Raw genomic sequence first — 71,567 nt, 5'->3', positions numbered from 1 at the left:
AGTTATTCCCCAAATCACATGAAATCTTAATACTAATGCCATAGTGGTTATCTCTAGTTTTACTTAATATGCAGGATAATGAATTATACTGCATGCACAGACCATTTAGATAGTATTGCCGTTTCATTCTCCTGCTGATGCTACTGCAAATGTACACTGATCAGGCCTAATATTATGAGCACTGACAGGTGAAGTGAAAAACACTGAATACCATCTCATCATATTAGGCAGCAGGTGAACATGTTGTCCTCAGAGACTCTGAGGACAACATGTTCACCTGCTGCCTAATATGATGAGTCAGAGTTGATGTAGAAGCAGGAAAAATGTTCAGTGTAAGGGTCTGATCCAGTTCTACAAGGACGACTGGGTCTCTCATGTGCTGCAGCTGCAGCTCTTGTGGGCTGCTGCTCAGACTGCTGAACAAGTTCATGCTGCTTCTGATAGAAAGCTGTCAGGACACACAGTGCAGCAGTTTGTTGGACCAACACAATATTAGACAGGTGGTCATCATGTTAGGCCTGATCTGAATTTTCACCTGCATGTTTAAAGGGATAGTTCACCCAAAATTGAAATTTCACTCATTATCTACTCACCCTCATGTCGACTAAGGGCTGGGAGAAGTTTCAGAGTCCTCCGTGGCTTCTCTGAGTTACAGGGGGTCTCGGCGTAGCAGTGCATGTCCATATAACGGTTGCAAATGGATACCAACTGTCTTCGTAACAAAAAGACACACCAAAAAACATCATAATACCTCCATGCTGCTCGTATGTAATGTCCGTCTTGTATTGAAGCCCCGAAATGCGAAATTGTTCAGAAAAAAATTAAATAAGTCTATTTTTCAAGCTTGTTTGTAGCGGAAGCTCCTCTTCCCAGTTCATCCAAATTTGACAAACCGGGAAGAGGAGCTTCGAGAAGCTTCCGCTACAAACAAGCTTGAAATATAGACTTATTTAATATTTTTCGGGACAATTTTGCATTTCAGGGCTTCAATACAAGACGGACATTACATACGAGCAGCATGGAGGTATTTGGATGTTTTTTGGTGTGTCTTTTTGTTACGAAGACAGTTGGTATCCATTTGCAACCGTTATATGGACATGCACTGCTATGCCGAGACCCCCTGTAACTCAGAGAAGCCACGGATGACTCTGAAACTTCTCCCAGCCCTTAGTCCACATGAGGGTGAGTAGATAATGAGTGAAATTTCAATTTTGGGTGAACTATCCCTTTAACATGTAAAATCTCAGTGGGCATCTTTACTCATTGTATCTGGTCTTGTCCAAAGATTGAAGCATATTAGATATTTTGCAAGATCTGGAAAATATATCTGGTGTTGCTTTGGACGTGGACCCGCTCTCTTTGATTCTAGATGAGTGACGAGGACGCTACTAAAACTAAAATGCACAAGATAATTATGGGATGTCTTCCCTGTCCCATCTGCTTCACTCTTCAGATCTTGACTCATATCTCTGCTTTTCTGATTATACCGTGACTTCCATGTTGTCAAGTGTTGTCCTTGGCTAACCTTCAACTCTTTCCTGGTATCTTGCTCATAACAACAACCATGTAATTTATTTGAGAATTGTGATTCATTCATTCATTTATTTCCTTTATCTATTTTTTCTACAAGGATGGGGATACAAGCTGTTTCCTATGCATTGTACTGGTGAGGTAATTAAGTTTATGACACATATGAGCATCGTGTTGTTTTGTTTAGTGTGTCTATATGAAAAAGACAAAAACTTGAGAAACATACCTGAAAAACACGTACGTCTATGAGCTCGTTCTTCATTAGCTGTGCTGCTTACTGTAACACTGTTGAAGGCTGAGTGTGTGTGGTTGTTGCATCATGTTGAACCTGCAGTTCTACATTGTACAATGAAACCTGGACAGAGAAGTCGACAGCCAGAAACAGAGACCGCTCACCTTCAAAGTAAAAGCTGTTTAGTTGTGTAATTGCAGAAGAATCATCCTTCATGCACAGATCTTCCAGCACGGAAGTTTGCTGCTCTGAGATCAGGGTGACATGAAATATAGTAGTGCCAATGGTGATCATTCTTGTAGACTTCAGTTGTAGAGACAAACAGATACATGATGACATAAATGGAGTTTTCATGACAAGATGTAGGTCTTAACGACAAATCTGTAACTCACGTCCTGAAAGGTTTGGAGAGACACAGATGCTGGAGGACGTCGTCTGGTTTAGAAATACTTTTGTTAAATGTATTAAAGTTATTCAACACCCTGATAGCAATGAATAAATTAAAAGCTCAGACAAACTAGTGAAAGTGGCAGGTCAATGAATAAACCTGTCCAATAATACATTAAAGGGATACTTCACCCAAAATCAATAATTCACCAATTTTCTACTCACCGTCATGCCAAGGAAGGGTTTGGAGAACTTTCAGAGTCATCAAAACGTTGTGAGATGTTCTTCCGTGTTTACATCAGACATCCAGTGGTTTACAATGACGAAAAAACAACTTTTTCATGTGGCTTCAGGACACTTGGGTCAGTATGGACGAGTAGTATGGAGGTAATTGGATGTTTCATTGTGTGTGTTTTGGACGATTCAAAACTGAGCTATATCCACCGCCATTATATGAAAATCCGTTGCCAGCCGGACCCCCCTGGAACTCCAAAAGCTTTTTGATAACTCCAAAAGTTCTCCAAATGCATGACGGTGAGTAGATTGGTGAATTATCGATTTTGGGTGGGGTATCCCCTTAAGTCCACTGGGGACAGGTCCTGGTGGCCTGAACAGTCAACTTCACCAGCAACAATATGGCGTGTAAAAGAAAAAGTTGATGGACCAATCAAATCCCTTAATCTCACAACCAATCACTAATCACGCACCCTAAAGTTGATACAGCTCCACTGACTTCAATCTGCAGCCGTGTGTTTAAATGCGAGTCACAGGAAACTGACGGTCAGAACAAGAATGAAGATGGAGCAGAGAGGGAGGAAACAAAAAGCCTTCACCATGGATGCAACTGTGGAGGTCACATGTTGACAGCAAAACAATAGTAACATCTAACACAGTCTGTGTATCATGATAATGAACATCAGCTCAATTACAGTATGTCAATGTTATCAGTGTTTTACCTTTACAGCAACAACCAATACCAAAGAGACCAGACAGCTCATGTTAATAAATAAATAAATGGGTGGGTTTGTGGATGGGTGGGACTGGGTTTAGGAGTTTTGTTGACATATTGTTGTGAATGTCTTTTTCCCATATTGTACGATATCACTTAATGTCATCTTGTTGGAAAACCTCAATAAAAAGATTTGGAAAATTCTGATGAAATGAATTCTGATTTATGTTTATTGGGTATAGTACATACATATGCTACCTTTCTTCTTACAGTAAATTAACCTATCAATGAATAGGGTTAGTACAGATGTAGAGGTTTGGTGGTCTGTGTGAAAAGAATGACCCGGAATAAAGTCAAATTCCCAGCTGCAGTCTGTCACTGCAGACTGCAGTTGAAAACAACCTGTATGAGTGTTTCAAAGATGGTTGTTTAGGCTGGAGGACTTGTTGTTGTGTAAAACCCACTGCAGTGGATCTTGGAGATGTTTGTGTATCGTATCTCAGTAGGAACATTACAGGCTGCCCCCTTCCAACGCTGGTGGACCTGTACAGAAGGCGCTGCATCCACAGGGCAGCTGAAATTACCCGAGACACTCACCATCCTTCTCACAGCCTGTTCTCCCTGATGCCTTCCGGTAAAAGATACCGGAGCATCCGGTGCAGGACCACAAGGTTCCTCAACAGTTTTTTCCCCCAGGCTGTGAGAGCACTGAACTCTGAGAGCGCACTGTCGAATGGCTGTTAAGAACTGTTGCTGCACCTTTAACCACTTTACCTTAACTGCTGCTGCTTTTTAAAAATTATTACTACTATTAAGAGTATTTATTTAGTATATTTTTAATTAACATAGGATTTTATTTTGTATGCTTTTATTCTATTTGAATGTTCAGATTTTTTGCACTGCTTTTAATCTAGGAGCACACAATTTCATCTCGTGTACACCGTACAAGAAATGACAAATAAAAAACCTTTGACCTTTGACCTTTGAAGAATGTGAAAAGTCTGTACAGTAAAACACTCCTCCCATGGCTCTTCCACCTGATCTCAGTGTGCACCTGCAAAGCTCCACAAGTGGCACTCTTCATCAAAAAAGCTACAAACACTAATGATGAGACTGACCCTCTCTCTTATAATACATCATCAAAAAGCAGAAACATCATCGCGCTCTTGACGTATAATACAGTGCAGAACTGGTGAATCCAGTGCAGATTCCCCATCATCACCGTCATTATTTCTACCAGCACTGAAAACATTCACACCCTTTGTTGTGTTATGCAAATACACCAACTGTAATAACTTAGTGGTGTGTAGGTTAGAAGCTGATTAGCTGCTGATTAGCTGCTCATGCAACCCCGTGGCAGGCTATACGTATCGTCCATGTGCATCCAAGTTGAAATCTTTCATCAATAATCGTTTTTCCTTGGGAACACAAAGCTTTGTATCTGAGTTGTTCTCTCAGTCCCGTTTTCTTTTTGGGCGGCCATTTTTGCTTGTTTGTTGCAGCCAAGGAGGCAGTGAGGCACAGTGAGAAAAGATGAGACATGCAAGTAGCACAGGTTTGGGGGAGCAGCATCCTCTATCACTTGTGTTGTGAAAGGAAGCTAGGCCTACATTCCTCTATAGGAGCAGGCCACGAGGTCTCCAGAGATCGGCCAACTTCATTTCCCACAATACCAAGGGAAGCAGATTGGGGATTGGGAATCAAGGCAGAGAGGAGACAGAACAGAGGCTGGAAAACACACGGAAAAAAACAACGGAAGCTTTTTGAAACAGTTGGCACAGGACTGTAGCCTTTGAAAAAGAGACTTGAAAGAAAAGAATCTGAAACAGAGCTACAATTATTTGGTTCAAACAAAGACTGATCATTATGAGTTACTAAAGAAGAAGAATTCAAGTTCTACTTTCTGTTGAACCCTTTATTTTTGTCTGATTCCTTCACACTGGACAGTATAACTACAGCTGGGATCAGGTTGAATTTGTCACCTACCTTAATGATGCTTTTGTTGAAATGAGTTGACATTACATCACAGCATCAAACATTCATGTTTAATTAATTTAATGTTAGATATGTAAATACTGTAAATGTCTAAACCAGGGGTGTCCAACCTGTGGCTCGTGGGTCAAAACCGGCCCAGCAGAAGCTCCAATCCGGCCCTCAGGATGGATTTACCAAGTATGAAATTACATAGAAGACAGAAGAGGCATAATATTGTTGAAATTGCACATATTTTTCTCAAGAAATTGACTGTAAACTTAATAAATCTTAATGTACCAAAACAAAGGGAAATTTATTTTTATTTATGGGTTATCATGCTATTATTTTACTGGTCCGGCCCACTTCAGATCAAATTGTTTGAAAATTTGTGGCCCCCGAACTAAAATGAGTTTGACACCCCTCGTCTAAACCCATGTTAGGCTATATAGGTATTTATATGAGGTATATCCCTTTAAGGCTGCTGGTCTGTCCATCCTGTTCTTGTGGACATGATATCTCAGTATTACTAACATTTCAAATTGATATTTGAATTGATGTGTGAAAATCTAGTTTTGTGGTAAGAGGTCAAGGTTAAAGTGACTTTACAAAACACTCATAACTCAAGACAAGTCGTTCATATTTTCTGTGACTCTGGATAAACAGGGATGTAACCTGACAGCGGTCAGAGTGCAGGACGAAGACACCCTGCTCCCTCCTGCAGTTTTCTTTGCTTGTGTTGTTTGTGCAGCACATGTGTTGTGGAATTGCTGAAGCTGTTTTCTAAACTTGTTTGTGTTTTGTCTGTTTGCACTGGTTTTCTTAGGGCCGCTGTCGGTGGTTAGTACCAGTCCATGCTGAGCTGCTGGTGGCACCTGGTTTGCTCGGAGGAGATTATTACAATGTGTGTGTGTGTGTGTGTGTGTGTGTGTGTGTGTGTGTGTGTGTGTGTGTGTGTGTGTGTGTGTGTGTGTGTGTGTGTGTGTGTGTGTGTGTGTGTGTGTGTGTGTGTGTGTGTGTGTGTGTGTGTGTGTGTGCTGAGTGATTGGGGCTGACAGCAGCCTCTGTACTGCTGGCTGGCCTGCAGATTTAGCCGACCTGTTTTAGACACTGTAATCTGGATTAACTGCAGCAGTGTGTCAGTGGGGACGAGGAGCGGGGCCTCCCCCCCCACCCCGGGCCCCCACCTTCCCCTGTCCCTCTCACGTCTCCTGCTATACCTGCTCCCCCCCTACTGCCCCCCCCCCTGTCCACCTGACCTACGTCCACTTGTTCTCTTTCGTTTCCTCAGTTTCTTCCTGAGTTTTCAGGCTTCAAGTGCGTTGAGCGATGACTCTGTTCAGAAATAAAACGGTTTGCATCACTCTGGACGTGTTCCTGTGAGTCCAGCTTTAGGGGGAAGGGCAGTCGGACAGGGATTATATCAGATCAGTCCTCTTCCCTACTTCCCTATTTACTGTCGCAGCTGTAGGACGCATGCACTCTTCCACTGGTAGATGAAGACTGAATCATCAGTATCAAAACCAAATGCACAGTCTCTGAATAACATAAAGATTTGTTTTATTGGGGGGGAAAAAGTTTTTTTTTAAAGAAAAAGAAAAAAAAGAGTATCATAGATCCATCTCCTAATCTGTATTTCGGCTAATGATCATCTGAATATTGAAAAAATGAAAAATCAATTTGCAAATGAAACAAAAAACCAAAAAGAAAGAAGAAAACACAAATTAGATCATTCAAAGTCAAAAATTTCAGTTTTGTCAGATTAGATTAGTTACTAAATGTTTGTCAGAGCCTGAAATCAGCCCAGACTCTAGATTTCCATCTTTGTCACATGCACACGTGGATGTCTGTCCTCACTGCAGTCCAACAAAATAATACACATGTCCACACAAGTAAAACTGACTCCTGTGTCCAGTGTCCATCAGCTGCCTCCTGGCTCTGAGTCCTCTGTCCAGGTCACTCTCTCCTCTCTCCTCAGACCTCTGCTTCATCCTCTCATCACAGTCTCTATCTTCTTATATTTTCTCTTGTCTTTCTTTTCTTCCCCATCCACACACATCTTCTTCCATGGCCGTCTCCCGTGGCCGGCTCTCTGCAGCCTCCTTTCCTGCTGCACCACTGAACGGATTGCTCTGTCTTTCCTCCCTTTATCTGGAGATAAGATACTTACTTTTCAGATAAAGCATATTATGATAAATCAAATGAGCTTTGTCGGTTTTGTGCATCTGGGTGTTTGTGTGCATGTGTGTGTGTGTGTGTGTGTGTGTGTGTGTGCGTGTGATTGCAGCGTGCAGCTGTTTTGCAGATAAATGTAATCTGTCAATTATGTGTGAATGTATGAAGAGCAGCAGATGTACAGTACTGTAGGTGAATTGATCACTGGAGGGAAAAAGGGAAGGAAAGACTTCACTTCTGAACAACTTACCTGTCCTCACTCAGAGAGCAGCTTGACATTAGAATGACATGAAATGCATCCAAAAATAAATTTTGTGTAAGTTTTATAATAGAATTTATGGCAAAACTAAAGGCAGATTCAAATTATTTTGTTATATAATGCAGATTATATTTTATTTATATTTGACCAACTTTTATTATAAGTTGTATCTGAGTAGCCTCATGAATAAACTTCATTCTTATAATAACACATCATAACTTTGTATAATTCGCTTTGCTTCAACATGTAGCCAGGATATTTTACCTTGTGTGCGTGTGTTTGCGTATGTGCGCGTGTGTGTGTGTCTGTGGGAGGGGCTTCGCTGGAGCCACTTGCTCCCTCTAATTAGCAGCGTGTGCCGGTAAAGAAACTCAGTGGAGCGACTTGACCAAGGCGCGCAGGCATCCGGGGGCCACTTCACTTGTGGGATGACTTTAACTGTGTGAAATCCGACTTGGAGAAGCAGTTCGGATGCTCAGCGCGCTACAGTGAGCCGAGCTGCTCAGCTGACACGCACACATAGGCTACACACACACCGTGAAAGCTGAAACTTCAATTTAAACCAAAAGAAAGAAAAGAGGTTTCTGTGGTGGTGCTGGACTCTGGTGCGTGGTGGTGGAGCTGGTGGAGCTGGTTCCGACGCACCGACCTGCCGTCCCAGCTGAGCTGTGAGGGGCCCGGGCTGCTGCGTTGCGTGTCCGACCAACAAGTCATCGACAGGACTTAAAAGCCGGCTGCAAGGATGATGTCCTACATAAAGCAGCCCCATTACACCATGAACGGGTTAAATTTGCCTGGTCCAGGGATGGATGTGCTCCACACAACCGTCGCTTATCCATGTAAGTACAAACTGCTACATATATATTTATGACGTACTTATGTGTATATATATTTATTCTGTTGTTTGTAGTTTTAGTTTGGATGTTTACTTCTACGCGTTACGCACTTTACATTTCATCCATATGATGCGTTAAAACGCGCAGACTGGTGCGTAACGCTGTGGAGCGGAACACTTTGTTTCCTAAGAGTCAGTGTACTGATTTATAAAAAGGATAACAATAATGACGAGATGTTTGTTTTTTTAAAGGAAGAGAAAAACATAGCTTAGTGATCTATATTTATGACTTTTACATTTGGAAATCAGTCTGGATCAGTCTGGATAAATTGATGAAAAGTTTGTTTTGTCTTTTATCACTCCGCTGTCGTAGATGTATTAGAGAGGACTCGTTTGTTACTGTAAAAAGCAAATACAGTCTGACTATTTTTCCGTTGAAACGCTGATTGTGTGAACTCACTCCTCACCTCAGTGTCAGGAACCAGATTTCTATTTTATATTTTTCATTTTTCCCCTCGAGGGACAAATACAGACTAAATGTACATGCATGAACTCACTTACTGACAAATTGTCCTGACGAAGTCAAATGATTTCTTATGGGACTTGTTCTGAGACGAGTAGACAAAGGCGTTTGGCTGTGCGTCATGGAGACATATGACCTCATACAAACCATAGGTTCATTATTCTGTAAATTAAATGTAAAAAGATGACTTTTCAATTCATTTTATGAGGCTCAGTTTTTTGTCTCCATGTTGGTGATACAGCTTCATAAAGTAATGTGAGGTTTCATCAGTGTGAAAACGTTGCAAAGCAACAATCCACCACCTTTTAATATTTTTTTAAATTAATTTTATTTATTTAACCAGGTGAGTGACTTTAGAACCAGTTCTCATTTACAGTTTGGACCTGGGCAGGAGATGGGATGTCTGTCAGTCAGCTGTGCTCATAATTCACCTCTCTGACATAATCCTCTCTGTGTCCTCCTCTGGTTTACAGCCACACCCCGGAAGCAGCGTCGGGAGCGCACCACCTTCACCCGAACGCAGCTGGACATCCTGGAGGCGCTGTTCTCCAAGACCCGTTACCCAGACATCTTCATGAGGGAGGAGGTGGCCCTCAAGATCAACCTGCCCGAGTCACGTGTACAGGTACAGGAAGAGCCGCCATGATGGAGGCCAATTAAGTCCAATACATACAAATAGACTATACACTTGTTCTCCTGTGTCCAGGGCCGTTGCTAGGAATTCTGGGCCCCTTGAAAGAATACTAAAGTGGGCCCCTGTCCCCTGACTTTTCCACTTTTTTTTTCTTAGACTACATGTATTATCATTTATTATTTTATTATTATCATTTTTATTTACTTTGTTTTTATTATCATTTTTATTTACTTTGTTTTGTTGCTAATGCAGAATTACTACGAGTATTATTAGTCAGGGTCTTATGCAGAATAAGTCAGTCATACAACTACTGTTTTTTTTTTTTTGTGGGCCCTACTGGGCACTGGGCCCCTAGAATTATTATCACCAACGCTCCTGCCTGTGTCATGAATATTTTTCTTCCTATCTCCAGGTTTGGTTTAAAAACCGCCGGGCCAAGTGTCGCCAGCAGCAGCAGCAGAGCAGCGGCCAGTCCAAGCCCCGCCCCCCCAAGAAGAAGGCCTCTCCGGTGCAGGAGCCCAGCGCCCCTGACCCCCTCCCCAACCCGTCCAGCTCCTACAGCCCCTCCTCCGCCCAGTCGGGCCCCAGCCTGGCCCCGAGCTCCGGCGCCGGGAACACGGCCGTGTCCATCTGGAGCCCGGCCATCTCGCCCCTGCCCGACCCCCTGGCCTCCTCCTCGGCCCCCTGCATGCAGCGGCCCTCCCCCTACCCCATGAGCTACGGCCAGCCGTCGGCCTACACCCAGGGCTACGCCAGCACCACCTCCTACTTCACCGGCTTGGACTGCAGTGCCTACCTGTCCCCCATGCACTCGCAGCTGTCGGGCACCGGGGGCGCCCTCAGCCCCATCACCGTGCCCTCCATGGGGGGCTCCTTAAGTCAGTCCCCGGCCTCGCTGTCCTCGCAGGGCTACAGCACGGCCTCCTCCCTGGGCTTCACCTCTGTTGACTGCCTGGACTACAAGGACCAGCAGGCCTGGAAACTGGGCTTCACCACAATGGACTGTCTGGACCACAAAGACCAGAACTCCTGGAAGTTCCAGGTGCTCTAGAGAGAGACAGGGGGGCAGGTGTGACGGAGAGGGGGGGGCTCGTCCTCTTTGATTCTCAGTTTCTTCTTTGTAAGATTTTGTCTGTTCTTTTTCTAAAGGTGACCTCTGTAGCTGTGTGTTTTCTCTGAGAGACTTTGGGGCTGAGAGAGGACTGGGAGCGACAGTGGCCGTCTTTACGGGGCGTCATGTCCGCTGTCCTCTCCCTGCTGCGTTCAAAGACAGAACAAAAAGCCTTTAAAGAGTTTGTAGGAGGAGACAGGAGTCCTGCGTCTGGAGACACGCTGAGCCGTCGGGACACCACACTTGTTCATTTTGTTTTAAATCTGCATTTACCATGTAGTGAGAGGAGGACTGCTTTATTCTGAAGGGGCTCTCGAGTCCTGTAGGTCACTTCCTCTTTCAGGGTTGATTATTATTATATTTATTTATTATCATTATTATTATTATTATTATTATTATTGTATTATTATTATGTTATTCTTCACTTATATGTACTTTAGTTGCATTCAGATCTTGTTAAGCGTTGGTGTTGCATATCAGTGTTAGCCCGTAGTGTTTCATTCTGACCTGTTCATGGAAAAATAACTTCTTCTGTTTTAGTTGTGTGACACATTAAAGTGATTTATTCTTTACATCGTTGTGTAGTGGAGTGACTTGTATGTACAGTGTGAAGACCGTTGGGTGTGAAGTGGGGGTCCGGACCCCGGGGGCCGTCATGTTTGTCATACGGCCTCGTGGCTCTCACTCACACCCATCTTGGGTTATTTTAGCTTATCTGATTCTGGGAGTGTCCCAATCCTCTTAGCCTCCCTTCAGCAATGCCCTAAGTGAATTAGTTAGGATTACTGCCCCCCCCTCTGTCTCTCACCCACCTGGGCATGTTCCTCCCTCACCTTTCCTGGCTCCTCTCCTTCATCTTTTCTATCTTTGTCCATCGTTGCTCACCCCGTCTCTCTGTCTCACTGCTCTGCGGTGTCTGTCTCTCTCAGGTCTGACTCCTCCGACAACCTGCTGATCCTCACATGACCCACTTAACTGCCATGTAAACCTTAACAATGGTGGAATGTGGAAGTATTTTATTTGTGTGTTGAAGAGGAGAGACTTGTTTCTCAGTTACACAAGAAATGCTTCCAAAACAGCAAAGATGTTTCACCACACTCTCAGGACTCTTATCCAGGGCCGTAGTATAGGGGAGAAAGGTGATGGTAATTCTAGGGGCCCAGTGCCCAGTAGGGCCCACAAAAAACCCCAGTAGTCTAATCTTTGCATGACTGAATTATTCTGCATAAGACCCTGACTAGTACTCGTGGTAATGCTGCATTAGCATCAAAACAAAATAGGCTAAATTAAAAAAAAAAAAAAAAAAAAAGTGGAGGTAGGGGGTAGGGGCCCACTTTAGTATTCTTTCAGGGGGGCCAGAATTCCTAGCAACGGCCCTGCTCTTATCAGATATTTTATTTTGAAAGTTAAACTGAAGTATAAACGCTTCATTTTAGCTCATAGGATTATCAATACATCTTAAATCTTGATTATTATTATTGATCAGGATGGAATAAAAACATCTTAACATCTTAAATAAATAGAAAAGACTGAATGAAGAACCAACACGAGGAGAAATCATCATTTTGCTGCTATTTAAATCATATTCTCAATGTGTCAAAGCATTTTCATTCTAACTTAAGGCCTGCTGCACTGTGATGAGTAAACAGGAAGCCATGGACATTTCAAAGCATTTCCCTGCACTCAACATTGACCTAATCCCACTCTGTTCCCAGTTTAATCCCTCCGCCCTCCCCCTCCGTGGTGTGATTGGTTAATCCCTGTGTCCGTGTGCCCTGGTTGGTTAACCTCTCTTGGAGGGTGCAGTGCATTTGTAATCTTCCCCCTCAGCACTGAGAGTTTCAGACAGACATTTGTACTGTAATCCCAGGGAGGAGCAGATGTGATGGGGGAGGGACGGTGCTGAGCAGACCTTGAGGAAGGTGAATGCAGAAAAACAGAAACACAGTCTGAGGAGGAGAAAAGGTTTCCTACAGCTAAGAATCACTGTTTAAAAATTTAAAAATGAAATTGAATATATAAAAAACAAGAGAAAACACTTTAAAGTAATAGTAATAGCAGCTCAGATCACACAGGAGCTGAACAGACGAGAGCAACAGATGTTTCACATGGGCTTTATGTAGCCCCCCCCCCCCCCCCCCCCCCCCACTCACTCACTCCACCTGTGCAGGGGAAGGTGGATAAGCTGAGTGAGACGCTGACATTTAAAAACACAGTAGAAAGTTCACCTTACCTCACTATGGGCTGTCAGCAACAACAACTACATGTGTTGTGATGCTGATTTCCACACAGACTGCACAGAAAAAAGCATAATATAGTATAGCCTAGTCCTGTTGTCTTCCAGCATCTGATTTTGTTCCACTCAGTGGTGGAAGAAATATTTAATCCATTCTTTAAACATTATGACGAACACCAGAACAATCTAACATAATAATAAAGACATGTTTATTGCGATAATAGTTCAGAGATACAATTGTCCAGAGTATAGAGGTAAAAAAACTGCCAGTGTATATGTTGTAATAACAATTTCACACATTTTATACACTATTGAGTGTTTGAATTTACTAATATGCATGAACAGTGCAGTGGGAAAAAAAACTACATTATATATATGTTATTTAACTAAAGCTGATAATCACAGAGAAATAAAAAGTTCAATCATTCCACTGAGATGTGATGGAGCAGAAGCATACAGTTGTATATGGTTGAATTCTCATAGAAAGAACAATAAATAAATATTGTTAGGAAACTTTTTTCATATTCAGAAAAAAAGAAGTGGTATTCTATTTTAATATAAGATCAACTCTGTTCAAATGTGTACTCACACCAATTTTTTCATCAGTAAAAAAGAAAAGGAAAAAAAAGTGCAGAGAGTTTGTGATAATTTCAATGTGTCCACCAGAGGGCGATGACGACCTTCTCCTTGTCTGAGTTGGTAATCTCAGCATCAGTGTAGAAACTGACTGTAACTTTCACCCCTCAACCACCAATAGAGAAACACAATGTAATCTATATAGAGACTGAAGATTCCTTATGTATCCATGAGTTAAGGTGTGTGTAGATACAGTGTCTCCCACCAAGTGACATCCAGCTGGACACTCTCCATCATCACACCTTCAAATCATGTTCATAATAAAAATTCCACCCCCAAAAATAAAATATAATATATTTTATATTTATTAATATGTGTATATTTTTAACCTTTGTCGTGAGTGTAGACTGCTGGGGTAAATGTGATCTTTCTTATTTCAGCAGGAGGCTGAACACAGAAAAAAAGATGAAAGTGAAAGGGTCTGGGTCATTTGGGCTTAGCTGTATAAAGGACATTCAGGTTTATATTTCATGTCCCACATGACTCTGACTCAACTTGATGATCAGTGGTTGTACAGTTTCTTTGTTAGTGCAAACTGAATTGTTCTCATAGGAAACTCTCAGTGTTCACAACTATGACTGGACAGCTACATTTAGAGTTCTGATTAAAAGAAACATGTGGGTCAACATGTGGTCCACCATCAGAGTAGGTTTAGATTGTTTCAGTCCACACCAACACAGTATAACACCTCCTATTGTCAGTGCTGGTCCCCAGTGTTTCATTCAGCAGAAGACAGAGGGAGTCTGTACAGTGTGGTTCAGACCTGGTTCAAGGGCGCCCCCATGTGGCCGTTCAGTTCCAACACACTGTGGTCACTCAAGACGGCTGAAGAGGAAACAAACGACACAGGCTCACAGCGCTTGTTTTAACACCTATTTATTACCACCATAATATGAGAAATTTGGAAAATACAAAGATCAGCTTATTTATACGTCTGAAAATCTTGAGGAATAAGAAAAATATAAAAAAAAACAAATATGAGGTTATATTGTGTATCACAAATTTTGAAAGGGAACAGATTATATGCTCAGATCTACAGAGTGCAGGAGACGCAGAACCTCAACATGCAGAGTGAAACTTCACTATGTCAATAATGCTTCGACAAGTCTAACGCTTATCAGTGAGAGAGACAGAGAGAGAGAGAACAATATGTGACGACTGATTTACAGTGAACTATTAAACTGAACAGAGGAGGTGACGGTCCACCACCACCTCACTGTGGCTGCCATTAGAATAGAAGTTGCCTTGGAAAATAAAGAAGCCCTTCCTGATTTTCTATAACGAATCAGATCACTGTAAAAAAAAAAAAAAAAAAACAATTAAAAAAAACAACAACCTGACAACGGTGTTGACAGTTCAATTGCTTTTTCTCTTGTTTCGATGATTTTGGAAGTGGTAAAGGAAGAGATGCTCATCCATGACTTATTATATGTAAAAAAAAAAAAAAAAAAAAAAAATAGACACCATATCCACAACAATAATCAATATTCTTAACCAACCAACAGATTCTTGTTTGTTGAGCACAAGTGGTTTGGAAGATCAGTGCACACACATCCACACAGACAGGCTGACAGACCAGCAGCCCCTCCCCCTGCAGATCACAGGGGGGGGTGAGGGACTTGGTCTGAGGTGGAGCTGCGAGCCGCTGGGCTGCAGCTGCAGGGTGAGGTGGGGGGGTGGGGGGTGGAGGGACGGACTGGGTGGGAGGGGAGGAGGGGGCTCAGATGGTTGCGGGCCGTGGGGCTAGTTTTAATAGCACCCTGCTGTGGAAGTTGCAGCTCCCCTTAAGCAGACTAGCCCCTTGGCCAGAGCCCCCCCCCTGGCTGTGTGCAACACAGACCTCCCACCCTAAAAACATCCAGGTGAGCCTGAGGTCGGGTGTGAGTGAGTGCACGTGTGTGTCTGATCTGCTAAACCTTTCACATGCACGAAAACAGGTACCCTAAAACATTTGGTGAAGACAAAGAAAACTATGAGAGACCAGACTTCCACATATTTCTATCGCTTCATAAACAGGATTACTCTAAAGTCTACTGAGAAGCTGGGGGGGTGAGGGGGGTGGGTGGGAGGGGTAGAATGAAGGAAGGAGGGAGAGAAAAAACAGGACAGAGGTGAAGATGCGGGGGAAGCTGCTTTAAGCGCGCTCTCCACGGATGCGGCGTGCCAGCTGGATGTCTTTGGGCATGATGGTGACACGCTTGGCGTGGATGGCACACAGGTTGGTGTCCTCGAACAGGCCCACCAGGTACGCCTCGCTGGCCTCCTGCAGGGAGGGGGGGGGGGCACCGGGAGAACTGGGTCACTTTCACTGTTTCAATGTTGCACTATTGTGCTTTTATTAAGGGGATAGTCCAATATTTTGGCAAATTGTAGTGCCATAATCCCAATAGTCTTAAGAGTAGGTTCAATACCTTTAATTGTCGGTGCAAGCTGTTTTTAGAACAGTGGAGCAGAGCTGCAAGCTGCTCAGAGCTACGCTATGGAGGCTAATGGGATTTCTTGGTTTCTCTCATCAAATACACAATTCAACAACTCCAAAACGCTCTGGTGGACAAGTTGTGACCTGCACATTCACCACGCTATGAGATAATAACAAAACATTACCAGACAGAGTTGTTTTCAAGGTAAATTCATGCAAAAATGTTGATGCTCGTTCCCGTTGAGGGCAGTTTTTCAGCAAGCAGTCTCTGCATTTGCCTCGAAAACAACTCTGTGTGGTAACGTTCCTTTATTATCTCATAGTGTGGTGAATGTGCAGGTCACAACTTGTTGGATTGTGTATTTGATGAGTTTGATGAGGGAAACCAAGAAATCCCATGAGCCTCCGTAGCGTAGCTCGCTCCACCATTCTAAAAACAGCTTGCATGGACAATTAAAGACTATAGGGATCATGGCAATATACCAATTTGCCAAAATGTTGAACTATCCCTTTAATGTATTTCACACATACCTGCAGGGCCCCGATGGCGGCGCTCTGGAAACGCAGGTCTGTCTTGAAGTCCTGGGCGATCTCCCTGACCAGGCGCTGGAAGGGCAGCTTGCGGATCAGCAGCTCAGTGGACTTCTGGTACCGACGGATCTCCCTCAGAGCCACGGTACCGGGTCTGGAACACAGAACAACCAGGCTCCACTATTACACACCACTTCAACCACTGTCTGTATGCACGTACATCACATGGATAGGTTAACAGCTCTACCTTTACAAAATGATGAGTAATTGTTAACATGTGCCTTATTATTTTAAAACAAGTTATGTTGTTAATGTTGTGACTGATCTCTGTGTGTTTCTGCCTGAGGCCATGGAGCTGAATTATTGACTTAAAAAATGTGTTGGATTGGTGTTTGATAATGTGTGTAAAGTGATAAGGTGTGTACCTGTAACGATGGGGCTTCTTCACACCACCGGTGGAGGGGGCGCTCTTCCTGGCAGCCTTGGTGGCCAGCTGCTTACGAGGAGCCTTTCCTCCAGTGGACTTACGGGCAGTCTGCTTGGTACGAGCCATGACAACAAGTGATCACCTGAAGGGAACATCAAAATAAAACACATTATTGTAGTTTGGATTTAGAGCCGAAGTTTTGCACACTCTCTAATGTTATTGAGAGAGTTGTTATTCTTATATTTCACTCTATTATCATGGTCACACTGTTTTATTGACACTATGGCTCTGGTCAAAGTCTTCTTCTAGGCTATAATAATCATGTGTAAAACATCATAAAAGTGAACACTTGTGTTTGGAACTCATAAATGATTATTACTTTTAGTTACGTTAGTGGGTTTTACTCTAAAATGTTTCATTCTCCATTTCCCCTGAACAGTGTTCCTCATAAAGTATTCCCCATTGGCCTGAGACAAAGCCTCCGGGCTGTATTGTTTATCGTTGCATCCAGATGTGCGATAACCACCTTTAGATTTAACTGATGTTATTAAACGCTGAGCAGACAACTTTGCCTGCGGTTTATCATCATTTTCTGTTGCTACAATGACACAAACGTCGACATGAGGGTCATCTAAATCTCCTGTTAATCCTCGCCTCTCGTTTCCTCAGCAGGGTGACTGTTTTGTTCCCTCCTCCAGCTCACGGTCTTTCATATTAGTCAGACAGAGCCGCCTGGGAAAACTTTTGCTCCGCTCTGGCAGCTGCACAAACACACCGCGCCGAGCCAATCCACACACCGTGCCCTCCGCAAAGCGCGTCGCCGCTCTGAAACGAGCCAATCCGCCGCGTCCCTGTTGAACCGACGGACCAATGGGAGTTCAGTCTGCTGGGTAAAGGGGCGGGACTAGCCGCCGTAGCTCCGCCCCCCACCGCAAGATTATGGCCGCAGACCCAAACGAAGCTACAAACACACAGCTAGTGAGTAGGGCATAAACTTTTGACATTTTCCCAAAAAACACAAAACGTGCGCACACAAGACTACTCACAATGTGTAGCAGACAGGTGCAGTTAACGGCCACCGTCACAGGCGTTTGAAGCGACGTGGTCTAAAAGCGGAGCGGCGACATATTAACGGTGGCTGAAAGTGGAGCAGATATCGGAGCGGTGGAAGTACAGAGCCCTTCTCCTCCTGCCCGGACACCGAGGCAGCTGCTCACTCTCGATCAACACAACGTCGAAATAACACGCGATTTCAGCACAAATATAACTTAATTCGTGTGATTTTCTTCACTAAACGACTAATTGTTGTTTTTAAAGATAAAAAAAATTAAACTCACCGGGGTGAATCTACTGTTTTTTCCTTCGCAAGGATTCAAGTGGTGTTGTGCTTGTCTCGCAGCAGCAGATATTTACTATCTCTCTCACACAATGGAAGCAGAGGAGGAGCAAAATGGCGGTCGTGTCAATCAACTGTCTCCCATAATGCATCTGCCAACAGTTGTAAACATAAACTCCGTTGCGTCATCTGGGACTCTTCAGTTGTAAACGTTTACAGTGGTACAGCGTGACAACGTCGAGATAAAAACAAAATAAACATAATTTTACCATGACATTATTCTAGTGTAACCGTGACTTTTGTCTCTCATGATTTTTCATCATTTTAAAAGCGACACAAAAACAAAATGCATGAAAGAAAGAACGTTCTGATAGGCACCTGTAGGAAAAAAGAGGAGGAAGTGAATGGGAGTTGTCAAAAATTACATTATGGAGCCAAATGACGCAGAAATATGAAAGTACAGAGACAGACAATGAAATGTGTTTGGATCAGTGGTAAAAAAAATAAAATAAAATAAAATAAAACAAAAAAATAAAGAAAAGAAAAAGGTTTTCAGATATTGCCAAAAAGGAAACCGAGGAAATAATTACTGTGGAAAACTATTCACAAAATAGAAGGTAGCCCACTTTTAACCTAAAGTGTGGAGATGAAAACAAACATTTTAATTTCTGTATCTAGCCTACATGAATTATGGAGTCATCGCTGTGTCACAAGTCTGATGCTACTGTTTTTTGTTTGTTTTTTACCATGTGAGGTGGTGTTTACTGCACTGCATGTAATAGGCTTTATGCACAGCTCCACTACTTCCTGAACTTAAACAAGCTCCTTTATTTCCTGTCTTACATTACTGGACAGATTAATCCAGGTGTGTCTGACTCTGACCTCAGTAGTCCTGGATTAACCAATTAATCCAATAACAGACAGGAAATAAAGGAGCTTGTTTAAGTTCAGGAAGTAGTGGAGCTGTGCATAAAGCCTATTGCTGAGGAAGGTTAGCGGAGCTGCATTCAGGGGTTCACGTCAACGTCACAATTCATCACTCATCATGCAATCTCTCAGTCATCAAGCTTATACTAAGCTCCACACTGACTGGAGTAAATGAAATAAAGTTTTTTTTTTTACCCAGATGATTTGAATCTTGATTTATCCTCTTTTTTTAATAATACATTTCTGTTTGGTCATTACGCTCATGTAATCCAAATTTGTAGGATGCCAGGTGTAGTGAGGCGTCTGAGTCAGTTAAGATAAAACGTGTCTCTACAACTATTTTAAATTTCTCTACTAAAAATGTTTTTATTTTGTCTTGTATGTAGACTGCTTCAGAGTCAGTGGGGTCCAGGCTCAAGCTTGAACCTGTTGTGAGTCGTGACTGCTAACCACTGCACCACCATGCCGCCCTGTGAGAGAAAAGCTAATCAGCAAAAAATTTAACACAGTATTTGTATCTGCTCCCATTTTTCATGAGTTGAAATTAATATCTCAAACTTTTTCAAAGCAGGAGGACAAATTTACATACTGATTACACAGCACAGGTCTGCTTTGGTGTTGTCACAGAACGCAGGTAGCCTATTATAAACTTTAAATTTGAGGAAAAAAAAGACATTTATAAGGTTCTAAACTGAGTGACTCTGGCTACAGGTGTGTGTCGGTATTTGCCTCGTGCAGTGAGACTCATTGGTCAACTTTTTAATTGTTGGACTGCTCCTCTTCAGTGGTTGTGTCACACAGATCTGGATCATCCCAGTCATGGTCAGACGGGTCATGGGTCTGATCAACGCAGGCTGTGGAACTGTGAACCTCAAGCTGCAGCATGAGGTGATGGTGGCAGATGAATCGCCTCAGGATGTATGATGAGCTACATTTCTTTTATTTCCTTATAGAAAAAAATCCCTCAGAAATCACTCATTTCAACAAATGAAAAAAACAAAGGTGTGTTAATATTTGGAATCAAGAGCATCCTTGAGGGTCAATTCTCCTGACCTAAATATAGCATCTTCACCTTAACAGCTTTTGAGATGGAAAATTGGTTTGTTAAGAATAAATAAGTTGTGGTGGTGATCTGAAACAGGTGAGTTTTGGATGAGATCAGCAGGGCAAGGTATCATATACACTACTCACAAAAAGTTGTGATATACTATAACCTTTACAGGTGAACTTAATTTGACCTTCTCTAAACTTTCGAAACTTTTGAATGGACATGTGTCTGATCCATGAATCCACCACTAAATGTTCTGCTTCAGTGACAGTTTGTATTGAAACAGTCGTCTTCATCCTGCTGTTCACATTCTGACACCATGAGACCAAGACTTCGCCTGTATAACAGTCCATCAACAGGACCGTAGTGGACGTCCTTTGCTCACAATGACACATGGACAGTTTTTGTAGTGGTATACCCACCACTGTTGTAGCTTTTGTCTCAATACATTGTTTGATATGAAGAAATGACCATTCCATACTTCTACTTAAATGCCCTACTTTCATGATGTAATATCACTGTAGCATGCTCTTTTTTTACATTTTCCATAAATGTCACCCAAAAGTCAAATTTTCCAAACTTTTTGTAAGTACTGTATAATGAGGTATGTAGCCTATCTTTTACTTCCTTATAGAAAAAAAATCCTATCACTTATTTCGAACTGATGAAAAAGACAAAAGTGCTGCGTTAATATCTGGGAGCAAACCACACTTTTATCTCCTGACCTAAATATTCAATCTTCGCCTTAACAGCGTGTGAGCTTGCAAATTGGTTTTTCAAGAAAGGTTGGGGAGGTGAGTTGAGTTTTGGATGAGATCAGCAGGACCTACAGAATACTTTATAGTTGATCCAGAGCTTGACTGGGAGCCGGTGGGAGTCATGATGATGGTGCTCTGCCTCTTTGCTAAGGGAAGAACTCAGTTATGGTTCATCACAGCTGTCAGATCTTATCATATATAATTCTTGTTAACACACAAAGTTGTCTGAACAGCTTTCCGCTGACACTGCAAAACAGGCCAGCGTCTGGCCAGAGGAAGGATCAACAGCACGCTGAGCACTTTTCAAAGCAGTGTGGATCATGTCATGCTACCGCCACGGGTAATTACCGAGGATAAACTCCTTCCTTTGAATCTAAGAACTCGCTTTTTGACCTCCTTTCTAGCTGATTGGGAACATGCATGTGGCTGACCACACACTACCCCACTCTATGGCTTAAAGGGATAGTTCACCCAAAATTCAAATTTCACTCATTATCTACTCATCCTCATGTTGATTAAGGGCTGGGAGAAGTTTCAGAGTCCTCCGTTCCTTCTCGGAGTTTCGGGGGGGTCAGCGTAGCAGTATTTGTCCATAATGGTTGTCAATGGATACCAACTTTCTTCGTAACAAAAAGACACACCAAAAACCATCCAAATACCTCCATAGTGCTCGTCTGTAATGTCCCTCTTGTATTGAAGCCCCAACATGAGAAATTGTTCCGCCGGTCAGTGCAAATCACGCGAGATTTGCACTGACACAGGAAGAGCAGTGAACCGAGACACTGGGAGCTTCCGCTACAAACAAGCTTAAAATATAGACTTATTTAATTTTTCATGTCGGGGCTTCAATACAAGAGGGACCTTACAGACGAGCAGTATGGAGGTGTTTGGATGTTTTTTGGTGTTTCTTTTTGGACGAAATACTGCTACACGGACCCCCCCGTAACTCAAGAGAAGGCACCGAGGACTCTCTGTTCTCACAGCTCTTAGTTGACATGAGGGTGAGTAGATAATGAATGAAATTTGAATTTTGGGTGAACTATCCCTTTAATAACAACTTCTCAGTTCTGTCTGCTGTAGTTAATGCGGCTGCATTTTTACCATCATCCTTCAGGAGACTGTGAGACCGAGTCAAGCAGAGACGCATCAGAAATATCACGCACATATTAAAAGACGTGGATTGTAGCTATTCCTGAACAATTTTATTTGTTTCATATCTAACTTAAGGTACCTCTAGTTTGAGACAAGAGTGTTTTCACATTCAAGTACACAGTGCCTTACTTCAACACCCCATCTGAAAAGGTAGAAGCTTTAGATAAGGCAAGAGGAGCAAAAACCTGCAAGCGATATAGAAGTCAAACAGTTACAGAGTACAACCTGGATTTAGACATATAGGAAACATACTGTATTGTAATCCTTCAATTATGGTGAACCAAAAGAGCATACTAGTATAATACCAGATGAATGTACTATACATGGATCTCCAGCCTGAAAAAATGCCCCAGATACCTTTTTTTATTCTTATAAAACATTCCCATCCTTCATAGTTTTTAAACTCAGAACCAGTGAGGTGATAGAAAACTTCAAAACCCCAGAGGGTCACCTGCCGGCCCGTCATCAAAAGTGATCTTAACCCAACTATCACACTGTTCACGCTGTATGAAAATGACAGTAAACAAATTAAGGTCTGTAGGAACAGAATTTAAGGCTCACCAACTTCTTTTTTTTTTTTCTCCTACAAAGCAGCGGCAACACATTCCTCACCATGTTGTCTGAGAGGACGTTTGGTTTCAGCTTTGTACAGTTAGTCCAGTTCATGAATGTATCTCGAATGTGATGGGAAAAGAAAAGGAAAATTAAAAAAAAACAAAAAAACAACCTCTTACACATCTAAAGCCGCAACACTCATACAACCACCTTCCCCTCTTTATCCCGTTAATGTGCAATAACTGCAGCCAAGTCATTTGGTCCCTCTTCCACTGAAGAACAGACAAGTACCAAAACATTCCATTAGAAGTCATTGAAATCTGTTTATAGCAAAGTTAGGTAAAAATGGCACAGTCACAGAAACAAAAAAAGAAAAAGACATTGATAACCACTATATTAACTCAAAGTATACCATCGCGGCTCCTCATCGAACCTCGCACTTAGGTGGATTCTTCATGACGACATGGACAGACTGTGCCACCTACTTGTGTACATGTTAGCTGAGGGAGGGCGAGATGAACCTACATGTTTACTCCTTCAATAACTTTGTGCTGTAACATCCAGTAAGAACGTAATGGATAGTGAACAACACAGAACTGTTCTGTAAGAGATAACGAGTGCATGCATTTCTAAAATGCAAACCTTATTCCCAGTTGATACTTATCCCCAGAGCCACACCTAAAAAAGAAAATTACAACTAAAAATCCCCTTTTACTACAGATCATATACATATATATACATATATTTATATATATGTATACACACATACGTACATTTTTGTGGTGCCTGTTGAAAGTACCTTACATCTTTCATATCATATACATTTATGACTGCCTACTGTCTCAATGAAATCACAATAATATGACCACTTGGACAGTAATTTCAGGTACATTCAGGACTTTCTGTAAAAAGTCTTATTATTTTCTTTACAATTCATTAAAAATACAGAGGAGCAAAAATATTGGTGATGCGACAGTCCACTGTCCTGCAGAGGCTGCTCAACCCAAGCTCGCAGAGTCTTTCTTCAACACAGCTCAAGATAAAGTCCCCCCCCCTCTCTCTACTTCATTCTGTACGGATCTCTGTCTCTGGCCTCTGCAGGCCCAGGTCAGTCTGGATGAAGGCTCCCTGGCCCAGCGCCGTGGAGTACGCCCTGTTGTTGTTGTTGTGGCTCACCGAGAAGCCCGGGGCCGGGTAGGAGCCGGGGGGGCCGCCACGTTTTGGAGCGAGGGCCTGAGGCTGAGGTACTGGGTGGTAATCGTCCAAGTTATCGTAGTGGGACTGCACCGGCGTCTTGGTGCTGTGTTTCTGATACGAGTAGTCTCTGTCCAGGTCGGGTTGGCCCTGGTTGTAGTGCTGCTGCTCCCTCGGCGCCGCCGGCTGGCCGTCCGTACCGTGGTAGCCGCTCGCCGTTTTCACTTTCCCCAGGTGGTGGTCTGGGTCTGGTCCTTCGTACCGTGGTTGGAAGTTCCTCTTGTTGGGGTTGGGGTACTCCTGCTGCCAGTGTTTGGACCTGCCGCCGTCTCCGCCCGGCTTGTCGTCCCCGGTCTCGTACTTGGCCTCGTGCCAGCCGCCGTCCTGCTGAAGCGGGTGGCCGTGGCTCATGGCGGCAGGAAGGACGTGAGAGGGCTGGCATTTTTTGGAACCGCTCTGCTTGGCGAGACCGTCCGACTTGTCCCCCGCCACGCTGCTCTGGACGTCCATGTACATGAGGACGTCGGGGTCCGACACCATGTGTCTGGGCAGGTAGCGCCCGTCTTTGCTCTCCGCCGCCACCAGCACAGCTTTACCGGGGTCGGATTTACTGCGCAGGTGCAAAGTTTCGTAGCCGGATATATCGGCGGGCGGGAACAAGCCCACGTTGTCGTACTGAGAGAGGACGGGGCCTTTGATCCTCTGTCTGGCCCGGCTCTCCCTGCGGATAGAATGCATGCGGAGCCTCTCCGACTCCTCGGGGTCCCACGACAGGTAAGAAGCGCCTTCCTTGGTCCCGTGGCCGGGGGGCATGTCCCTGCTCACAAAGCTGTGCTCCTTCCCAAGCGGGAGGATGTAGCGGGCGAGGAAGTGATAGCCGGTGGCTTTCCCGCCCGGTCGACCGGCGGCTGCTGCTCCCGGATCCCTGTTGCCGTGGGGGTGGAAGTGCCGGATGCGGACGGTGCCGTAAGGGTCGATGTCGTAGTAAGGTGCCTCCAAGGAGCCCGAACCGGAATAAGGACTGTAGCGATACTGGACCCGGCCGTTCTCGAAGTAAGGCTGCAGCTGGGTGACGTGGTAGTCGGCCTGCGAGGACTGTTGTTGCTGCTGCTGCTGCTGCTGCTGCTGTTGCTGCTGTGGCGGCGGCGGCTGCTGGTGGGATTTGCACTGATAAACGGCCCGGTGGTAGAGGAACATGTCGTCGTCCGGGGGAACCTCAGTCCTCTGGATGGGCACCGAGTGGACAGTGGAGGGGACGTGGAGGGAGTGGACTCGGCGGATGGTGGGGTAGCCGTGCGTTCTGTCGTGGCTGTAGCCCGGATGCTCCGGCCCCATGGCCATGAACATGCCGCGGGGGTTCCCTCTGGACTTCATGGAGTGGTGGTAGGAGCGTGGACCTAAGGTGCTGTATCTGTTGTCTACTCGGGCGCTGTACGGTATCTGAGGCTCAGACTTGGACACGTAGGACAGGTGCGGGGGGACGCTGTCCGGCCGGTAGTGGTGCGGCATGGACTGCGGGCCCAGAGCGACGGGCCTCTGGTGGTAGTATCCGGCTCCCGGAGGTTCAATCAAAACCGGTTCTGCTTTAGCGTGGTACAGGTAGGCAGGTTGGTGCATGGAGGATTTCCGAGGAGAGTGAGGATGGTGAGGCAGAGCGTCGTCCTGGTAACGGGGCGGCGGCGCCGGGCCCTCGTCCAGGAGGTGGTAGGAGGCTTCGCTCTGGCTCAGCACCGCCGTGGCCAGCTTGCTCTCCATGGTGCGTACGGGAGGCGCCGGAGGTTTGGGTCCGTGGTACTTTGCCGACTCTGTGCAAGGCTGGACCGGCTTGATGGCCTCCCACGGCTTCTCCAGAGGCTCGGCGGAGGTGGGGGCCACTCTCGCGCTGGCCTTCGAGAGCGTCTGAGGCTGGGGTTGGGGTTGAGTCTGAGTCTGTGGCTGCAGGTGGGGCTGAAGTGGAGGCTGTGCTTCGGGCTGAGCTGGGGGCTGATGCTGAGGCAGTGAGATCGTCTGCTTCTTGGGCTTCTGAGCCGTCGGTGGTGGAGGTGGAGGTTCTGATGGTTTCTGAAGGACTGGGGGTGGTGCAGTGTCCTCTGGTTTGACCTGAGTGGAACACAACAAAATAGATTCATTATGGAGGAAAAATACAATAAACAAGTTGAGCAGTGCTGCAGCACTCATCTCAGCCAAGTTGGTCACACTCCGCTTTAAAGGTTGAATATGGAGAATGCTGATTAAAAGCTTGTTTTTTTCAAAAGTAATACATCCATGGGGCGTTTAGAGGGGTGCAGAATACAAGTTTTGCTTTTCCATAAAACCTTTTAGTCTAAATTTTAAAGGGTTCGACAATGACTTCCTGTTTACATCATATCAGCCAGTAGCCGTCACTTCTCTGCTGTTTTGCTAACCCTCCTCCCGGCCGTGTGCATTTGTTTTCAACAAAACCTTTGATAATCAATCAGTGGATCGATGGATTATATATATGTTATGATATGTGTATTTGTGTAGTCTTATCTGTCATACACAAGAGATTACGGTTTAATCGGCGCGCTTGTGTCATGGACTCATGGTGCCACCGAGACGAGAGCTGTGACACCAGGTCTGATCGCAGGTTTGATTTTCAGCCACAATGTGGAAGGAACCTCCACTCTCACTGTAACAAGTTACAAGTCATTTATCTGACATCACAAGTAGTCAGAAGCTGTTTAATTAAGGTAAAAATGAAACATAAAGTAAATATCCTACATAGTTCTCCTATATGCTAGTCTGATTAGCAGTGCCCCTAGCAACGGTGTGTTATACTTAGCAACAGTCTGGCAACAGACTGTGGGAATTATTTTTCTGTTGTTGCAATTCCTATCTTGATCAATAGATGGTGATATTCTGCTCATTCTCCATATTCAACCTTTAAAACACTAGAAAAAACATCAAGATGTAAGCACACCTTTGACTCCATGTTAAATGAACTGATACATGTCTTTGGTGACCTCATCTTATCACCTATACTAAGATAAGCTAAGATAATAGTATCCTTGGTGACTGAAAACTAGACTTTAGAGTTAACGTGTATAGGATATAGAAATTTAACACCACAATTATAGTGACCAAAATAAACACTATTATCACAGTTTTTTAACAATGAACTGTCTGGAAATGTTCAATACGTGAGATAAAACTCTAATGGACACTGCAAATACATAATATGGAGCCTCAATTCACCACAGTAGTGGACCATGGTTAGAGTGATAATTCAGTAGTGTAATAAACCAGTAACAGTTTTCTGGGAGGTGTAGAGTGTAGACTGATGACTGATGGAAACATTATGGGATGCAACTAAAAGGGAAAAATCCTACAAATTTAGAAGTTCATCTTAAAGGTGATAGCTACAAGTTTAATTCCTTCTGGCCAGTATGTGTTCCACTCACACTTACCACGTTTACATGATGTTTTTTTAAATTCGGAATTAATTATTCTGAATTAAATAGTTCTGAATTAAAATATTCTCCTTCGAGTTTACATGGAAATAATAATTCCGAATTGGGGTTTACATGGAAAACTGCCTGCTCTCGCTCCAACCTTCCGTTTTACTGGTTGCCAGTTACAGCAGTAGCTAAAGTTCTAATGTTGTTGGCACAGAGATCATTCCATGCCGACGTTGCCAATGTAACCAGATGTAAATATTTATATATTTCGGACCCGCCCAAATTTATTAAACAATTATTTATATACTATCTTTAAAAAATTCAGTAAAATTAATACTTTTATTCTGCACCCCTCTAGACATTCTGTGGACGCATATTTTTTGAAAAACTTATTTTTTTGTTGAAAAAGTTGTAGCTCTGACAGAGGCTTTCTCTTAAAACCCCAAAAACTAAAAGGAAGGATAAAAACTAGTTAATTCCTAAAACTGCTTAATCACTTGTTGAACTAACTAAAACTAGACTGAAATAAAAAGCAAACTGAAAAACTAAATAAAAATAAAAACTAATGAAAAAATGTAAAACTATAATAACCTTGGACAGGACACTGACCTCAGGAACAGGCTGTGGTGAGACTCCAGTGTCTTTGCTGCTGCCACTGGGAGTGGTGGCTGGAGTGGAACTGGAAGAGCTGGTGTGGACTGGGACTGGGACGTGGACTGGGATGTGGACTGGGACTGGGACGTGGACTGGGACATGGACTGGGACTGGGACATGGACTGGGACTGGGACCTGTCCTCCAACAGGCTGCTGCCTCTCTGGACTCTTCCTGGTTGGAGAAGGCAGGCTGCTGACTGAACAGGAGACCAGGATGCACTTGTGGAGAGAAGAAGCGTCCGGCGGGGTGGAGACTGCATGTGTCTGTGTCCCAGGTGGACTGTGAGACGATGAGACAGGACTGTCCGGTGACCTGCTGACCGTGCTGGTTGGCTCCGGTGGCGGCGGTCTGACCGGAGGACTGGAAGCCGCGGGGCAGGATGAGGCTGTGGTGATGGTGGGAGCCGCGCTCTTCGCTGGCTGGGAAGCTCCTCGCTCAGGCTTCTCCCTGCAGGGGGTCTGGAAATGTGGGGGGAGCGGATGCGGGTCCTGGAGGTTGCAGTCCTGCGAATGCGGAGGGGACACCGGCGTCGGGGGCTCAGAGGAGCGGGACTGAGACTGGATGGAGACCTGCTGGGCAGACTCGGCGAGGGCCAGGGCTAACATGCGGGCAGCGTTTTTAGGAGGGGGAGGAGGGGGGGCACAGGTGGGGGCTGTAGAGTTGAGGGAATGAGGGGTGAGGTCCTTTGAAGAGTCCGGAGCTACCACTCCTATCAGGGACACAAAAACACAAGGGGTCTATTGTTGAAGACTGAACCAGTCAGAGAGTAGAAGGTGAAGAAGTGAGAACAGGCAGGCAGGTTTAAGGTGCTTCAACGGTGGGAGAGGGGGGACACGTTCAGTCTGGACCTCAGGACTCACAACAGCATTTGAAGTGCTGTGAAAAAGTGTTTGGCTCCTTCCTGATTTCTTTTTTGCATATTTGTCACACTTAAATATTTAAGATCATCAATTGTAATACTAGACAATAACCAAAGTAAATATAAAACGCAGTTTTTGAATGATGATTTCAAGGGATAAAAGCTATCAGACCTACTTGGCCCTGTGTGAAAAAGTAATTACCCTCCTTCTTAAATCCTGAACTAACTGTGATAAACCACATTTTTTGGAAAGCTGAGCTCAGTGTCACTGTCCACACCCAGGCCTTTTCACCACCATATCTGTTGAGTCAAGAAATCACTTCAATAGAAGCTGTCTGACAAAGTGAAGTGGGCTTCAAACAGCAACACATCACACTGTGATCCAAAGAAATTCAAGAACAGATGAAAAAGCAAATTCATTGACATCTGTCAGTCTGTAAAGTGTGACAAAGCCATTTCTAAAGCGCTGGGACTCCAGTGAGCCACGGTGAGAGCCATTAATAAATAAAATCATCATTTAGAAACTGCATTTTAAATCTACTTGGGTTATCTTTGTAATTTGTTTGATGATCTGAAACATTTAAGTTTGACAAATATGCAACATAAGAATTCAGGAAGGGAGTGAAACCTTTTTCACAGCACTGTATTTACATGAAATCCATACAAACCTGGGAAAATGAACCAAAAACAAGATGAGTAAAAGCCTAGGTCCACCTTGTGACAACACATAAACTGGGGAGACTGATTTCTATCATGTATTTAGTCTCTCTCAGCTGTATTTAGTGAAAGAAAGAAAGAAAGAAAGAAAGAAAGAAAGAAAGAAAGAAAGAAAGAAAGAAAGAAAGAAAGAAAGAAAGAAAGAAAGAAAGAAGGGACTTGAACCTGTGTCACCAAGTCAAAGACTAAAACCAACAGTCTACCAGGTGAGCTATTTGGACACATGCACTGAGACAGACTGACTTTCTTATTTCACCTCGCATACCACTCAACCTCCATACAATAGTTTAGTCTTCATTTACTGCAACTCCAGAACGCTACAGACTTTTATTAGAGGTAAAGGTCCTTCTGTCTGTCCTCTGTCTGATAAGTCAGTCAGGTCACTGATGTATTTCTCCGTCTCTCTCCTGCTCTTCATGCTCAGTGTATCTGATGTTTAGTTCTTCCTCTGCCTCTTTAGTAATAATGATACACATAATGAACCTAGTTTAGAAGTATAATAGAGGTGACGCTCAGTGTACTGAAGTGTCCCTCTGCTTCCCTGAGCATATCTGGCCTCTACATTGAGTTAAGTAAAGAGAAGCAGAGCAGAAAGTAAAGGTCAGGGTGTGCTCCTCACCTTGGAGCTGCTGGCTGCTGCCAGCTGCTTCCTGCTGCTCGCCGTCCTCTCCTCTCGCCTCTCCACTGTCCACGCTGTCAAACGCTGTCAGCTTCGAGTGCAGCTCCATTTGGAAAGCTTCGGTCAGCGAGGGTTCGGCCGCCCTCAGCAGCACGCTGCCCATCAGGGGAGGGGAGTCTTTGGGTATTAAGGGAGGCGATAACGGCTGCGGGGGGACAGCCTGTCCAGTTGGGTTGTTGTCAGGTATCTCTGTGGAGAAAAACTCCAAAGTAGCAAAGGGCATCATGCTGGCGGCCTTTCCGCATTTAATAGGCGTCACAGCCTGTGTGGGTTTGTCGGTGAAAGAATAGGAAGTGGTCATTTTCTTGTTTTCCATCCTGTCTGTAGCAGCTGGACTGAACTGTGTGCGCAAGGGGGAGGTCAAGCTGCCCAGGAAGGCGGCCGAGATGTCGGAGCCGTTGGTTTTGCCGCAGACGCTGCCGGGGCTCCTCTTCAACGTGGGAGCCTCGGCCCCGGCCCCGGCCGGCGAGTCGTCCAGGGGGAAGGCGTAGGAGGTGTCGGGGAGGCTGCACTGGAACGACATGGGGTCAAAGTCCAAGGAGGCCATGCCGATGTCCGGCGGGCTGAGGTCCACGTCCTCGCCGGCCGAGCGCGGCGGCGAGATGAGGGCGGGCACGCAGATGGGCCCGTCGTCGCCGTCGCTGTCCTCCGTGGCGTTGAGGTTGTCGTAGGAGTTGCAGTGCTGCCGGCTGTCCAGCAGCTCGCCGCTGAAGGAGGCCGACAGGGCGTCGCTGCTGGAGCGCGGCCGCCGGGGACGGTACACCTTCGACTCTCCTGGAGAAGGACAAAAGAAAACAGCAACATTTCACTTTAGGTGTCAGCTGGTTGTGCCAGGCTTCCTACAGCTTAAGGCAAGTTAAATTCAAGACTTTTTAAAGGGCTAGTTCAACATTTTGGCAAATTGGCCCATTGCCATAATCCCTATGGTTTTAGCAGTAGGTTCGTTACCTTTAATTGTCGGTGTAAGCTATTTTTAGAACGGTGGAGCAGAGCCGTGAGCTGCTCAGAGCTACGCTACAGAGGCTCATGGGATTTCTTGGTTTCCCTCATCAAACTCTCGTTACAAGAAAGAGTTCTTTTCCAGGCAAATGCAGAGACTGCTTGCCGAAAAACTTCACCCGACAGAAACGTGCATCAGCGGTTTTGCCTGTATTTACCTCGAAAACAACTCTGTCTCCTAACGTTCCGTTATTATCTCATAGCGTGGTGAATGTGCAGGTCACAACTTGTCCACCAGAGCGTTTTGGAGTTGTTGGATTGTGTATTTGATGAGTTTGATGAGGGAAACCAAGAAATCCCATGAGCCTCCATAGCGTAGCTCTGAGCAGCTCGCGGCTCTGCTCTGCCGTTCTAAAAATAGCTTGCACCGACAATTAAAAGGTAACAAACCTACTGCTAAAGTATGACTATAGCGATTATGGCAATGGGCCAATTTGCCAAAATGTTGAACTATCCCTTTAATACTTTTTTAATGCCACTTGAAATGAAATTCAAGACCAACTTCACAATAAACACAAATGCAAAAAAAACCCCACCACATCAATTACATTAGAGACAATTTTACCCACTTTCCTATGTGGTCCAAGGTAAAGTGACTGCTACATGAACAATGGGGGTGGGGGGGCTATGAGTGAGTGACAACATTGTTTTTAGATTAATTAATTCAATGCCCTTTAAGACTGTTTAAGGATCTGCGGGAACCCTGTGTGCTGTGTAACCGTTGGACACGAATGATCACCTTCGACGTTGTGCAGGGAACTGAGCGACTCTTCACTTTTGGCCGATCTCAGCGTTGCCGTGTCTCCTCTGCCTCCTGAAACACGAACGTAAGCAGGCGTCAGTGTTTCTGTTCAGTCAGTTAGGCTCTGTGATTTATTGAAGACGTCTTCATTTAAACTCACCGGCCAGAGCCATAGCCTTCAGTTCATTGGGCTCGCTGGGATTGCGGTGCAGCTTCCGCTTAGACATGGAGGAAGATTTGCCCAGGTTGAAGAAAGAACGCCAACTGCCCACGGGAGACTTCTTCGATTTAATAGGAGGCCGCTTCCTGTGATTAAAAACATGGTGGACAAGCAGATGGGGAGCCGTTAGTTTCATTACCCCACAAAACATTCACCTGCACTCATGCCTTTTAAAAAGTTGTGTTGTCCAGTCTGTGCTGGTGACCCAGTATGAGTCACTCTGCAGTCTGACCAGCAGCCAGCAGAGGGAGACACATTACAGCTTTAGAATCTAGTAGTAGTAGTAGTAGTAGTAGTACAAAATACAGTTGAGCATCAATCAGTCAGTCAACCTTCCATAATACCATCATTCGTTCAACTAGTTAAAGGTGTAGGCTGAAGCTATCTAGCTTATAAATGCCTAGACTTTAATTATTTTTATTGAAGATATTCAATATTAATAATTAACAAATTAAGACAAAAAATAATTTAACAGTATTACAGTTGCAATCAGAGTCATAGAAATATATAATTATCCAATAATTAACAAGTGTAACCAAAAAATAAAATAAATAAATAATTTAACAGCATTACAGTTGCAATCAACACCCAATTAATCAATCCTGTTTATAGCTTTCTATCATACTATGTTTTAATCTATTTTTAAATTGTGTTATGTTTTTGCATTGTTTGAGATCCTCTGTCAAGCTATTCCACAGTTTTACTCGCGCCACAGAACTACACATGCTTTTTCATGTAGTATCTAAAACTGAAACGCTTCAGTTTGGCAACAAACATGTCAGTCAGTGTCTCTGTAGCTGTCTGTCTCCACCTGTGTCCACGTGGACATTTAAAATGACTAAGTCTGATGAAGAAGTGGTCATCAGGAGGAGTTTACAAACCTCTCAGTGGGAAACTCGATGACGGTGTGGAACTTCCCCTGCAGGGCGGCCGGACCCTCGCCCACCTCGATGTACTTGCTGTCCTCGGTGACCGGAGAGTTGATCTGGGCCTGGGTCCGGGCCTGGGCCTCCTCCAGACTCAGGAGTTTGGTGGAGGGGGAGGAAACCAGCAGGGACTTGGGCCGTGACAACGAGTTGTGACCTGGTGATGTGGACACGGGAGAGAGTGAGACCGTACATGGTCAAATGGAAGCAGCTGTGGAACAAGTACACGTGTGGCGGCGTGTGTGTGAGAGTGTGTGTGTGTGTGTGTGTGTGTGTGTGTGTGTGTGTACCTGCTCCTTCTCGTATTAGTGAGCTGAGCTTGGCGCTGAAGAGAACGTCCACGTGGTTGAGGATGAACTCCACCACCACAGACTGGATCCTGACCTCCATGAAGGCCGCCGTGCCGCTGAAGCAGGCAGACTCAATCTGCTTTGACCTGAGACAACCACAGAGAAACAACAGCTTCATTACGTCTGATTCAGTAACAAGAGCAACTTGAAGGATACTGAATCACATCCTGATTATACTGAAGTGGTTTCCATTTCAAGTTAAATTAATTCAATAATATGGCTTGAGGCCTGACCTGGATAAAGAAAAGAGAACTGAATAAAACTTGATCCAACAACTCCGCCAAAACACTTTGTGTTTACAAAACATGACCTTGACCTTTGGCCTTGTCCTTGAGTCCTAGTGAATGTGTTATGACCTCTTGTCCTGGGTCATGATGTTGTGTTGTGTACCATTATGTGCCTTAACAACTGTCTCTCCTCCCTGTGAGTGTCTGTAATCAGTGTGTGTTTAGTTGCAGTGCTGTCATCGGACACAGCGTGATCAGCTGATTGGTGGATGAAGGTTTTTAAACAGACCGGTGACGGCCTCCCTCCTTCTCCAACAACGGCCGTGCTGCTGACTGTGTGTTTGTGTTTGACCTTTGTCCAATGTAAATAGTAAATACTCCACATAGTAGCAGATCGTAGGAAGGATTTTCTTTTGAGATCATTTTCTCCTCTTTTTCAGTCAGGAGTTTGGGTAGATTTGTTTCTTTTGTTTGACCAGGCCCCAGATCAGGGCAGTTCTAACATTTATGTTTTCTGTTTTGCTTCTGAGACATGTTAAAATAACCTGCTACTTTGAGAACTTCAATCAGGACTTGACAGACTTCTTGGGGATGTGAAGAGCAAGGAGGCTCTAAATGATATTGTGTGTCACGTGTCTGTGCCAACTGTGATGACGTTCTATCAAGACGTTACTCAGATATTGTATCCGAGATAGTGGGACAGATATATAGACAAAAATCTGAAATCAATATGACTGTCATTGGTGCGTAGACATAATGAGTCATGTTCATCATGAGTCATTTTATGCTGCTTTCGAGACAAGTTGGAACTCGGATCTTTCCCAGTTAAAAACTCTGAGTTCCCACTTCAAAGCGCTCAAGGCGTACCACGCCAGAACCCAAAAAAATGGCGGACTGGGACAAAATTTGCATTCAAAGTGTTTCACGTAAGGTATAAAAACATTACAAAGGGCACAAAAACAATTTTAAAAAGAATGTTCTAATGTATTTTGGCATTTAATGTATGTTAATTGATGTTTTACCATCAAGTGTGTGGTGCAGACTGTTGTGTGACATCAGACAACTGATTCTCGGCGAAGTCGGGGTAGATTTCTTTCTCCGACTTCGCCAAGTCAGAGCTCCGACTTAAGGTGGCGTTCGATTGCACTTTTTCAAGTCGGAGGTTGGAAAGATCAGAGTTCTGACTTGTCTGGCATTAAATCTACACTCTGAATAATACAGAGCTGTGTATGACAGCATCTCACCTCAGCAGGTTGGGGGCCCAGACGATAGCCAGGTTCTTGCTGTGCATGTTGGTGATGTAGCTGAACGCCGCCAGGCGGGAGAGGTGTCTCATGAGGAACTCCAGGGTCCTAGGAATCAAACATTCATTAGTCAACAAACTGGCTCCCAACAGTCATGTGCAGATATGAAGAGATATCTTAACTCAATCCAAGTACTGTCACTTAGAAATAAGCAGTGTAAAGTCACCTGGGTCTGTTACATCAGTGGTTCTCAAAGTGGGGTCCAGGGACCTCCAGGGGTCCTTGAGCAGGTTCAAGGGGGTCCTCAACATTTTCTCAAAATTTAACCACATTTTTTTCCAGAAATGTCTTGAATTTTTTCAAAACATTCATGCCATTGGCAGTAGTTTGAACGTACACTGACTAAAAAAAGTAACGTTATTCAGTCTCAGAACAGATATTTGTGTATTTCTGGTGTTTGTTTTAAACATTTTGTCCAATGGGGGGTCCGTGGTCTAATTTGTGTCGTTTAGGGGTAAAATAAAGTTTGAGAACCACTGTGTTACATGACTCAATTCTGTGCAGTCCAACTCATTTTAACACAACCGGATACAACTGCTGTGAGTACACAATCCATGTGGAGCGGTGCAGTCAGCGGGCGAGCCACTGGGGGGCGCTGTGCCTTCACACTGACCTGTAATGCGGCGGAGGAAGCTGCTGGATGACGTCATGGATTTTGATGAGTCGTTCTTCGTCTGTGGCCGCTGATACGGCCTCCTTCAGTGAAGACACACAGAGGACAGTGAGACAGAGGGACACAGCGGGACGCACCACTGCATCAGCATTTACTTCCTTCTCTTCACACCGCTACATGGAGCCAGGATGGGGACACCGCCACCCTCCTCTCCTCTCCTCTCCTCTCCTCTCCTCTCCTCTCCTCTCCTCTCCTCTCCTCTCCTCTCCTCTCCTCTCCTCTCCTCTCCTCTCCTCTCCCCAGCTGCCATAACAACCAGCAAACATTTACTCCATCCTCAGAGACGGCTCTGCTTGTGTTTGGAGAAAGTTTTTATTCCAAGTCACACAGAGTGGTTTGCTGCGTTTGTAATGACAGGGTGTGTCGACTCGAGCATAATGCGTTTATTTCAGGGGGTGTCGCTGGTGGAGTGGATTTTCACTCCTGTCCCATCCTGCTCCCACAACAAAGTCATGTGAATCCCACAGGACTCACTAACAGCTGTCAGCTAAAGATAAACCTGGAGAATTCCTCCCGGGTGAATCAAAGGACTTTACTTTTTGCAATTCAAAATCAGTCACACCCACTTAGCGTCCTCGGGGGCGAAGGTGTTCAAAGGTGTTGAAATAGTTAACAGACTCGTTTGGACACATTAAACGTGTGTGTGAGAGGTGTGTGTGTGCTTACAGAGAATTTCTCATAGAGCTGGTAGGTGAGCAGCGGGTTGGGCAGCTCTCTGAAGTAGAGCTTACACAGCGAGCCCACACAGTGGATGTCCTGGATGTAAACATCTTTAGTCAGGTCGGGGATCTGCTCCGAGTCAAACTCGTGCCTGAGGAGAGACACGGGGACACAGAGACAGAGACAGAGTGACGGATTGAGTTTGACTCAAGAGAAACTGGGCTGCTGTGGTTCAGTGGACGGATACAAGACGGCAGGAAAGTCCAGCTACACCCTGCTAATGATAATCAGAGCTGACTTGAGCTGACTCAACATTTCTATGAGCTAGTCCCACATCTGGAGCTTGACAGCTGGATCAGGAGACACCATTCAGAGAATTTTGGAACGAACATTACTGCCTTTCTGACCTTGATATAAAGAATCTACTGTATTATTTTATCTATTAATTATCATAGTGTAGTCAAGGAGACCACATCAGCATACATGGGACAATATATGGACCAATAAGCAGCAATAAGTAAAGTGAATCAGATAAATTAAAATTGAAACCAGAAGATTAAAAAAAATATATATATATAGTATATATCAATAAATACATAATTTAATTTTTAAAAAACTAATATAACCATCACTTATATTGACTCTGTAATTGCATTAAAGTTGAGTTGTTATGTGCCTATGGGTCAACAACTGGAACATCCTCATCATGTATAATCTCCAAATCAATGATGAGTCTCCTAAGGCCTTTCAACACTAAGTCCGCCTTTTTTGTCGGAAATTGCTGCACGTTTAAAAATAAATTCAACTTCATGTTTATACACAGACTCTGAAACTTTCGTCTGTCATTAAAAGTTTTCAGAACAGGTTTGATTTTCTGCCTTTTTTGCATCTATAAAAAGCCTTTCTGTCTGTTCTGACCACTTGCATCAGTGTTTCAAGGATGTTACAGAGATCCTGGCTGGGCTGCCAGTGTGTGTGTGTCCTGGACAAACTGCCAGCCGCTGTTCAGGATCATGGAAATTGGTCATCTTCTTTTTAGTGTCTCCAGTAGAGCTAATGATCTATCAAACTGCACCACTGACATCCTAACATGAACTATAGTGATCAGGATAATTCTACAGCTTGAGAGGATCACAAAATCATCCTCACTACGTGACAACTTTTGTCATCCTTTCTGAAAACTGGAACAGAAAATAAAAACACGCGGTAATAAAACACATAGTGTGTAAGGCGTAAGACCTGAAAAGACCTTTAGTCTTAGATATGTTAAGGTTGATGAAGTTATCATCAAGACCATGATCAGACTCTGAGCCCTGAAGAGGAGACAACAGGGCCGTGTCCTCAGAGAAGGGAACCAGGAGGACACTACCCCGGGTGAAAGCTACAGTCTGAGCTCTGGGGCTAAGGATTATTTTCATTATCGATTAATCTGTTGATTATTTAAATGATTAATCAATTAGTTGTTTGGTCAATAAAATGTAAAAAAAAAAAAAAAAAAAAAAAAGTAAAATGTCAATCAGTGTTTCGTTCTCAAATGTCTTGTTTTGTCCACAAACCAAGGAGATATTCAGTTTATTGTCATAAAGGAACAAAGAAACCAGAAATATTCACTTTTAAGAAGCTGAAATCAGAGAATTTGGACTTTGTTTGTAAATAAAATTGATTATTTGATTATCAAAATAGTTGACGATTAATTTAATAATCGATTATTGTGCAATTAATCTATTAATTGTTGCAGCTCGGTTGAGCTCCTTCACACACATTCTGATACACACTTGAACGCAGCACTGTGCCAAGCTGTATTTACCGGTCAGTCTCCGTGTGTGTGTGTGTGTCTTACCTCAGTTTCTGGATGTTGGAGGCGATCCCAGAGAGGCGGTACATGCCGTCCACCACACCATGTTTCTCTATGAACTCGGTGCAGCTCTTGAGGACCTGGGGCACTGTCAACACAAACACAGCGTGTCATCACTAAACATCTCTCCTTCAGTCAATATTTGTCCACTCCACACTCTGCACCGCAGGGTCAAGAGCAGGGTGGCAGAGCAGACGCTCCTCTGTAGTGACTCAGGCTGCAGCTCAGGGGCTTTTTTTAGGAGCGGAGGCTGCGGCTCAGGAGGAGTCGTGGACTGAGAGCAGCTCCACTCCTCTGTGAGTCTGGGAGGAACAGCACTTCTCAAGCTGAGGGTGGAAACACCTTGAACCTTTATCTGTGCTGTTGCTTGGCCTTTGATTTATTATTTTCTACACTGATGCAGGTTCCTGAAGGGAGCAAACAGCGAGATAACGTGTTGTCGTGAAGCGGCCAATCACGTTCCATCGGCACCCAAGCACGAGGCCGGGGACTGTGAGCTGGAGACAAAATATGAAAAACCTCAGGAAAAGACAGAGATGCTTCATTTTCCCCATGAATCATAGAGGCATGGTTGTTTTTTCTTTTTATCTGTGAGTGTGTGTGTGAGTGGGAGATAAGGACGGTGGCTGTGTGTGTGTGTGTGTGAGGAGGTTCCCTGCCCTCCCACCACCACTCACACATCACTCAGACCGTGACAGAGAGTGGGACCCTCGGCGGAGCAGCTGTTCAGACGGATTCCACACATACCCCGAGTGAGAAGGAGGCGAGGACGGAGAGGACGGAGAGATCCTCCTCCACCTCATTCTCACCGCTAACGCAAACATCACGCCGCACCTCGGAGCGTGTGACACGTTTCCAACGCGCCTCCTTACTTTCTCGTCAAAACAACAGGATTCAGGAGCAGCTGCTCTCAGCTGATCTCGTGTTAAATCGTGTGTGTTCTGTTGGCGATAGTTTGCAAAACTAACATTGTACTGTCACAAGAAACCTGTATTTTTCAAAGCATGGGGAGAGTAGGGTATCTAACAACATGGCAAATACTTCTTTCAGCTTTAGTTTTTAGAGAAATTAATTCTTCAATGCTGCAGAAACCTTTCTTTTCTTTTTTATTATTATTATCTTTTAATTACCGGTATTCAATTTTTCTATCTATCTATCTATCTATCTATCTATCTATCTATCTATCTATCTATCTATCTATCTATCTATCTATCTATCTATCTATCTATCTATCTATCTATCTATCTATCTATCTCTTTTTTTCATATCACTATTAGCATCATTATTCTCCTGATTGTTTTGTAGTACAAATGTCAGTCTATGTATGCATGTGAGTGTCTTTTTGTGTATGTGTATGTGTGTGTATGATATAAATAAAAAATAATTATAAAAAAAAGAAAAAAACACACAGTGACCTCCGAGCAGGAAGAAATAATCAGAGATGCAACAGAATGAATTAAGTCCTGACCGCGGCTTTCAGGGGAAATAAGAGCACTGACACCAACAGTGAGCTCCAGAGGTTCAAGTAATTAGTGGGAATTAATGCTCGGTGCTTACTAGGCCTGTGATTTAGTTTTTAATTTAATTTAATTTAATTTAATGTATCAGAGGAAATGTATCATGTCAGTTTCTGTTTCTCCTCAAACTACAAATCCTAATTGTGAAGAGTTCCTCTGCCTCAGGAGTCTGAGCGGTGACTGTTTGACCCAGCACTCTGACTGTGGCTTATCTCTGTGTAAAGGTGAGCTACAGGGTTTACAGAGGTCAAGGGTCAACTCCCCCACCGCTGGAAGGTGTGACCGCGACGCAGCGCGGCCAACACTGACCTGTGACCAGCCGCTCGTCGAAAACGCTGATTCCGTGAGCGAGATAGGAGCCGCTCACGTGACCACGCTGTCTGAAGCGTGTGTCCCGGTGGGAGTGGGATCAGAGCAGCTCACCTGTCAGACACCGGAAGACAGTGTGTCTGCAGCCTGGGGACGGGTCTTCATCACAACCAGGAAGTAGAGCTGTTTACACACAGCAGGAGGTGAATGTTTGCTTTGAAGTCTGGGGGCTACTGTAGCCCTTATCTCTATGTTATTTTGTATGTCATTTTACTGTGAAACCGCTGCTAATACTTTGTTTTCTCTTACATTTATTTATTCATTTTTCTCATTTCCTATTTTTTTTATTGATACAAATGCTGCTAGTGCTGCTGCTACTCCTCCTTTATATTTATGCAGGTTGCTGTCTGTTTTCTCATTGTTGTAACTGCTGCTATTACTATGTTTTCTCTTGCACTTATGCAGGTTCCTATTGTTATCTCTTTGTACGGTATGTCTGTCCGTTTTTAAATGTGAGGACTACGGATGGAAATTAGCTCCTAGCTAAATCCGGTACATTTACATGAAGTGATGTGCACATCACTAATTGTTCATTAATGTGCATTGTCCTCAGCAAATAAACAATACATGAAAATGAAATGAAATGAAGTCTGTGATGAATTTCTACTAGAAACCATCAGCTCATAGTTATGAAAGAAGACAGCAGCCATGTTGGAGGGAGAAGGATTTTTCCAGTAAAACACAAATGGTAAATGTTGAATGAATATTCATTTCATTTGAACTGGACCTATAAAGACAGTGGTGTTGTAGGACTCCAGACCGGTCTTTAGACCACATTTCCAAGGTCTTGGTCTAGTCTCTGTCTCGGTCGAGCTGGACTTGGGATATTCTCTCAAGACCACAGCTGTTTTTGTTTTTTTTTACCACAAATGTCTCTCTGTCACTCGCTCATTTTGTAATGTAATTCAATAACTTAAAGATAATTAAATTGTTCTACATAAGTATCTGCTTGTGTAACCATCTGAAAACTTGGTTGAACCAGAGTCAACAGTGGAGGAGACTTCAGCAGCTTCTGTGTTGTGTTCTTCTGATCAGTCCAAACTTTGTTTACATTACATATGGTTTAGATTTTATATGAAATTATCTTTTCTTTTTAGCTGAGGGATAATGTAAATATCAAGCCACATGATTATTGTGAGTATTGGTACTGAACACAACACTGTGTGTTCACACCAAAAGCTTCCAAAGCTTCAAAAACAGAAGCCAGAAGTCATTCATTTTCAATGAGAGTGTCACCTGCCATGAGCCGCACTTCCAAAGTGTCCACAGCGTCACCAGATGAGAAGTTGAGTCTCGGTTAACTTTATGGTAATTAGCTATGACACGGTTCGGTTGTAACCAGTCAGAATAGAGGAGTCCTTCAGCTCCTTTGAATGAAAAGCGTCAGTCACGTGAAGAGCGACCAAAGATCGGCACTGTTATCAGATAAGGTCTATTTACAAATGGCAGTGGCAGAACCCCCTACTGACTGGACCTGTACATGTTTAATATATGAAGCTGTGTGTTATCTGAACAGCTTGGTATTGAATTCACAATAATATGGTATGTTTATACATGACACTAGGCCCTGTTTATTGAAGTTTACGTTATACTATAAATATAGAAGGAGGTCCCTGCTCCATCTCTACATCAGTTTGGTGGTCCTTGGCCTGAAAAATGTTGAAGACCCCTATCTACAACATTTCTTGAGATACCTGTCTAGACACTTTGTGAACTGCAGTCAAACTGATTCAGGACATCACAGGCTGTACACCAGGTCTAGTGTTTCCAAAGGTGCCAGTTTCTGACCGTCCAGGAGGAAACACAGCAAGGGGACATGGATTTTAAAATGAAAAAGTAGTAGGTGTGGATGCAGCCTCAGGTATCTGTGTGTGTGTGTGTGTGTGTGTGTGTGTGTGTGTCTCACCGTCATGTCCTGAGTTGAGCAGGTGTTCTCCCAGGTCGCAGCCGAACACCCTCTCCCGGAGGATGCCCCTCTGCTTCAGCTTCTGCTTGGTGGGCCTGGACTTCATGAATGAGCGCAAGAAGGTGATCAGCTTCCCGTGCTTCTTAGACACTGAGGAACCATCGGGGAGGGAGGAAGGAAGGGAGGGAGGGAGGGAGGGAGGGAGGGGGGAAGGACACATGTTAGGACCCTTACACAGATGTGGACTACATTACAGTAAGCGTGGGTTAGACACCGGCTCGGCTTTCACACAAGCCTCTCAGTGAGTGAAACCCCATACAAGGTGCTCCACGTTGTTCCATTGTGCGTCTCAGCTTCATTCTAATGCAACCCCCCCCCCCACACACACACTCCGCCCCCCTTTCTTTATGCATGTCCAGCTTCCTTGAAGCCGAGGCTTCGTTCTTAAATACCACCTCCCGGGCAACTACAAAGGAATTCTTCACATCCAGCAGCAGTATCCTCCGTCCCTCCTCATACCAAGGCAGAGAAGGAGCAGACCTACTTTACCAGCTCAGCCCACATTAATCAGATACTCTGCCTGGGAGAGGCTGCTAAGCTTCTTAAACTACACACCACTTATTTTCTCCGCTTCAGAGAGACGTGGAAAGGGGGCTCAACCGAATCAAACAATCTGCATTTTTTTAGGAGGAAAAGGAACAATGGAGGCGGCCTTCACTCCAGACATTAAAAAATAAAAAAAACCCTCAGTGAAAATCACACAGCGTCTGGCTCTGCTGAGATGACAGCAGCAGTGTTTTTCCACTCTGTCCGTTCGCTCGACTCAAATCGTGCAGATGACACCGCCGAGCATCTCCAGAAAGTTCCACTCGAAGATCTGAGTTCAACTTTAACAGTCCTGGTTCAACTACTCTCTCATTCTGAAAGTAGAGAATAAAGCAGCTATGAAGAAGGTATCCACACATCCACACAACACCTTCATCACCAACTTTCTGACAATCACATCATCACAAAGAACCAATCAGTCTCCCTCAGTCCTGAGTCCTCTCCATAGGACTTCTCCATGACACTTTCAGCTGCTACAGTATGACAGACATTAGTTATTACACCATACACGCTTTGTTTTCAACAGTTGTTTGTTTCTCTATTTATTCTTCTCTAATCTTCAGAAGTCAGATTTAAAGATGTGCAGTCTGTGGTTCTAACTTGTCTATGAAATAATCTCTTAAATTTAGGAATTATGACAAATTTACAGCATCATAGAACAACACAAAAACATGTGGTAGCTAATTTTCCAGGACAACTCGAGCTTTTTCAGACATTTGACTTTTTTTTCTTATTTTCCATGTGTTTTCCATGACTGGAAAATTGATCAATCAATTTCCAGTGTCACGTGGGTTTCTCCATGACTCCGCCCCTTTAGGAGACCAGCAGCAGGTTGGGTCTATTGACTCCAATGGGAGAAGTGAACACAGATTATTTCGATTCTTTCGTCTCATAGTCACTGAAGTAAATATTGGACTAATGACACATCTCGACTGAACATTTTGACACAAAAATGGCAAATTCCAGACAGATCAGGAGAAAATGAACTTTGTTCCAGACCTGTCTCTATCTCGCAACTGTCCTGAGATTTGGCACAGATCTCCTAGGCAACGTCAACTAACTTTCGTGAACACCCACGCAAACAAATTTTTCGTAAATATGGCTGTTAGTTGTGTAAATATTTAAAGGTCCAATGTGTAAAATTGGGCGAAAACCGTGACATCCAGCATTCAGATTCTAGACTGCAGCGCTCACTCACTGGCACTCCCCCCTCCCATCAGCAAAGTGACGGTGGCCTCGAGGACAAAAAACTTGTTTATCACGACCGGGACAACTGGGAGTATTTCAGGAGCATGGAGCGATGAGGTGAAGATCTAAACCATTTTACGATACGTCTGCTGTTTCCTCCTGCTCTCTGATTGGCTGGATTTTCCGTTCGGGCTGCCGTACAAACATGGCGGTACAAGACACTCTCTGAAGCAAGACTCTTATATGAAAGAAGAATTATAAGGCTATGGAAACCAAACAAATTTTATTTTATAGCGATTATACACTTATACTAATATATTCATGGGTAGTACATTCAGATTTTGCCAATAAACCTTGTTAATTATTACACACTGGACCTTTAATGTTATCATAAGAAAAATAGAAATGGATAACTTTCCTCTACAACTTTTATCCATCCACACATATTCACAGCTTAAGGTGGGAGTAGGTGACCACGCCCACTAAAGAGACAGGAAGTGTACCATTTCATATCATTGGTGCAACTAATGAGCCATCTTGCTATTATATAGTAGAGGATCTTTGTCTCAGTCTCTGTGGTCAAAGCTCCGCCCCCTACCCCGCTGAACCCTCGCCTGGTCCTGGTTCTCACCTTTCCTCTACCTCTTCTCTCTTTGATCCCGTGTTGACAGTGAACATGGAGCCGCCCTTCACCCTGACTCTGACCAGCAGCTGACCTCTCACACGCCCCACGCTCCTCAAACGTCTCATTTGGTCTCACTCTGGAGAAAACAACGTGGGGACAAGGGTGCAAAATGTCCACTAACCTTCCCCTATCCTATCTGTGATCAGTGTGCTCTTTCAGCCGCCGCCACATCTGGAACTTCACTAAACCTCTGGATCCAGATCTCCCTGCACCCACATCTCCTGTCTGAGGAGCTCCGGGCTAAAGTGGAAAAACGGTTGCGTTGCATCCGTTGTTATTTATATTCCAGGTCACATCGCTTTAACTGATTTTAAACACAGTCACGATCTCAGCCCCCCACCCCTCCTCCTCCTCCTCTCATGTGTTCCACAGACCTGATGTGTTCATTTCTACCTGCTCCGGCCTTCACATCACAACAAACACACCGCCTGCGCTTTTAAAGGAGAAAATCATTCTCCCTCCGATCAAATAAATAACTCATCGCCGGAGAGACGCACGTCCTCTCCGCTGAGCTCGGCTCTGATTGGAATACAGATGAAAGTAGGCCAGTGCTTTCCAAAACTGCAATCTCCTGAAACAAAAACAAGCCGCGCTGTGCGTTTCAGAAGAATAAAAGTGTCAAGGCAGCGTCTTTGCTCCGCTGTGCTCCGTTAGTGATGATTTTGTCTTAAGTGATGAATTATTCCAAACACAGCTGCTGTGTGAGACTGGGCCGCCCCCTCGCACACACACACAGACCGTTACATAAAAGCCAGTGCAGCGCTGCTGAGTTTACACCGTGGAGGTCCGGGGTGGGCGAGCAGCAGACGGAGGTAACGTAAGGCCTTTCAAATGAAAACATCACCAGTGCAACAAAACTAATCAGCTGACAGCGACGCAAAGTTACTTTGTAATCAGATCAAGTAGTTGACACAATACTAACATGTTGTAGAGTGGCAGTTGACACTCATTTGCCTCAAAGAATGTGTCAGTAGGCCTGTCACAATTATGACATTTTAGTTGACTATTAACTCATTGAGTGCCATTGACGTATATATACGTCAATCAAAATCCAACGCTTGAGTGCCATTGACGTATATATACGTCAAATGCAGTTTTCTGCGGCTGGTAAATGGGGACGCTGTTGCGCACACTGTGAGTAATTTTGGGGCTTCTGGGATGTGTAGAACGAAGAAGACTGTAGATCAGAGCAAGAAGTGAAGAGGAAGGAGAAGACGAGTGCGATCGGTACAGAGATAAAAAAGTTGGGAAAAGTTTCTATTTTTAGAGGAAAACGACGGGCAGAGCCTGGAACAAGTGTAACGTGGAGCTGGAGGAAAGCTTAGCCACGGATGCTATTAGCATAGCTCCAGCATGAAGTGATCGGAGGAGGCAGGAAAGGTAAACTGATCTAGATGATCAGCACCGAAATGCCGAAGCGAAAGCGGATCGCGGAGTCAGTTTCACCAGTTGCTGTAAACCGACGTCGTGACGACGAACCGAGAGATCAGCGCGGTGCGTCGCTGCCGCGGCCGCGTCCAGCAGAGAGGCTGAAGACGCCATGACGTCTCCCTCCCTCCTTCAGAGACGAGGGGAAGCAGCAGGAGGAGAAGTAGGAGAGGGGAGGGGCAGAGAGGGGGTGAGGGGAGGGGGGAGGAGGGGGTTAGGAGAGGGTGAGGGGGCAGCAACTGCAGGAGGAGTAGGAGAGCAGGCATCACTCTGCATAGTAGGACAGGACTCCTACTTGTTGTATTTTAGTTTTTTTTTTTTTTGTACAATGAAAAAACATGTGAAATGAAATTTTCAGATGTCTTACATGTTTCTGAAGCCAAAATTAAAACGGATAAATCACTGTTTGTCTTGAGAGACTCTCTTTCACAAAAATGCATTTTTCTCAGCTTTCTAGAAAAAAAGTGGTCTTTTTGGTGCAACCAGGCTCTATTCAACTTAAGATAAATTAAGAATGGAACAAGGTACAAACAAATGGTTTTTCCCTAGTTATATAGAGAGTCTCCTCTTTCCTTTGAGCTATTTTGTGTTTTCAGAGTCATAATACAAAATATTCTCTTGGTCTTAAAATATTACTCAAAATGCCCAGAAACGCTGGCACATGGCACTGACCATTTTATAAAAGGGCTGGCACTCAATGAGTTAATTGCTATAAAAACAAAGCGATTAACAATTTAAAGCTCCAGTTGGTCGGAAATTTCAAGACAATACACCGTCAGGTCCCTTTATGAACCTCTGAGGAGTTGGATTTTGTCCTAAATTACCCATTTAATGTCCGACTATCAGAATATAGTGACAGTTCCAGCAAATATGACTGAATAATTTTTACCAACTGCAGCTTTAATTGTCTTTTTCTGATCATTTTATGCCACTATAAGACTAAACATAGTTTAATAAAAGCCATTTGTTGGCTTTGAAACTAAATCCATATGCTGATGTCAATAGATGTTTATCGAAATGTGGTCGTCGAGTATTAATGAAGCTTAAGAGTTTGTGGCTCCAATGATGTGTCATTACACCATAGAAGAGGGGATGCAATGTGATGAAGTCATTCAAAGGGGACCAGTCAATCCTCAAAGGGTGGAAACAGTGATGAAATGTGACATTTCCGTTCAGCTGTTTTTATACAGATGAATGGAAATGATTTTTATCATTGTGCAAAATAATTGCGGTCAGCTCAAATAATTGTGGTCAGGCCATTATGTAATAACTATGACAGGCCTAGTGTCAGGAAAGGAGAGTTCAGTATTGTCGCTGCAATTTGAATGTGTCATCTTCACGCTCATCCCTCTTCATTCACACACTGTGATCAACACGTCTTCTTTCTCCTGGCATCCGTTCAAACCTCACACACCGCTGTCTGAAAATAAACAACCTCTTACTCAGACACATTTAGAAACCCTCCTTCTCCTCAAATTAGATAACGTATGAAATGAGGTTATGAATCTAGCCGTTTTGCTTTTATCAGCAACGATGGGTTCTGGATCAGCAGCTGATCTCTGATCCGGCATCTGACGGGTGTCTGGTGTCAGAGGAGTTCACCCCTCTCTCTGGGAGAGATTCCTCACGAGCCGGAGACAAAACCGCTGAGGCAGCTTTGTTTACTCACTGCTGAGGCATTAAAAAAAAAAAGAAATAAAAAAAAGAAGGGCCGTCAGAATGGTGTAAGAGGAGGGGGCGGGCCCATCGCACTTCCACTGACACATTGCTTTCATTTAAGAGCCGGGGCTGACAGTAAGATGTGAGGAAGACGAGTGCAGTGACTCTCCAGAGCCTCCATCTGCTTACTGTAAGGCAGATGACACACACACACAGCTGCTAAAGTGTATTTCATTTAAGTTGGAGCTGCATCCTGTGACATTAATCAGGTTTACAGCCTCGGGACGCATTGATTTGGTTTTGGAAGTTTTACAAGCGACACATTTAAAAATGAAAAAAGGTTCAATTTGTAGATATCCTGACCTCAAAACTCCATTTCCCATGGTGCAACTGGATGCAGCCTTTCCTCTGCCTCTCTGCCTGGTTAATCAGGCCACAGGCAGACTTTTTGTTTTTTTTAATTTTCCAGTTATCATGAGCCATAACCCTGATGACATCATCGTGACACCATCATCAGGGTTATTTTTTTTTCCACACTTGCTCCAGAGACCTGAAACAACCGACCGTGACAATTGAACCGATCGTCATCTGTGTAAGCAAAACATGTGATGTCATGTGAAGCTGGAATCCAAACGGGACCCAGACCCAGTCCATCCCAGAGACAGAGACGACCAGGCCGTCCCCAGAGAGGCTGCAGGGGGCGAGGAGGAGGAGGAGGAGGAGGAGGAGGAGGAGGACGCAGGCCAGGCATTACAGCAGCAACCATTACACATGTGATGGCAAACATCCTGCCCCCCCCCCTCCTCCCCTAACCCCCCCGCCACGGCTCCAAACCCCAAACCTCATTACACTAGAGTTAGTGCAGATCGGAGGAAAAAAACTGTCTTCGTAGCAACATAACAAGGTCCTAAACTGGAGCGGAGACACGGCAGAGCCAATCACAGTTCATCCTGTGACATCTGATACATCTGCTTGTGTTAGTGTTCTCTCAACACACACACACACGAAGGCGTGACTGTGTTTCCTTCAAGCTTCACAATGGTTTCATCACAGCTCGGGCTCAGCCTTTTCTCTTCAGCCAGCACACCCCCCCTCGAGACCCACACACACACATACACACACACACACACACTAATGTAAGCAGTGGAGCGGGAAATTCAAACTGGCCCCATTTGCTGTTGTAGTCAAGGAAATGCTACGTAAAAAAAAGGGCTGGATATGATTTCAGCCTCAGATAGCCTCAGGATGAGAACAAGAAGTTTTGGCTGAGGAGGCCTCAGAGTTTTCCTGACAATTATGAAAATCTATATCTATAGTGTAATAATTTCTTCCAAGTTTGCTTTGGAACTGGGTTTGTCAATATTTTGTGTGAATTTCCCTTTTTTTTTTTTTAGATCCACTTGAGGATTTGAACAATTCATCTTATTGGTATCACTTCCTGCCAATGGAAAAATAAAATTAGTCTACATAGATCAAACACTCTATTAAAAACACAGCTCCTGTTGGTGTTGGTGGGAGGGTGTGTGTGTGTGTGTGTGTGTGTGTGTGTGTGAGGATCTACTGTAATATTCACTTCTGTTCATTCAAATGCTCCACAGGTTCCCGAGCAGCAGAGAGAGAGGAGCTGGAACAGTGAGCGGTCACATGCAGAAGGAGCAATATTTTCCACACTTCTTAAAGATCCACGTAGGAATCCTCCTCACACAGTCCACGGCTAATGAAACCCGATCCGTGCAGCACAGGGTTAACTCTTCACTGTGTCCACACACACACACATACACAACAACACACTACAGTTAATTAACGAGTGGCTACTAATTAAATATCAACTCCACACAGTTTGAACCAACTGGTTTCTTACCTTGGCTCCATACCGCCGGACCGACCCTCAGGTTTTATGACACGAGTTCAAAAAGAAAAGTCCAAAGTGCAACTGTCCCACTTTCGCCGTGTCAGTCTTTGAGCGGTGACACCTGAACTAAAGACAACAAAAACCAGCGGAGAAAGTTGACGTGAAGCAGCGACGTCTCCTCCGGCGGCTGTGGCTGAAGTGTGAGGTCTGGACTCGAGCAGGGGATCAGTGGAGCAGCGGTGGCCTCCCTCCCTCCCTCTTTCTCTCTCTGCTCTGTCAGCCTCTCTCTCCGCGAGGGAGCTCCGCTTCCACCGATTGGTCCGCTGCCAGCCCCGTGCTGCGTTCACGAGCTCCCGGAAATATAAAAGCGCATCCGCGAAGGGGCGGCGGGGCGCTGATAAAGCTAATTATCGTGTGATAAGCGAGTACGAAGGAGTGAGTATAGGCCCGAGCTACAACGTTTAGTTGAACTGTAACTAAATAAATACTTAATGATTCCTGGAAAACACGGAAATAATAATAAATAGCCTACGAACCGACCACATTAGCCGCTACTGTGTGCGGCCAACTTCTTCCATCAGATGACAGACTGAAACACAGCTGCTTCGTGCTGGAGTATTAGGAAGAGATGATTCATTATGTTTCAACTTCACAGTGAACCCCTGCTTCCTATTACTGGCTCATCCATGTGCTACATTTCAACATTTCCGATGGCATTTGAAGGAGGCAAAGGAATTAAAAAGCCAAGATCCAAACTGGTGGTTTAACAGTGGAAAATGCTCTTTTTGATTACACACACACGCGTACCAAGTGCACAAACACACACACACACACACACGCTCCTAACAAGCAGCATATGACATACTATAGGATCAACGGCCCAGCGTTGATTTCTACTTCTCCCCTACAGGGCCCCTCGGCGCCCTGAAGACATGATCTTATTATTTCTTTAAGTAGATCCGTCCCCATGCTGACACGCCGAGTCAAAATAAAGTCAAACTAATTTGTTGTTGATCCAAAATCACAAGACTGCAGTCCAACTCTTCAGCTGCATGAGATCTCATCAACCTGACAAGCCATAAAGAACTTGGCTGAAAACCCTGCTGTGTATATCCTTCTTTATGTTCTTTAATCCCCTGCAGTTCAGAAGGAAACACTGTATATATATATATTTATTATCAAATGACACCTGAAGAATGCTGCGTCTGACTTCTATGTACTAAGATGACTGAGTTACTGACAGTTCATCCAAACTGTAATTCTTCCTTTAAACCTCCCACACATTAATGATGAGTTTGAGGCCCATTGAAATAAAGTTATGCAACATGTCAAGCAGTCAAAGCTGCAGTTTACGTCCATTGTTGGTCCAGACCCATGTGTGGAAGGTTCTGGAGGAATGTAATAAAAGGTATTATGTGTAAGGGGAAGTTATATTGAAAGAAGCTAAGGCAGATTCAAATTCCTTGTACAGTATGTGTCCTTCGGCAATGAATCTCATTCTGATAAAAGCAAGTTGTGGCTGTGATAACAGACAATACCTCAAATATGCTGCTGCAGAAACGCAGGAGGGGTTGAATGAATATGCTGCACACAGTACTTTTTATCTGTTTGAAAATGTAAAATATTTTGAAACTTTGTTATAATATAATTAAATCAGACTGTGGCAGAAGACTCACACAGTCATTTTTTGCAGATTCAAATTTTCCTGATAATTCTTCTGTATTTTCACTGAGGAGGTCTCTAATGCAGGACGTCTTCCTGTAGTCCCCCTAGTGTTTTCCACCCATCCATTGTCTATGATGTTTATCCATGCAGGGTCGTGGGGGTCTGGAGCCAATCACAGCGAGGATGGTGTATACTGTGGACAACTCACCACTAGTCTATCACATGTCTATGGGCTGTGAAAGGAAGCCAGCCAGAGGGAGAACATGCAAACTGCCCTGAGTATGATGTACCATTAACTGGTTCTTTTACTCAAGTAAAGGATCTGAAGTCTTCTCCTGCTCTAAATGCCTGAGGTATCTGCACCGACTGTGAGCAGTGAGGAACATTACAGAGAAAGACAAAGTGAATTCAACTCGTGTTTGTTCTGTGCAGCAAAGCTCACACTGTCTGTCCTACACCAAGACCAGAGACACAAGGTGAGACGATAACATCTGAGGCAGAGCGAAGCCAGCAGTATCGCTATCTAATCCCTGAACCAATCACGTGTGAGATCTGTAATATCCAGCGTGAGGCTGAGTAAACAAGGCCCTTCTCTCTTTAAATACATTTGTCTGTTCATCGAATGAGTTCAGCATCAGCGGCTGACACTGACACAGTGGAGCAGGTTGCCTGTAGGAGAGGCACAGCACCGGGCCAGCAGCCTATACACAGGAAACAGTGATGTCATACAGCATGACAGGATAAGAGCTTATGTTAGATTAATTTATCTTACAGCTGCTGTTTTGCATGGATGTGAATGAGCTCTTTTCACTGCTGGGATCTAGACACACTGATGAATTATGTTTCAGAGTGGTAAAAGCAAGGCTGTGAATTTGAATTCCTACCTGCTAGTTAAAACGTCTGTGACAAAACATCACAGTCCACATTCACCGAGCACCTTCAGGCTAAAAGTAGCTCCTCACTTGCCAATTTAGGGAAAAAAAAAAAAAAACTAAATTCAGGGCTCGTCTGACAGCAAAAGTGAAAGTAGCGACTAAATCTGTGAGAGAAGCTAAAGAAGGAGCGGAGACGACTCCTCACTTACTAAGACCAATCACAGAGTCGTAAAGGAGCTGCTGTCATTCCACGCTGCGATGTGTTGGAAACCTCGCATGATGAATTACTGAAAAGATCCGACTCAGCTGCGAGGGAACGGTGATTGTTGTGGAGTTTGTGAGTGAAGCAGAAACATCTGTCACCGACTGAAGCAGCCCAGTCGGTGCTACAGTACAGAGGAATAAAGCAGCTTCATGGCTGCAGTGATCTACCAGGTGTGATCGCTGCTTTAGGTGGAACACATGGTGTTCAAGATGGAGAAAACACACTCACACACAGGTTGTGTTTGATGCTGCATGTACAGATGTAGACACTGTTGCAAAGTGTCCAGGATCTACACATGATTCATGGATGTTAATAAAGAGGTTCCTGATGCAGCTGTTTGAACGGATCATGTAACCGCTGGTTGACACTTGGTGGGGGTCTACTCACACCTTAAAGATCCCATATTATACTCTTTTTACTCAATTTCACTCAGCTGTCAGACGTCCAACTAAACTGTATTTGAAATATATTGCCCCAAACTGATCCGTGGTCCTGAATCTCGGCTGTCTAAAAGTTGCTCAAATGAGCTCTACTGAGAACAAGCTGTTTCTGTGCCTGCACCTTTAAGTAACATGGTTACTGTACACGGCAAAGATTATTACCACTTTATGACTTAAAATTGGTTGGTATTTCATCAATTTAGCTCAGGAGTTTCTTGCTGTGCACTGCAGCCTTAGAAATAGACGTGGTAGGCGTTTTATTGCGCTGAGGGGCCGGCCTCACTCCCGTCGTGACATCACCACAGGAGCTGAGTCTGAACAGCCTGTATGACCACCGTTTTACCAGTCGGTGGGCTGCAGAGTCGATGCACGACACGTTTGCTTTCCTCATTCTAGGAGTTGATAGGCTCAGTCATCTGTTTTTCATAATATGGGACCTTTAAAGGTACATTGTGTAGGAATTCCTCCCATCTAGCGTTGCGGTTGTATATCGCAAGCAACTCAATCGTATTTTTCATGCTGCATTCACGTGAAATTGGGCAGACGGCAGACGGACGACAGCCGCTGCACGTAACGGCATAAACAAGCCTCTATGTAAACAAGTGGTCCGTCAGCATGAGGCAAAACAATACACGTGACGTGACAATATGTTGTCATGGCGATGTTGTATTGTTTACCTGACCCACGGCTTTCTCTGGACTTCTGTGACTAAAATGACATCTGGTTTGTTAGCGACGGCCGTCTGCCCGACTGCAGGTGAATGCAGCATCAGTGTAACGCTCCATTCCTCCTCACTGCGTTACCGCGGTGACTTTTCACAGACGCCACCTCCACCTGAGCCGACAGCTCCGGTGTCTCCGCTGAGTTTCCGTGGTTTCCTACCGTCACGCTGCCACTGAACGTAAAAACATGGCGACACCACATGGCAGCCAGCACCGAGCTTACCCGCTCCATGTAGATATGAATGATATGAACGGCTCATTCAGAGCTGAAAGGAACACTTCAGTTTGTTGATGGGGGGGATTACTGATTAATGGAAAAAACGAAAAACTAAAATTTTACACACTGGACCTTTAACCCACAGCTGGGAGCACAGTTTCATTACAAAATGTACAGATACACACACCATAGCCTACAACTAATGAGTTTTTAGGTTCAGTTGGATGAGTTTTTTATCCTTGTTTGTCTCTCAGTATTTTTCATTATTACTGTGGGATGTTACCAAGCGTCTTCACTGGCACAGACCGATCCTGCATTAACCAATCACTGTGGCTTCTACAAGAGAGTCACACTCATACTTTTCATTCTTGCAGCTTTGTGAAGAGGACTGAGGACAAAACTTTCAGCTCCAAACTTTAAATACAAGAGGCTTGGTTGACTGTCAGTGGTCAGATGAAATAGGGGCTGTTAAGTTAAGAACTCCAAGTTGCGAAAACACTGACGCTGTGGGTCAAAATAACGACACAATATGAGGGCAGCGCACAATTATCTCTCTGTTTCACACGCTCACTCTGTTTATGACATGGTTGTTAGTAAGTAATCCAACCCCCCCCCCCCACCTCCACCACCACCACCACCACCCCAAACAAAGGTGTGGTCCACAACAACAGCCTGTTATTGAACCCCCCAGAGCAACAACACACTATATAAGGGGCCTCATTCAGTTTCACAGCACCAGGAAATGACTGAGGAGCCTGAAGAACAGGAGGACAAATCTCACTCTGTCTCACACATTCTCTCCCTCACATAACCAGCTGTCTTGGCTTATATGTGCTCACAGCTGCCCAGATCTCTGGTCCCCAGACATGACGAGAGCCTGCACTGAGGTGGGGAGGAGAGGGGTAGAGGGGGGGGGGCTCTACATCTGGGTCAGCAACTGGTAGGTCTGCTGGGCCGTCTGGGGAGGAAAGACTGCTCTTATTCAAAGATCACAGGTTTTTGTTTTCAAACTGATGTTGACGAGCGTTTTTCCAGAGAGGAGAGGACACGAGTGCATAGATCAAAAGGACTGATCACCGATTTCTTTCTTTCTTTTCTTTTTTTTTTTAGGGGGGCACTGCAGCATGTAACTGCCGTGGTTTTACTGGGCAGCAGCAAAGGTTACAGTGGTGAGCAGAGGGGATCTGAGCGGAGCGGCGATATATATTTTCACAGAGCCCGTGCAGCTCCCTGCAGGAATGTGCTCTTTCAGTCGCCATGGAGAGGGGAGACAGATTCTTACTGTTGCGGGACAAAGCTTAACGCTGAATGGATGGGTTTACAGGCCCCCTCATTGTAAAAGGATTAAATAAATCAAGGCCGGTCCAGACCTAGCACCACACAGCACCCCCGCCGCGGCCTTTCAGCTCCGACCAAACGCACACACACACACACACACACACACAAACACAACTGGTCCTCATCTCGACCGGGGGCTGAAGGGATATTGTTCCTCACCACTCCCACAACTTTTTGCATACTTCAAATCTGACACATCTCCATAACACAACAGCATGATAAGAAGGATATTCTAGTAAAAACTAGAATTACCACATCGCTGCTTATCCATTCATATAAACCTGAACCAACGGGTTTAAAAGACTTTTCTTTGGCCTTTTAAACGTCATCAGTGAACGTTCTTATCACATTTAAAGACATTTCCTTGAGGTGTAACAGAGACGTTGTGTTTACAAGGCCAACATTGTGTTTTGTGAGGTCTGCATGACCTTGACCTTTAACCTTTGACCACCAACACCTCATCTATTCATCCTGAGTCCTGGTGAATGTTTGAGCCACATATTTAAAGAGCTCTCTGGAGGTGTTATGGAGACATCAGGGAAGCGGAGAACAACGCTCTCCAGTTGTGACCGTCCCCAGTGCGGAGGAATGAGAAATATATTAAAGGGATAGTTCAACATTTTGGAAAATTCGCATATCACCATAATCCCTATAGTCATAGCAGTAGGTTCATCACCTTTAATTATTGGTGAATGTTGTTTTGAGATCAGCGGGGCAGAGACGTGAGCTGCTTAGCGAACACAATGGAGGTGAATGGTACCGGTCCCCTGTCCCTCATCAATCTAATCAAATACACAATCCAACAACTCCAAAATGCTCTTGTTGACAAGTTGTGACCTGCACATTCACCACGCTTTGAAATAATCACGTATAATTATGAGACACAGTTGTTTTCAAGGCAAATAGCCGGAACTACATTCCAGGCACGGATGCTGGGCGGAGTGATTTCAAAAGCGCAAGTAGTTCTGAGTATTTGCTTCATGTGTTGTAATGTTGCATAATTATACACGATTATTTCATAGCGTGGTGAATGTGCAGGTCACAACTTGTCCATGAGAGCGTTTTGGAGTTGTTGGATTGTGTATTTGATGAGTCTGATGAGGAAAAGGCGAAAGTACCATTCACCTCCATTGTGTTCACTGAGCAGCTCACGTCTCTGCCCCGCGGATCTCAAAACAACATGCACCGGTAATTAAAGGTAATGAACCTACTGCTATGACTATATGGATTATGGCAACAGGCGAATTTGCCAAAATGTTGAACTATCCCTTTAAGAGGCAAATTTAAAGGAAATATGATCATTATTTACATCAAACAGACATTTTCTCATTAGATTCAATAGAGACACACAAACACACGCATGCACACACACAGGACAAAGACCTACTCTCATATTGCTCTGTCATAATACTGGATTATTACTGCACAACCAGATGTGTGTGTAGTCTGACTGAGAGTGGAGATTAGTGTGTTAAAGGTCACAGACAGGACAGTTCACTCAGTGCACCAGGAAATCTTCACGTGAGGAGCGAAGCCGGAACCGAAGCTTCACTCCAGCTGTGACAAAACTGTGACAGACACACAGACGAGTCATGTTAGAGGCCACACAGTGCAAACACATCACTCGGTGTGGTGGGGGGGTGTGGGGTTACTTTGTGGTTAAAGGGAGGATGGGAAGGGGAGGGGGGGGGGGGGTTGCGACACACTGAGGGGGGGCTTTTGTCTACCTGAACTTAGGCTGTAGTGGTTTAGCGGGTCGGCCACCCATGCACTGTCCTGTATTACATTCTCCATCTCCAAGTCTGCATGCGGCCCGATGGACAGATGGACCAATAGACAGATGGATGGATGGATGGATGGATGGAGACATAAGAGAATCAGCAGAGGGAGAGAAGCACTTCAAGTTAGAGAACAGATCAACTGTGTACTGGGCCTGAGAGCTTTGCAAATCAACTGTTATGTGAGACAGATTAAGTATGTGGAAATGAAACATTCATCAGTAAATCAGAGAAATTCTCTTTTTTTATGTTTGTTTTTACTTTTCTGTTATAATCCTTAAGATTTTAAAACCTTATCTTTCTTTCTATTTATCATCCATGTTGACATTGTCATCCAGTGACGTGTCCAGTCTGTGGGGGAGTTTTCATTGTCAGCAGCAGACTGAGTTGTTCCCAGCTGATGTAAGCACCAGGGACTGACAGGAAGCGATGCAGCCTTTAATCCACTGTTACTGATTCTAACGTCCTCTCACTGACATCAGCCTCGCTGTTTACCCTTCACTCTCCAACACTGGCTCAGAGCTGCATGAGGTTACTTCCTATAACTCCCTAAGAACTTTTTCTCTTTTCCCAGTGCTGCTCTCGGTGGGAACTGTTGGGTCTGTACTGTAGGTAATATCATAAAGACAAGGTCTGGACCTGCTCTACTTGAAATGTGACCTGATATTACCTCTGTAATGAAGAGTTGCTATACAAATAACTTGAGCGTGATGCCATCGCTGCTAGCTCACATTGTCCGCTCTCATAGGCAAACGCAGGGTGGGTTAGTTCAAACTGTGGCTGCTCATCGAAAACACATCAACAAAACAAGAGAATGGACATTGTGAAGTAAGTTAAAGTGATGGTGTAAGCAGGAGCAGCCACAGTGAGCTGTATAAAGTTATCAGTTATTATCTGATAACACCTGTTGCTCCTACTGACAAATAAACTCCCGAGGGCGGTTTGCTGCCCTCGGAATTCTGGGAACTATGGAGTTAAATCACGTTCGTTATTAGCAGCAGACATTTGGTGTCACCGGTGTCTAATATTGATATTTATTTATATTGAGATACTATTTCTCATAAATAATTTCTCATATAAAATCTGTGTATGTGAGTCACAGTACAGTAACAACTTTGTAATCAATGGTACTATATGCACATGGGAGCAGATTAAACTTCATATCAAGGCCCCAAGTGCATATATTGATACTCCAATCTGTGAAAATCATGCTTTCATACCTGGTCTAAATGATTGCTTTCTCTGCTTGGAAACAGAAAGGCATTCATAACATAAATTATTTGTATAAGGGGGGAAATTTTGCCTCGTTTACACAGCTACAAGCCAAATATGGAATATCTGCCTTGGTTTTTTTCAGGTTTTTAAAGATTTGAGATTTTGTTAAATGTACCAAACTTTGAAGTTTTGAATAAACATAATGTTTTAGAGACTATTAATGGTCTTGACCTGGGCATTTGTGGGGCAATCTCCGTTTTCTATCGAATGCTTCATGATGGAGCTACAGTGAATTCAGAAATGTATTTAAAAAAAGAAGACGAGTTGAATATAGAAATAACTGATGAAATTTGGGAAGAATGTCTATGAAACGTACAAAACTGAGATTCTACAATGAAGATAGAGGGGATAAGTTTGATAAAACATGGGACCAGTACTGAATTACCTTAAAGATGTGAGCCCATAGACACTGGCTATTGTACAAAATCATACTCTTGTTTGCACTGTGAGGTTTTGTACATGTCTACCAACTTATTTACCGTATTTTATTATCATTATTTTCTGCACTCATATTCTGTTTATAGTAGATACTCATTTTATGACCATATCGTTGTAACGCTTGATGTACTGTGTTCTTTCCTTTTTTCTGTCTTTTTCTTCTCTTCTCTTTTTCCTCTACTTATTTTCTCTCTCTTTTTTCCTTTATTTTATATAATTTTTCATTTTTTTCTACATTGAAAATCAATAAACATATTTCTAAAAAAAAAAAAATCAGTGTATGTCTATGTGCGTATACAAGTTAGAAATGTAATTGATATAATTGGTTAATAACCAGGAAGCTATAAATTGAAGGTGGTATTGTAATCGGGGGGTGGGATTAAATAAATTTGTACTTCTTCCCATTCCTTTCAAATATGTACAGTAATATATTTATATTCACCTATTGCTGCTTTCTTTTCATGGTCCTTTTCTTCATTGTAAAAAAAAAGAGGGAATATCCGCACACTGGATTAAAGCTCCCATTTATTGGATGCTTGCTTGCAACGTTTCGACCAGATGTGGTCTTCCTCAGGCGACTAGAGAAATCCTATGACTATCCAGCACCTGGATGTGTGCACAACTACCCTGTTTTTCTGCCTTTTCTTCATTGTCACATATTGCAATAAAGCTAAACTGAACTGAACCAGATCAATTTAGATTAAAATCATAAGGATTATAACTTCAGCAGTTAACTCTGATGTAGTAATTGTGATATGTGTGTGTGTGTGTGTGTGTGGCTGAGTGAGGCTGGGGTGAGTGGACGGTGGGTGGATGAAGTGTGTATACCAACACGCACAGGGTGGGAAGAGACTCCAAGAAGCAGGCTGCAGGCCAGAGCAGGGGGAGGCTGAGGCAGAGGAGTCACAGTCAAAATGCAAACAAATCAAAGACACATGCTTAACACAACTGTACCACGTCCCTGCACAGTTGAGACAACAACATGTTAGAGAGATAACACTCAGGCAGCGGAGAACAAAGCGGTGCAGGTCTGACACGGGGAGACACAGGCGGTGACAGCTCCACATTCACTCAGTTCTTCACTGATCATGAACCGGAACCAGGGTCTGTTCATTTTTAGAGTTAACATGACAGCTCACAGGGAATCTGTGGTTAACAAATAAAGACACGTGCAAAACAAGAAAAAAGAAAAAAAAAGCAGTAAGACATTGCTGAAGAGCAGGGGAGGGGGGCAGGCAGATTAAGTCAAGCCTTCAGCAGTGGTGTGTGTTGTGTGTGCACTGAGCAAAGATGCATGTCTGATCGGTCACACAGGCCCAAGAAATGTGGATTTGGTGGAACCGCTGGTTTTTTTCCCTCCTCACGAATTCCAGATTCCACAGTTTGTGCTGTGCTTTGGAAACCCGGCTCCAGTGGGACAGTGGGGACAGCGGGGACACAGTCAGTCAGTCAGTCAGTAGTAGAGTGGACGCTGTGACGTGGCTTCATACTAGACGCTAAGGTGTGATCAGAAAGACTACACTGCAAGCACAATTATTTGGCAGGTCAGTATTTTGATCATTTTTATACATATTTTTCATCTTCAATCTGTATAAAATGTTTGGAAAATGTGTCTTCAGAATTTACTTGGCCCAGTTTTGATGTTTCATCCTATGAGTCTTGTTCAGTGGTGGTCGTGTTTCATCCTTCCTCACCATGGCGATGTGTCTGAGCACTGAACACCTCGTACTTCTGGACACTCAGTTCTGGAATATGGCGGTTATAAGTCCCTGGCAGCTTCACATTTAATTCTTTTCAGTCTTTAGCCGTTTTTGCGTCTTTTTTCTCCACACATTTCTTGCGACCCTTTTGTCTACTGTATGTGCAGCAAAACATTTGACTTTTCGGAAAACACGCCCCAATAATTGAGCTACTTTTAAGAGCGTTGCATCCATCTGAAAGGCATTTTACAACTTTTGACTTTTCAGAGTCTGTTAAATCTCTTTTTTTGACCCATTTTGTCTGAGGTAAAGAAGTTGCCTAATAATTATGCACACCTTAAAGGGATAGTTCAACATTTTGCCACTGCAGTTTTTCGGCAAGCAGTCTCGCTTCGAAAACAACTCTGTCTCGTAACGTTCCCTTATTATCTCATAGCGTGGTGAATGTGCAGGTCACAACTGCTTAAAGCTATAATCTGGTACAGCGCATCAAATGGCAACATTTATGTTTGAACTGTACACTGTCCCTTTTAAAAAAATTAAAATTGAATTGAAGCGAGTTGTTGGATTGTGTATTTGATGAGTTTGATGAGGGAAACCAAGAAATCCCATTAGCCTCCGTAGCGTAGCTCTAAGTAGCTCGCGGCTCTGGTCCACCGTTCTAAAAACAGCTTGCACCGACAATTACAGGTAACGAACCTACTGCTATGACTATAGGGATTATGGCAATGGGCCAATTTGCCAAAATGTTGAACTATCCCTTTAATATAAGGTGTTGATCACTTTGGCCACACCCTCCCTCAATACACATCACCTCATTATGCTTAAATCCAACAAACATTCAAGTTTATATAGGCTGAAGTTGAAAAATATGTATAAAAATGATAATAAGGTCGCAATACTCACTTTCCTAATAATTGTGCAAACAGTGTAAGGACCTGATGTGTGCGATCGAGTGTGTGGCACCGCACAGCGTTGGAGCTCTGTCTCTGATTCCCTGGATGACCTCATGTGTTTGTCTCTGGCACTCGGAAGCAAACTCAAGAGCTTATCAGTCAGCTCAGGTCTGGATGTCTGTAGATTAGCTACTTATTTGCAGTCGATTTGCATAGTGCTGAGTCAACATCAAACAGTTAGCTATGCAACTCCTAGAGATGATGTGTTCAAACGCTGTGGAAGTTCCACTACATGTGTGTACTGGTGACTCAACAGACCTCTGACATGAACTCAGGACAAAACAAATGTATAACTCATCTGCATTTCACTCAGTCAAATATTCAGTTAATGATGCAGGGGTATTATACTGGAAATCCATTACACACACACACACTCACACACACCATTCACATCCTGAAAGTGCAGCTATCATTGATGACTTCCTGTGAAGATTCAAAGAGGAGGAGGAGGAGGAGGAAGAGGAGGAGGAGTACCTGGTTTTGGCACGGAGTTGGTCATGGACTGTGGCACTTTATCGTTAATGAGCTCCACACACTCACTGGGAAAGAAGCCGACCTGGACAGGAAGAAGCAGAGACGGCAGGTGAGGAGGGGGGGGCGTCGCCATGTTTAAATAGGAAACTGACACAGTAACTGTTATATAATAGCACCGTCACAGCACGTGGGACTTGGTTTGGTTTACTAATCAGATGGTGTGGACATGTGTGTGTGTGTGGCTCCTCCAACAGTAAGTCATCTGGAAATGTCAACTTGTAACGGTGGCCCTGAGAGGTCAGCGCAGTGCAAGTCATGAAAAAAAAATATGCAAATAGACAGACGCAGTGCAAATACGATAGTGACAACACAGCACAAGTGTTTCCAGGGGAACAATAAAAAGTGATGAAGCGGCTGGAGCTGGTTGGTTAATGCCCTGTGGTGACATCTGCAGCTGGAAAGCACTGAATAATAAGTCTGTCCCAACGAGTTCATCAAGAGGGAGAGAGGGAGTATGATATGGCACAAAGGGCCGGGGGTTGGACCACAAACAGCCCCCACCCATACCACACATGCTTGTGTCCACTGGAAACACTTGTGTGTTGTAGGACTGAGTTTGCAGCATGTTGGTCTGTTTGCATGGGTTTTCTTCACAGTGCATTCAGCTCTCATTATATTTTTATGATCTATTTCATTATTATTTTACATCCACCTTTTTACTGACAGTTTTTTTTTCTTTTCTTTTTTTTTTGGGGGGGGGGGGCTTTAATTGACAGAGTTATATAGTGGAGAGAGACTGTGAGAATGATACGAGGTACAGATCAGCACAGTCAGGAATCAATCCGGCGATCACTGCATTGGGCATTGCCAACATGGGCGGTGCTCTTAACCACTCGACCACTGAACACCCAATGAATTCTGTCTCTTTGCTTGGGCCTCATATAAATGTTTTTTTCCCACAGTATATTTATTTGAGTTTCAAGCAGCATAGCAAAAAGAAATATAGTCTTTGACATTCCTGCAACATGTCATACAACATATTAGCTGCCTTAGTATGTTCAGAACACAACACAACATAAAGAACACAAAACATCATGCTTCTCTTATTAAACAGATGATACACGCCACTTAATGGAGTCTTATCGAATGATACAATGAAAAACTACAGGTATCTGAAAGAAAAACAGAAAAGAAAAAGGACAATAATAAAAATAAGAGATATTAATAATCACCATCTTGGAAACTGCTATATCCACAGCAATTAGTCATTAGCCATGTTTCCATCCAAAGTGATACGAATTACTGGGAAATGCGCATTAAAAGAAATTCGAATCATGTGTGTTTCCATCTACGGACTTTGCAGGTGTGTGTGTGTGTTTGTTGCTGCAGATGACAGCCATGTGTCTGGGCTGCAGACCGACACACACAGAGAGAGAGAGAGTCTCTCTGAGGGAGAAGCTGTGTGAGTCCAGAGGAGGGCGGTGGTCTCCAGTCTGAAAGCTAACGCTGTCATCAGTCAGTCAGTAGCCAGCAGCTGCCCTGCTGCCATGAGGCTGGACCACAGGAAACACACACTCTGGTGTTTGAGTGGAACTACTGGACTCTCTGCAGTGAAGCTTAGGTTTCGTTGTTTGTTCGACAACAGTTTAGAAGTGTATGGATTTACTGAGCTGCTGCTACTCCCATGATGCCTCACACCTCAGTACCTGTACACAAAATGACAGAGGCCTGACAGGACTGACTGTTTTTTTTTTTTTTTTTAGAACAGAGCAGGGTTATTATAATTTACTAAAACTAAACATCAGTTTTCGTTTTCTTAGAGATGTCTAAACAGGTAGATAAGAGTGAATGCAATGTGATGAGGACTGATGGGAACATTTATGGGATGCAACTAAAAGGGAAAAATCTGAAAAACTAAAACCAAGACTAAAACTAAATAAAAACTGGTCAATTCCAAAACTAAAACTGATTTATCATTGTTGAACTAACTGAAACTAAACTGAAATAAAAAAGCAAACTGAGGCAACACTTTATAGTAAGTGCAAACTATTAAGCATTAATAAATACTGAATTCTTCATTTATAACACATGAATACTCGTTAGTATGTAGTTTATAAGTACCGTTAGTGCTTAAAGCAGAAGTAAGTGGAATGTTTGTGTTAATATAAGTCTTAAATAGTTCTATCTTCCGACAGCAATCACTTATATAGAGTGTTTGGTCTGAAACACGGGTCTCTCAGTCCCTCTGCTCTGCTGTAAGCCGAGGAGAAAACTTTCCTTGTATCCTACAACCTTTATCCAATGAGGAGAGAGAACGGCATGAAGGGGCGGTCCTCTCTGTGTGTGCAGCCAAGGGATGCACGTGAATGTGGTGACGTAGGGACGAGGGTGGGGACTGCTAACTCCATCTGCTGACAAGAAGTTAGCCAAAACCACCGGATCGCTTACTTCTGCTTTAACTAATGCTTATAGTGTGTATTTATTATTAAGTGTTACCCAAACTGAAAAACTCAATCAAAATAAAAACTGATGCAAATGTTAAAACTATAATAATCTTGGAACAGAGTGGCTCATGACTCAGGGTGGATGTGTGAACTACAGAGTGTGATTGTGAGCGATGCAGGGTGGATCGGTCTAATCCCTGGTGGTCCTCTCTGGAGCCAGGGATGAACAACAACAACAACAACAACATGTTGATGTGAACTTCCTCTGTTTACCTCGTGATTGTAGTGATGGGGGATAAAAATAGTTGCAGCTGTGACTTCCTCACAGTGAGAGTGATAAGCCTCCGTGCTCCACGCTGGCGTCTGATAGGCTTTAAAAGCATTCGTCTGTTTCTCTAACCGGACTCTGTGGCTCCGGTTTCACCGTCTCCCGGGTTCCCTCAACAACACGGCCCGCTACCGCTACTGCTACTGCGGCCCCCTGTTGTTTTAATGCAGCGCTGTTGACGGCCTCAGTGCCCACTCACTACATCTGCTTCCTGCTGTTTCCATCAGATTTATTTGTGTGTGTTTCACCTTCTAACGTGACTAATGCAGGAGATGAATTCACAGTTTTCTACGATTTTTCAGTCAGAGGTGAAATAGACAAATACAAATCCCCCTGATGTCCCTGAACAGCACGTTTCACTGTGTATTACAGGATGGGACTGAGAACCAGCTGGGAACATAAATCAGTTCAGTATTACAGGAGAGGAAACACACACACACCCTGTAATCTGCTCAGAAGCTGAACATGAGACATGATTTGTAAACTTGATTGGTCTTTTAGCAAAGATAAGGAGTGTTTGAGAAGAACTTCAGAGAGCAGCGCTCTGTCCCTTTCCTTAAAGGGATAGTTCACCCAAAATTGAAATTTCTGAGTTACAGGGGGTCTCGGCGTAGCAGTGCATGTCCATATAACGGTTGCAAATGGATACCAACTGTCTTCGTAACAAAAAGACACACCAAAAAACATCCAAATACCTCCATGCTGCTCGTATGTAATGTCCGTCTTGTATTGAAGCCCCGAAATGCGAAATTGTTCCAAAAAAAATTAAATACGTCTATATTTAAAGGTTCTTTGTAGCGGAAGCTTCTCTTCCCGGTTCGTCAAATTTGGACGAACCGGGAAGAGGACGGACCCTGGTTCGACATGAGGGTGAGTAGATAATGAGTGAAATTTCAATTTTGGGTGAACTATCCCTTTAAAGAAGCTCAGGTACGGCTCCATCCAAGGTTGAAAGCCAGGGGGAAAAGATGGAAGGACAACATATGTACAGATCTGTGTGTGTGTTTTGGCCTACGGCTGTAAAGTGTGTACCTGGAAGCCGTGCTTGCCCCTCCACCACGTGGTGTCTTCTTTAGGGGGCATGTCGATCACCGACACGATGTCGCCGACCTGCAGAGAGACACAGAGGAGGAAGACACAGGAGGTTAAGATGAGTCTGATCTGTCTGTTACCTGCTGTTGATAGAAGAAGAGTGAGGATTTAACCTCCGACTGCAGCAGAAGCTCAGGAGTTAGACGTTAACTGTCATGTGCGCAGACGTTTAAAACCGTGCAATGAAATCCTGACTTGAAGGGCTTCCCTTCACGTTACAAAAAGATCACTAAGAAAACAGGATAAAGAGATGAATAACAGAGACTAAGAAGACAGTGAAGTAAAAACAATAAAACCTGAGTGTAGAGATAAAGTGCACAGTGTGTGCGTGCATGTTGGAACAGTCAGTAAAGTGTGTGGCTGCATGGACAGTGTGTTTGTGTTTGTGTGAGTTGATATGGTTCAGGAGTCTAATGGCTTGTAGGAGAGAAAGTGTTTGTTGGTCCTGTGGTGTGTGAAGCTCCTCCCAGAGGGAAGCAGAGTGGACGGGGTGTGCTGAGGGTGTGTATTGTCTTTGGGGCTGAAGACACACACAGACCCTCCTGATGACCCTGCTGGTAGTGTTGTAGTACTTCAAACCGGTCTTGAGACCACATTTTCAAGGTCTTGGTCTTGTCTCTGTCTCAAATGAGCTGGACTCAGCTGCAGTGATGTCTTTTTTTTTTTTAATTGCAAATGTCTCTGTCACTCACTCACTTTGGTTTATCTTTGTCCATAAGTTTCTTATGTGTTTTTGTTGTTTGTTGTTCCAGTTTGTGTCGATTGAACTGTAGTTTTATTGCATACAGTATACTGTTAAGCACTCTGTGTACATGTACTATGAAGGGTGCTATATGAATAAAAAAATACTTACCAGTACTCACTTATCTAATGTAATTCAATAACTTCAAGATAATTAAAATTGTTCTACTGAAGTATCTGCTTGTGTAACCGTCTGAAAACTTGGTTGTACCAGAGTCAACAGTGGGAGGAGACTTGTTCTTGTTCTTCTGTTCAGTCCAAACTTTGTTTACATTAAATATGGTTTAGATTTTATATAAAATTATCTTTTCTTTTGAGCTGAGGAGGAATAATGTAAATATCCAGCCACATGATTATTATGAGGTCTTGGTCTTGTCTCGGTCTCATTAGGTGGTCTTGACTACAACACTACCTGCTGGTAAAGTTCAGAGTCAGATGACTCACAGTGAACGAAATCACAGCTTTTTTTTTTTTTGCTCCAGCACGTTTTTGTCTCCTTTAGTGTTTGGTGAGAGCAGCAGAGGAAGTCTCTGTGAGGAGCTGCACTCATTCTCAGAGACAGACAGAGACAGACAGAGAGTTGATGATGTCGTCACCTCGAAGGACAGCTCATCTGAGGCCTGAGCGATGTAGCGCTTGATGACGTGGGCGGCGGCGATCGCTGGCACATTGATGGAGGACTCCTCATGGACCAACAGGTGGTTCCCCTTATTGTCAACCTGATACACAGACACACAAGACCTCACATCAGCCCGTCACACAAACAATCATGGGAGCACAGACATGAGTGTGAGTGACAGCAGTCATCCTAGTCTATGATGATATAATAAATGTTTGTAGGGATGCTGAGATGCAGCTCCCAAATAAAAACCTGGATCACACAGACCAACTGTGAATCTACAGTTGCACAAACATCACAGTTAAACCGCTGAACAACATGAGAGTTGATCTAAATGTGAGCCGGTCCCTGCGGTGTTTACACTGAGGGAGAAGGAGGCTCTCTTCACTCGTCTCCCGAAAACTCTCTTTCAACTCCACCTGCTTATTCAGGAGGATGAATTCATAAGAGGGAAAAGGGACTGCTGCCAACATCCACCGCAGGCTTCTGCTAATCCTACACTCATACAGTATTGTTGCTCCTATAAACCCTTATTCATCTTGAACAGCAGCAGCAGAGCAGTGTATGACTGAGAGCGTGATCTCTCTGTCGCTCTTTGACACTTATTTGTTGACCCAGTTCTGCTGTTTCCAATATGTCATCAGCATTTTTTAGACTTTTCACTTTTCAGCCTGACTGTGAGTGTGACAACACAACACAGCTCCTCCAGCTTCAGGCTGCAGCTCCTTCACCTCACACAGCCTGAGCAGCAGCTTCATGTGGTTCAAACCTCTCTGACGACTTTAAAGTGCTATAAGCTGTCAGATCCCCTCATTAAAGCTTCTTCTTAAAGGGATATTTCGACATTTTGGCAAATTTGCCTATTGCCATAATCCCTATGTTTTAGGAGTAGGTTCATTAGCTTTAATTGTTGGTGCAAGCTGTTTTTAGATCGGCGGGGCAGAGACGCGAGCTGCACGGTATTTCCACGTTTCTCTCATCAAACTAAATACACAATCCAACAACTCCAAAACACTCTGGTGGACAAGTTGTGACCTGCACATTCACCACACTATGAAATAATAACGTATGTAACATTACGACACATGAAGCAAATACTCAGAACTACTTTCGCATTTGAAATCACTCTGCCCAGCAGCCCTGTCTGGAATGTAGTTCCGGCTACGCATTTACCTCGAAAACAACTCTGTCTCGTAACGTTACATGATTATTTCATAGTGTGGTGAATGTGCAGGTCACAACTTGTCCACAAGAGCGTTTTGGAGTTTTTGATTGTGTATTTGATGAGTTTGATGAGGGACAGGCAAAAATACCATTAGCCTCTGTTGCGTTAGCTGAGCAGCTCATAACTCTGCCCTGCCGATCGGAAAACAGCTTGCACCGACAATTAAAGGTAAAACCTACTGCTATTACTATAGGGATTATTATAAATATCCCTTTAACAACTGGAATATATACGGAGGTGTCAGTGAGCAGACAGAGAGCAGCCGTACCTCCATCCATGTGAGGGCGGGCCCACAGTTGATCTTGTTGTCAGCGATGGCTGAGAGCCGGGAGAGGTAAGCTAACAACATCTGGGAAACTGACTGCAACACAAAAACAAAACACACACACACAGGTCAGTTGGACATACCTCACAGTTAGGATCAATAAATGATCATCATTATCATCCATTCAGTTCTATACTATACAGTTACTAAACATTTTATGAACTTCTTTTGATTTAAATTTAACAAACAGATTTTTACAGTGACAGTCAATAATATCCACACACAGTCTGTGGATATTGTTCCATGATCAGAAAAAAAATAAATCAAAAATCAATCACATTGTCACCCAAATAATTCTGCTAACATACAGAGTATATGAAGATGAAGTCAGCATAACAGATGTATGTCATATTCATACACACTCATCTAGACTCACATATTGATAAATGTAAACAGCTGGCAGGCAGCCTAGAAACCTACATATTTATTTTAAATCTGTTTGAAGAATAAATATATAGATTTGGAGCCAAGTGGTCAAATGTCTCTCTATTCTTAATGTTAATTTTGCAGTAATATATTCCATATATTAACACCTCTTTAACTCTATGTTTCCATGGTGACGTTGTGGGGGGCTGTGGTTTGAGCCTGGAGACTGTTATCATCAATGAAAAGAAGGACTCTTAAAAATGAAATCTTATTTTCATTACTATACATTTAAGTCCTAATCTTCTAGTACCAATGTAGTGAATATTAACTTTAACTGATGGTAATCTCCATTAAAAGGCTCTGGTTCCTGTCGCCATGTGTTCACTGAGGACAGAGGCAGATCATTATGCAGCTACAACAAACGTTTGAGGCTATTTTTTCTTTCTTTGTTGTTGTTTCTCCCAATTATTGATTTTACACTGTCATTTATTGTCTGTTGCTTTATGATCAATATTTGTATTCATAATTTGTGATTTTTTTCTCCCACACTCTGTTTCTGTTTAGCTACTATTTTTGCAGATTACATATTTGTTACACTTAATACATTTTATTGTTCTATACAGAGACTCTGTTCTACTGTTCCTGCTGTTAGCCCCCCTATGTGAGGGCCATGGGGTTGTTCTAGGTATTGGGGGAAAAAAGAAGAAAATGTATAATATGTTTAACCTCACTTCTCTGTATTCACTGTTGAAAGAAAAAAGGAAAAAAAAAATTATTAATAAAAAATAAAAGCTTTTGCCTTCATGTTAGACAGGAGGTTCCGTTTTATATAACATATAATATAATATAATATAATATAATATAATATAATATAATATATAACTGTGTTATTATGACAATGACAATAAAGTATCTAAGTCTAAGTAATAGCTTTTGCTAGCACACAGCTCTGACATGAACACTGCAGTGAGAAGAGGTGGTTGGAGGTAAACTATCTTCATCTGAACCTGAAGCCACATCACTGGAAATAAAACCCAGTCCTCCAACAAAGCTGTTGTGCTCAAAGTGTCCACACACACAATAGACCTGAGCCATAAACTGGTTCTACCGATTCGGTGTGACACCTCAGTCTGAGGCTGGAGGTTAAAGCCTCTTAAAGGCTGAGGGGGAAACAACTGGCTAAATATCAGATGGTGCGTTGTGTTCCCAGGAATACATTGTGCAGATCATATCAGATATCACAGTGCAGCGACTGGAGGAGTTTTTATCTGGACAACTGACACCTTGTTATTTTGCATTTTAAAGTGTGTAGGCAGCAGATGCTATCGTTCATTTAATTCGGGGGCCTGACTACACACTGGGGGGGTTCTCACTCTGCGTAAACAAAGCTGTGTGCGCGTGCTTGTGTTAGATATGTGTGTGTGTTTTTTCTTTCCAGAGCTCACCTCCGACTGATCGGTCAGACTTTCGAGTCGAGGCAGCTCAGGCAGCTGTGAGAAGCGTCGGTCGTAGATGCAGAGGTGCAGGTGTTTGTCCAGGACACGGAAATCCTCATAGCTGCGCTTCACAATCCAGCTGCGACCCTGCACAGAGATGAAGAGATACGAGATTGACCGGAGGGGAACAAGGACAGAGAGAGCTCACCGGTTGGTTCATTCCACTGGAGCAACACTGAAGCTCATGAAATGAAATGAAATTCACAGGTGCCTGGAAAATCCTACTTTTATTAAAATGTTCCATTCAGGAAGGATGTGACTGTTGTACCAAGACATAGAGGTTCATCTGAATAAAGTAGAATATGATAGAGGTCAGCAGTCTTCTCCATGATAGTGAACTATTTAAACTAAGGCTCAGGACAGGAAACCTTTGGAGTTAATCAGCTGATTAGAGTGTGACATCATTAGGTTACAATATTGAACTTAATTTAGCATTTTCATTAAATGTAAGCCATAATCATTACATTTAAAAGAAATAAAAACATGAAATATTTCAGCCTGTGTGTAATGAATCTACTTATAACATATGAGTTTCACTATTTGAATTGAACAACTGAAATAAATAAACTTTTCCATGATATTCTAATTTACTGAGATGCACCTGTATCTTAAAGGGATAGTTCAACATTTTGGCAAATTGGCCCATTGCCATAATCTCTATAGTTTTAGGAGTAGGTTTGTTACCTTTAATTGTCGTTGCAAGCTGTTTTTAGGAAACTGCTTGGCAAAAAACTGCCCTTGATAGTAACGCACATCAGCAATTTTGCATGAATTTACCTCGAAAACAACTGTGACTCGTAACGTTCCGTTATTATCTCATAGCGTGGTGAATGTGAAGGTCACAACTTGTCCACCAGAGCGTTTTGGAGTTGTTGGATTGTTTATTTGATGAGTTTGATGAGGGAAACCAAGAAATCCCATTAGCCTCTCTAGCGTACCGTTCTAAAAATAGCTTGCACCGACAATTAAAGGTAACGAACCTACTTCTAAAACTATAGGGATTATGGCAATGGACCAATTTGCCAAAATGTTGAAATATCCCTTTAACGACCAAATCTCATACATCCCAACTATAAAATCTATTATTATAACAACCAATAAGAACACAACAGTTTCTCCACATACAACATATTCCTCACAGACACACATATCTGATTGAATGGAAACAGCTGAATATTTTACCTCCCGGGTAAAAAAAAAGATTAATGAGAAGTGTGTGTGAATGTGTGTGTTCTGGTTCTAACATCCACTTTTAGATCCTCTTTTAGCTGTGAGATTTACCTGCTTTGCTTGTTCTATCTATTAAGTTTCTTTTATTCTTTTGCCTTTTCTGTAGAAAGCTTGTGATTTCATCCAAGACTCAAGGTTAAACTCACAGATTGTCTTAGTGGTGATGTTAAGGAGAAGTTCCAGCAGATGTCTTTACGCCTCTCTGAGTCAAGCTGCTTCAGATCCACCCCACTAACCC

At 43.7% G+C, this 71,567-nt stretch overlaps 3 protein-coding genes across 6 annotated transcripts; 1 reads left to right on the top strand and 2 right to left on the bottom strand.

Annotated features, from left to right (window-relative positions):
- Positions 1-8,245: 8,245 nt before the first annotated feature.
- On the top strand, positions 8,246-10,546 carry crx (cone-rod homeobox; the record flags this gene model as incomplete). 3 transcript variants are annotated; one of them, XM_083986610.1, is made up of 3 exons in its annotated part: positions 8,246-8,342; positions 9,335-9,486; positions 9,908-10,546. In XM_083986610.1, the coding sequence occupies 3 exons, from the start codon at positions 8,246-8,248 to the stop codon at positions 10,544-10,546; spliced, it is 888 nt and encodes a 295-aa protein (XP_083842736.1). The 3 variants fall into 3 exon arrangements, with proteins under 3 accessions (XP_083842736.1, XP_083842735.1, XP_083842734.1); XM_083986609.1 differs by having other exon boundaries at positions 9,311-9,486; XM_083986608.1 differs by having other exon boundaries at positions 9,308-9,486.
- A 3,792-nt stretch (positions 10,547-14,338) lies between these two features.
- On the bottom strand, positions 14,339-18,326 carry h3f3c (H3 histone, family 3C). The gene is made up of 4 exons (XM_083986624.1): positions 18,193-18,326; positions 16,854-16,997; positions 16,429-16,582; positions 14,339-15,741 (listed from the first exon to the last, which is right to left on the bottom strand). The coding sequence occupies exons 2-4, from the start codon at positions 16,979-16,981 to the stop codon at positions 15,613-15,615; spliced, it is 411 nt and encodes a 136-aa protein (XP_083842750.1). The 5' UTR covers positions 16,982-16,997; positions 18,193-18,326; the 3' UTR covers positions 14,339-15,612.
- A 3,802-nt stretch (positions 18,327-22,128) lies between these two features.
- On the bottom strand, positions 22,129-70,079 carry arhgap32b (Rho GTPase activating protein 32b). 2 transcript variants are annotated; one of them, XM_083987138.1, is made up of 18 exons: positions 70,049-70,079; positions 68,181-68,273; positions 66,665-66,787; positions 65,268-65,345; positions 61,464-61,545; positions 56,570-56,644; positions 41,903-42,052; positions 38,096-38,198; positions 36,262-36,406; positions 35,536-35,618; positions 34,863-34,970; positions 33,332-33,477; positions 32,997-33,198; positions 32,056-32,201; positions 31,893-31,967; positions 30,095-30,928; positions 27,854-28,608; positions 22,129-25,925 (listed from the first exon to the last, which is right to left on the bottom strand). In XM_083987138.1, the coding sequence occupies exons 2-18, from the start codon at positions 68,259-68,261 to the stop codon at positions 23,697-23,699; spliced, it is 5,415 nt and encodes a 1,804-aa protein (XP_083843264.1). In that variant the 5' UTR covers positions 68,262-68,273; positions 70,049-70,079; the 3' UTR covers positions 22,129-23,696. The 2 variants fall into 2 exon arrangements, with proteins under 2 accessions (XP_083843264.1, XP_083843265.1); XM_083987139.1 differs by lacking the exons at positions 61,464-61,545; positions 65,268-65,345; positions 66,665-66,787; positions 68,181-68,273; positions 70,049-70,079 and adding an exon at positions 59,172-59,270.
- Positions 70,080-71,567: the final 1,488 nt, after the last annotated feature.

The sequence above is a fragment of the Trachurus trachurus genome (genome assembly GCF_905171665.1).
Source record: "Trachurus trachurus genome assembly, chromosome: 14".
Lineage (NCBI taxonomy): Eukaryota > Metazoa > Chordata > Actinopteri > Carangiformes > Carangidae > Trachurus > Trachurus trachurus.
This window is presented reverse-complemented; position numbering and strand designations above follow the sequence as displayed.

Bases quoted from the DNA above. Each gene is read 5' to 3' on its own strand.
- h3f3c (XM_083986624.1), bottom strand. From the start codon at position 16,981: ATGGCTCGTACCAAGCAGACTGCCCGTAAGTCCACTGGAGGAAAGGCT. The intron at 16,583-16,853 runs GTACACACCTTA...TCTGTGTTCCAG, and splicing joins AAGAAGCCCCATCGTTACAG to ACCCGGTACCGTGGCTCTGA. The intron at 15,742-16,428 runs GTATGTGTGAAA...CCCTCCCTGCAG, and splicing joins CCGCCATCGGGGCCCTGCAG to GAGGCCAGCGAGGCGTACCT.
- arhgap32b (XM_083987138.1), bottom strand. From the start codon at position 68,261: ATGTTGTTAGCTTACCTCTCCCGGCTCTCAGCCATCGCTGACAACAAG. The intron at 31,968-32,055 runs GTGAGTTTAAAT...TTCGTGTTTCAG, and splicing joins GAAGGCTATGGCTCTGGCCG to GAGGCAGAGGAGACACGGCA. The intron at 28,609-30,094 runs GTGAGGAGCACA...TGTCCCTGATAG, and splicing joins CAGCAGCCAGCAGCTCCAAG to GAGTGGTAGCTCCGGACTCT.